The sequence below is a fragment of the Myxine glutinosa genome, chromosome 13 (assembly GCF_964187855.1).
Source record: "Myxine glutinosa chromosome 13, kmMyxGlut1.1, whole genome shotgun sequence".
NCBI lineage: Eukaryota > Metazoa > Chordata > Myxini > Myxiniformes > Myxinidae > Myxine > Myxine glutinosa.
In genome coordinates this window covers 18,260,672-18,312,362 of record NC_136273.1, presented here as the reverse complement: position 1 = coordinate 18,312,362, position 51,691 = coordinate 18,260,672, and the positions used below count along the sequence as shown (strand labels likewise).

The following is a 51,691-nucleotide window of genomic DNA, read 5'->3' as shown; positions in this document are numbered from 1 at the left end:
ACTCAAAGTTTTGTGCACACCATCAATACACTTCACTGTGAGCTCAGTTTGTCACGTGCAGGACATCAAGGTGGTACACGAGTTCTTGCCATGTTCAGCTCAGCATGTTTGTGTCCCATCAGTCGCATGCAGCTGTGATCTGAGAATGAAGTTCCTCAGGTTTGCCACCTTGGTGTTGTAGACAACATTTTTGAGAAACCCCCACAAAAAAAAATCAAGGGGGGTTATGTCTGCCGTTGGTCTGTCTCGGCCAATCCAGCGACCAGGAAAATTTTCATTCAGGACAGCTCGAACAACTAAGGCCCATTGAGGGGGAGCGCCATCCTGTTGAAAAATGATATCCGGTTGCAGAACTTCAATCTGTAGGAAGGCAAATCCTTCCAACATGTTCATGTAAATTGTTGAGGTCACTGTGTCCTCCTCAAAGAAAAATGGACCCACCAAGCAGCCATGGAGGCTACACCACACATTGACCATTGGACTGTCAAGTATGTGTTCAATGACCACGTGAGGGTTTCCAGAGCCCCAGATCCTCACATTGTGCCGGTTAACCATCTGCGATACATGAAAGCAAGCTTCGTCTATGAACATGACCTTTTTCATGTAATCTTCTTGGAAATGTGATTGAGCATTTCCAAGGCAAACACGTTGCATTTGGGTCTGTCATTTCGTTTGAGTTCCTCCAGAATCTGCACCGTATCGGCAAAAAGCTTCAGTCTTTTATGCACAATTATGGGTACAGTGGTGGTTGGTAGGCCCAATTCTCGGTATGCTCATCGGATTGATTTTCTGGCACTTTGTTGAAATGATTCATGTTCTCTTTCAACGTGTGCTGCACTTGTGCTTGGTCGACCGGTACTTTTCTGTTTCTGGCAACTTCCAGTCTCTTTATACCTCTTGTACTGCTCTCTGATACTAGTCTGCGATGGCGGATTCCTTCCATACCTTGCACAAAAGTTACGCTGAACTTGTGTGTCAGATCTCATCTTGATGAAGCATTTGATGCACTGAGCTTTCTCCTGTGCAGTCGACATTTTCTTTCACATTAAACCAGCAGACCTGAAAATAAGGAAAACTTTGAGATTCTGTATCATATAAAACGAAGGGTATCATTGTATCATTTGTGGTACTAAATATATGAACAACAGAATTTGGACAGGTCTTTTTGGAACACCTGTATTGGTCGTTGACAGATGACCGTATATACAGACTTGGGATTTAATCTGGAATATTTTTTTGTGGGGGTGAACTTACTTTGCAAGATGACTTAGAACCAAAAGTTCATTGGAATTATGTTGAAATTATTCTAGATTTTGTTAATGTGACCTCTAAAAGAAACAAAAACCACATTTGACATTTCGAAGCAAATAAATTGATCCTTGAAAGTGATGTAAACTGATATCGAACTCAATTCATGGACAGTACTGTGTTAAACTTCTGTACGTTTTCCAGAAGTATGTCTTTATTTTGCACATTAGCCAAAAAAAATTTCAAAAAAAACAAAAGCGAAATTATGACTGGGATTACGGACAGTAAAATTACAGTTCAGTACTTCGTGTAACCCCCACGAGCATTCAGGAGAGCACGCACACGTCGAGGCATGCTGTTCACGAGATTTGCCAGGGTTTGGACAGGAATCGCTTGCCATGCAGTGACAATAGTCTGCTGCAATTCACGCACAGAGGCGGGCTGCTGGTCCAAGTTGTCGATTTGACGTGTTAATTCTGCCCACAAGTTCTCTATCGGATTCAGATCCGGGGACATGGCTGGCCACTCCATATGCTCTACACCACGGTCAGCAAGAAAGTGTTGGATCATGCGAGCACGATGAGGCCGTGCATTGCCATCTTGGAAGACAAAGTTTCCTCGAAAGGCTGAACGAGCAAATGGAAGCAATGTTTCTTCCAGAATGGCCCTGTACTTGAACTGGTTCAGGTTTCCATTCAGAACAACCAGTTCAGTTTTGCCCCCTGCATGAAAAGCAGCCCAAACGGTCACCCCACCACCTCCAGCTTGGACTCTTGGCACTATACAATCTTCGTTGTGGGCTTCATGCACTTGTCTGCGCACTCGGACCCGGCCATCTTGACGATAGACCAGAAATCTAGACTCGTCACTGAAGGTCACGTGATTCCAGTGTCCTGGCTGCCATTGACGGTGCTCTCTGGTCCACTGCAATCGGCGCTGGCTGTGTTGTCTGGTCAGGCGTGGCTTTCTCAGGGGACGCCTGGCACGATAGCCTGCTTGAACCAGTCGTTGGTTGACTCGCCTTCTGGATACAGGCACATTTGTCAGTTGCTGCCACTCAGCCCTAAGCCGATTAGCTGACTTGGTACGGCCATTGCAGACTAACTGGTGCAGCTGGCGATCATCTCTCCTTGTGGTTCTGCGTGGACGTTCTGGCCTCGGGATTGGAGTAGGGACACCCCTCTGAGCATTTCGTTTCAGGATATTTGACACCTGACCTTGAGTGATGCCATACTGCCGAGCAATAGCACGCTGTTTCATGCCAGAATTTCGTAAAGCCACGACTCCATGACAAACAGCATTGTCAAGTTGACGGACCATCTCCAGAGGAAGCGGCAATAACTTTTGTAGATGTGCAGCAGTTGTTTTCCACTAATACAGAACGCAACAACCCTTATATACCCGATTGTGAAGCCAATCGTCAAATGTACCTGTCCTTACATTTTGTCACGCCACCTGTGATATAATCCTGTTGTTGACTTCTTGCTGCGAAAAACAATCAGTGACATGGTTCTTTCAACAAAGACATCACCGAAGGGTAAAATAAACTCACCAGATTGATATACTGAGTTCAGAAAGTATACCCAAGTCAAGAAAAAAAAAAAATTCCATATTAAATGCCAAGTCTGTATATATTTTGTTGAAAACGTTTTTTCTGCAGTAATATGCCTGAGTGAGGTAGGGTATACTGTGCTGTGTGAGTTCTAAATAAGAGAAATGTGTTTACTCCAGTTTATACATACAGTGCTTTCACAAAGTATTGTCGTGTCCATGGGTTTAAGACCTCCGAGGGGTATTTCGAACTTGGCGGGATTATCTTTTCGCATGCGCAGGAATGTTCTAAGTCTTACCTGATCGGACAGCCAACACGGGGTTTAATGACTCGACCCACAAACACAAACACGAGTCAGCAAAATTCACAATACAAGAATGAAATGCCAAAAATAAAGGATTTAATGAAAATTATTGCAAGGACAACTACATGGTATTCATATAATACTTACCCTGCGCAGTCAACTTGGTGTGAGCCAACTCTTTTGTTTTTCAACGTTTCTTTTTTTTTTTGATCCAATATGGCTGCCAGATCACGTGAGCGATGACATCATGTTTATATTCTCCAATGTAATTGTTGCATAGATTATGCTCAATAAATTTCAAACTGATCAGACTAAGCGTTGTCCTTGTCAAATTATGACGTCATAATTAAGGCACCAATGACGTCATCGTTGGCAACACCGATTCCCCATATGGAGTTATTTACAATGAGTCACGTTTCGATTTTTTTCCATAGACTGGTTTTGGAGATATTGAGGTGCAACGTTTTTCAGTTTTTCCAAGATGGCACCTGTACCACATGACCTATGACTTCATGATTATCATTAAAATATTCTAAAGGAGGAAGCGCTCCTATGGTGAATATTTAGTGTCCATCAGATTAACAGTTGCTGAAATTTTTTTATTAATGATTGGATGGATAAGTATTGTATTTGTCGAATTATGACGTCATAACAAAGGCACCGATGACATCATCATTAACAGATCTTATTCCCCATGGGGATGTCGGTGACAGAGGCAGGTCTCAATTTTTTCCATGGAGCGGTTTCAGAGATATAGAGGTGCGTAGTTTTTCCAAGATGGCGCCTGTACCACGTGACCTATGACGTCATAATAATGATTAAAATATTCCACAGGAGGATGCCCTCATATGGTGAAAATTTCGTGTCAATCGGACCAAGAATTGCGGAGAAAAAAATTCATACTGATCGAATCAAGCATTGTACTTGTCGAACCCCAACTTCCTGCTGCCTTCAACATATCTCCCACAACTCCCGTCAGCCCTCCCGCTTTTCTACTCTTCATTGCTTTTATCGCTTCCTCAACTTCTTTCTCAGTTATCTTCTCTGTCTGTCCTAAAACTGGGTTACTCTCTATGTTGCCATCCCATTCATTCTCTGCATTCAACAGCATTTCCAAATATCTCTTCCATCTTCCTTTAATTCCATCTGGGTCCACAACGATTTGTCCCACTTCATCCTTCAAGCAACTCACCCCCATCACATCACACCTCTCTTTCGCTATCTGCTTTGCAATCCTGAATACCGCTCTCTGACCCTCTTCCGAATCCAAGCGTTCTCCAAACATTTTCCTACATGCCTCCTGCGCCTTTGCTACCTCTTTCTTTGCAGCCTTCTTGGCTGCCTTATAACTTTCCTGCTCTGCTGTTTCTGCTCCCGTACCCTTCACCTTCTGACACTCCTTGAACTTCTTCCTCTTCTCGTCAATCCTCTTTCCAACTTCATCATCCCACCACCATGTTTCCGAGTGCCTCGGTGGTCCTTTTGTCCATCCACATACCTCACCAATGGCTCCCAACAGACCATCTTTCATTGACAACCAACCACTTTCAAGCTCGACCACATCAGCCTCTGCCATACTCAGCCTCTCTTTTAATGCCTCCCTCACTGTCACCTCTTTCAACCTCCACACCTTCATTCTCGGTTGGTACTTCACCCGCCGAGCTCTCCTCGCACCTTTCACCCTTATGTCGCAGACAACCAAGTGGTGGTGTGAAACAGCCTCCTCCCCCGGGATCACCTTTGTGTCCCAGAGGTGCCCCCTATCTCGCCTACACACCATCAGGTAGTCAACGATTGTCGTCGACCCACGTGACGTGTATGTAACAAGCTTATTATCCTCTTTCTGGAGCTGAGTATTACAAATCAACAAATCAGCTCCATCAGCAAACTCCAAAATCCTTTCACCTTCTCCATTTCTCACACCATATCCGTAACCCCCATGAACTCCGTCAAAACCATCCATACTCCTTCCCACATGTCCATTTAGGTCTCCTCCTACCACAACAACTTCCTCATCTTTCACGTTTTCCATGAGCTTCTCTATCGCACACCAGAACTTGTCCTTCTCTTCATCGCTCTGACCAACCTGCGGAGCATATCCCGAGATGACGGTCACCAAGAGCTTTCCAATCATCATTTTCACCATCATCAACCTTTCACTCACTCTAGTCACACTCACCACACTGTCTACAGACTCCTCAGAAAACAGGACACCAACACCATTCATGCCCTCCGGGCACCCTTGCCACACAAACTTGTATGTCTGTCCCTGCCTACCCTTCACCATTCTCACACCACTTCCCTTCCATCTCGTCTCCTGCACACAACATATGTCCACTCTTCTTCTGACCAATACTTCCACCACTTCTCCTGATCTCCCTGTCATTGTCCCTACATTCCATGTCCCAAACCTCAGAAACCGATCTCACGTCGGACATCAGACGTTTTGTGGTCATAAATGGACTGATTTCCACCCTTGCTTCGATCGGGTTCCCCACCTTGAGTTTTGACGAGAGGGAGTGGGGTCTCCCACGTGGTACTTCAGGCTGTACCCTGCCCATATGTAGTTGTAATTGTCATGGTTCCCTTTTCGAGGCAATGTTTTATGGCCGGATGCCCTTCCTGACGCCAACCCTTTTAGTCGCCTCTTACGACACGCAGGGATATGGTGTACCTATTCCAAACGGGGTACACACCGGGGATATATATATATATATATATATAAATTTTTTGTTGTTTTTTGGATACAGAGTCGAGGCTCGTGAAAGAGCTAACATTTATCAAACGAACAAATCAAACAAACAAGCAAACAAAGTATATAAAAAGGGGAGCGGTCGACAAGATGGGGAGAGAAGGGGAGGAAGCACACAAACACAACATTTGAGAGCAGGGACATCGGGAGATGAGTGGGAGGGAGAGGGCCTGGGGGTGGGGGGGGCAGGATAGGTATAAAACGCAAGGACACCAAGGACTTCCAGGAAAGAAGTCGGCACCTCAAAAAGTGGATTTGGGGTGAAATTAGCGGGGGTAGAAAAGATCAAGGTTTTGGATGGGTGAAGATAAGAGATGGTGGTGAACAGCCGTTTTAAAGCATATATATTGTCGGGGGATCAGGTCTACTATGAGGGGGTTAGTTAGCCTCCGTTCCCTCCCAAACTTACCAGACCTGCGGTTCATTCCCCCTTACGAATAAGTTCGTACTTCGGCAGGTTGCGAACCAGCAACTATGAACACCAATTGGTCTGTCACATGATAGCAGGGGTCCATCGTCTAACTCTGCCTACCTCTACCATGTGCCACTTTCAATCGGGGAACATACCGTACCCTCTGGCAGTGTACCATAAACACAACAAGGCGCCCAGCACACATTGACGGTGAAGAGAAGGGGGAATGAACGTTGGTAACCTGTTAGCAAATTGGTCACGATGTTACCAGATGCCTCTCCTCGCAACGCGTTTTGTCTCGACCTCACCAATGAGCACCTGGCCGGCAAATGGCAGTCCCAAGCACGAGCAGGTAAAGGCGATTCCCAACACGAACACAAGCAAGTATAGTCGATCCCCAGCACGAACAAGGGCAGGCAAGCAGGCATGTGCTGCAAGAGTCCAAGTCATGCACACAGAGAACAGGGAGAGACAGACCAAAAGAGTGAATCACGTGCAGAGGCAAGGTGAACAATGTCCCAGGCCGAAGAGAGAGTCCAAAAACATGTGTACAGCCAATGGAATCCAAGGCGAAGAATAATACAGGCAGGTCCTGAGGCCTGTTAGAGTTAGAGGGTCCGGCCAAGAAAGGAGCACACGTGTACTGCCAACAAAATCCAAAGAGAGTAAATCACGTGCAAAGGCCTGTGAGAGGATCTGGCCTTGAGCCCACATGCACAACCAACAAAGTCTGAGGCCAAGAGGGAATAATCATGTGCAGAGGCCTGTGAGAGGGTCTGGCCTAGAGCAGATGCGCATGTGCTGAGTGAAACCGACCAAGAGAGAGAGAAATCACATGTGCAAGCCCTTTTTGTCTAGCCCTCACCGAGGGTGGGGGTGGGGGGGATGTTTTCCGGGCTCTCGATTGATCGAGTTTGTCACTTCGCCCCCACAAGCTCCCCCAAAGTTGCTCAGGCCCTGATCGGTGGAGTGTCGCTTCCCCTTCACATGCCCTCTCAAAGGGACTTTTACCTGGTGCATATCCCAATGGTCTTTGGTCGGTCCTCTGTCCTAAAAGACTTTGAATCAATAACTGTGGATGCAATCTTGGTGCATCTGCCTGGCTAATTATCCTTTATGACTGGAGGGCCTGTCTTTCCCTCCCCAATGCATAAAGACATCCTAACCCAAAATAAGGGGAAGGGGCGAAGATAATGTTCTGATATGGAATAACTATTCGAAGGGACCTGTATGGTGGCTGCGATTATTTCTCAGCGGTTTCCCAAAACCACAACAATATATATGTATCGGTGTAAGATTTACACTTTGGGAACATAGCCGATCAACGAGGCTGGTTCAAGGTACGTAAGTAAAAATGAACTTTTATTTTGACTCTAAAATAAAATGAAATTCTAACACAAGGACTGTGATGCCAAGATGTATAAGATTATGCAATTTAAACTGAATGTCTATCTTCGTAAGATAATGCGGAGTGTCGTGTCTTCCTACAGGCTTGGACTGCGAGTGGTTGAAACGGTGACTCTTTCCGGGATCGAGACGCACTTTGTAGACCAGGCAAGGCCGAAGCAAAACAAACGGTTTATTTTAAATAAAGTAACATGACACTCATGGCAAAAGAGTGAGCTCACCTTTTGGGATGGTTTACCGTATTTTTATTTGTAAGCATTTATAAATAAACTAATTATGTGCATTCATGTTCATCAACTTAAAAAAAATTCCCTTATGCCCCCTGATCCCCTGGGTGGACCCCTGTTATGAAAAAAATAATAAAAGTAAAACAGAGCGGTCATGTGGACCATCGAGTAGAAGTGCTGTATCGGGTTTCAGAGGAATCGGCTGGTAAATAAGGGACAAGTAGGGATCTGAAGTTTGGGGGTTAACACCCCTCCACTCCACTTCTGCCCCCCTCCACCCCCCCCCCCAACTCTGGGAACTCCTATGATTCAAAATCGAAAAATCTCAGCACGAGCGAATGTGCAGGCTACTGTCTTGTATCATCAATCATCACTCAAGTTTCAGAACAATCAGCCGGGTGATAACGGAGGAGTAGAAAAAATAGCAAAAAGTTAACGGACGGACGCACGACCAGACGGACAGACATCCGGACATCACGACACATTTAACAAGTACATTGTTTTCGAGCATCAAGATGAGTTGACCTAATAACTGGTGGTGATATATAAAAGTTTTTGTCAGGAACTAAATTTGCAACAAGTGGGTTACCGGGGGAAGAACACCGAACGAGGACCCAAAACAAACTTGGATAAAATCTATATAAATAAAACACAGTTTGTGTGTGTGTGTGTGTGTGTGTGTGTGTGTGTGTGTGTGTGTGTGTTACCTATAGACTCCTAAACGGAGAGGCTCACATACTTGATTTTTGGCATAGACATGGCCATTGGGCCTGGGAAGGACATGGCCTACCTAAAAATGACCTCAGATGACGAGATCCATATTTGTTATTCATATTTAACTTAGCGCATTTCAGCGAGGAACATTATACACTGAATCTCAGCATGTGCCAGAGCAGCTCGCTGATTCGCTCAGAGCGATCACGTGATGTTCCATCCTCGCCACCAGACTCCACGCTGCCTGCTATACTATAAATCAGTGGCTATACTCCCACGCAGGCTGCATTGGGATTATGTGGTCTGGAGACGATTATGATCCTGGTCTGGAGAGGACGCTGGCGTTACTTGTTCGCCGCTTCTCCGACTGGGTCATTGTATATAGTCTGCTTTTCTGGTGGTCGTGGCGGCTTTTTGGCCGTTGGGTCTGCCCTCTGCTCGGTCCCAGCTCTGCTCCTGGCTTCGCCTGCCCGGCTCTTCCACTGTTTCCTCAGGCCCGCTCCCGTTGTTTGTGGCGGTTATTGGCGGCTGTGGCTGTTTGCCACTGCGGTCTTGGTTTGCTTGATTAGCGGCTGCAATCATTTGCTGCTGCGGCAAGGCCTACTCGTCCTCCTCAACCTTGCCTCTTACTCGTACCTCCGCTCCTGCCTGGCATGGCTCGAAGGTACTCTGCCGCAAGGCTTCTTCTGCTCAATACTCACTCCACTCCATCATGCATCTCTGCAATCAAATCCCACGGACTCCTGCGACGACCCAGATACATTCATAGAGGCTCCCGTCGTAAGTTTGTTTATTTACAAACAGGTCACTTCATTCCCGTACTCTGGTCGGCTCAGTGCACTCCCACTCATCGTCCCAGCGCACCTGGTCACAGCAATGCACACGATCGAAACCTCCTGTCTGCAAACCTTGGCTAAATCACCTGAGTTCATCCCCACCGTACAAAGCAACATCAAGCTCACCCTGTTCAATACCCGGTCCCTCAACAACAAAAGCCTCATCCTGAACGACTACATTCTGGAAAATAAACTGGACTTTCTCTGTCTCACTGAAACCTGGCAACAACCTCTGGACTACTTCTCACTCAACCTCACTACACCCAATGGATATTCTTACATCAATAAACCATGCTCGGAGGGCCGAGGTGGTGGAATTGCCGTAATTCACCGACAGGACATCAAGACCAGCCTCATCTCCATCTCATCTGTTCCATCATTTGAACACCTGGCTTTTAAACTCTCTGGTCACACACAGTCAGTCATGGCTGTCGTCTACCGCCCTCCCAAACCACACCCATCATTCCTGTCTGACTTCTCCTAATTTCTGACCCAGCTCTGTTCCCTCTCCCCCTCAATCCTCCTCCTCGGTGATTTCAATATCCACATGGACTTCACTGACTCCACAATAACCACTGACTTCACTGATTTACTCACCTGCTTTAACCTCACTCAACATGTCAACTTTCCTACCCATAACCGTGGGCACATTCTGGACCTTGTCTGCTCTACTGGATTAATTTTGCACCATCTCTTTGGCTCCGACCTCACCCTCTCTGACCACTTAGCCATCACTATGACCATCAACATCCCCACCCCAGCACCAAGGCATTATCGCACTATCAACTTCCGTAAGCTAAACGCTCTTTCACCTACCTCATCCTCATCCACCCTCTCTGAAAAACTGTCCACTTCTCCCTTCGTTGACCTCCACACCCCTTCTGACCTCACTGACTACTACAACCACACTCTCTCCTCCTGCCTTGACCAGCTTGCACCTATAAAAACCAAAACAGTTTCTTTCACCCATTCTGCCCCCTGGTTTACCCCTGAACTCCGCCTGATGAAAACTCGTGCTCACCAACTTGAAAGACTCCGCAATAAAACAGGCCTCACAATTCACTCCCAAGCCTACAAGGACCACCTGCAGCACTACAAAGATGCCCTCTCCCGCGCCCGCTCCGCCTACTACTCTCAAATTATCCACTCTGGCTCTGGAAACCCAAAAGCACTCTTCTCTACAATAAACAAACTCCTCAGCCCCCTGGACACCACCACCCAGTCATTCACAGTAGAAAACTGCATCTCCTTCCTTTCATTCTTCCAAAGCAAAATTGACAACAGCTTAACCACCACCGCATCCGCTCCCCCTCAAACTGCCTGCCCCCCCTTATCCTGCCAACCCTTGTCTCAGTTCTCCCCAGTCTCCCCTACTGACCTCTCTGAACTCCTCATAAGAATGAAAACTGCCACCTGCACTCTTGACCCCATCCCCTCCAGCTTTGTCAAGGCCTCCCTTCCTGCTCTCTCTCCACTTATCACTGCAACAATAAACTCCTCCCTGTCTACAGACATCGTCCCACCATCCCTCAAAATTGCTGCTGTTACCCCCACTCTGAAAAAACCTGGACTCAACCCTGACACCCGAAACAACTTCAGACCCATCTCCAACCTACCCTTTCTGTCAAAAGTTTTGGAACGCGTGTAGCCACTCAACTCAAACATCACCTCTCTGCCAATAACCTGTATGAAACATTCCAATCCGGATTCCGCTCCAACCACAGTACTGAAACTGCTCTCCTCAAAATCACCAACGACCTTCTCCTCTCCTCTGATGCCGGCAACCTCAACATTCTCATCCTCCTCGACCTCAGCGCCGCCTTTGACACCATGAATCACACCATCCTCCTCACCCGACTTGAAACCACCTTTAACATTACCGGCACTGCCCTCTCTTGGATCAAATCATACCTCTCCGACAGACGCCAGTTCATCTCCATCAATAACTGCAAATCCCCCACTGCTCCCCTCCCCCAAGGTGTCCCCCAAGGTTCAGTTCTTGGCCCCCTCCTCTTCATCCTGTACCTGTCCCCTCTTGGTCACTTAATCCGCCGTCATGGTCTCCAATTCCACTGCTTCGCCGATGACATCCAGCTTTTCATCTCCACCAAGTCCATCTCCACCGCCACCCACTCTATTCTGACAAACTGCATCACTGAAATAAAATCGTGGCTTCAAATCAACTTCCTCAAACTTAACTATGATAAATCTGAAATAATCATCATTGGCCCAAAAACGCTCACCAAATCCACCCATAACTTTGCCCTCAACATCGACGGTTTCCCAGTATCCACCTCCCCTCACATCTGGAATCCTGGCATCATCTTTGACCAAACGCTCTCCTTCGACAAATACACTAAACAGATCACAAAGACAGCCTTCTTTCACCTGAAAAACATCGCCCGTCTCTGTCCATCCCTCTCCTCCACGGCTGCAGAAACCCTCATCCACGCCTTCATCACCTCCCGTCTGGACTACTGCAACAGCCTCCTCTTTGGTTCACCCTCAATAATCATCAATAAACTCCAATACATTCAGAACTCCGCTGCCCGTCTACTCACCCATTCCCGGACCCGTGACCACATCACCCCCGTCCTTTACAAGCTTCACTGGCTCCCCATCCCCCAGAGAATCCAGTACAAAATCCTCCTCTTGACCTACAAAGCCCTCCATAACCTGGCCCCATCCTACCTGGCTGACCTCCTCTCCAGACACACTCCCACCCGCAACCTCCGCTCTGCTGGTACGAACCTCCTGACCCCCCCCCTCTCCTCCCCCCATCCGGACCAAATTCAGATCCTGGGGGGACAGGGCCTTCTCCATCGCTGCTCCCACCCTCTGGAACTCACTACCTCACACCATCAGAGACTCCTCCTCACTCACCACATTCAAAACATCACTCAAGACCCACCTGTTCAACACTGCATTCAACATTTAACCCACAGCATTTAACCCCTGACTATCTCTTCTCCTTCTCCTTCCTTTTGCTTTGATTATTTACCTGTTGATTTTTGTCTTTTTGCACTTGTTTTTTGTACTCTGTCAAAGCGTCTTTGGGCTTCTTGAAAAGCGCTATATAAAATAAATGTATTATTATTATTATTATTATTATTATGTGGGGATTATCAGCGGCAGCCTGGTCACCAGCGTCTGAAGAATGAAGTTTGGACGTTCGAGCCAGGCCAGGCTGCCAAGTTCAAGTTGCCTGATACCCTGCCCGTTTACACTCTCTGCGAATGTACGGGGGTCGAGGCTCCTGTGTGTATGGGGGGGGGGGGGGGGGGGGGGAGGAGGAAGGGGGTCTGTCCAAGGTTTGTCGGAGGCCAAGTTTTTTCTTCTTTCATCTTTAGATCCATATTGTTAGCCATAACTTAGCGCATTTCCGATTGGGTTCTGAACATTACAGCCTCTGCCTCTGCCACAGCTCAGAGCGATCACGTGACAATTTTCGAGTTTGCAAGGAAGAAGGCACTGGACCCCCGCCCCATATATACATCACTGCCTGCGCCATCAATTTGCATGTTATCGGTTACCTTTTATGGCTCGCTCAGGATCTTCGTCAGGCTCGCGAGCGAGTTAGCCAATCACCTGGTAGCATGAGGCCACGTTGGCCACGCCCACGACGTGGCATTAGCAAGATGTCGTTTGTTTGATTGCAGAGTCGTTCAGGATCTTCATCTGGCTAGCGAGCGAGTTAGGTTACCACGTGTAAACGTAAACGTGAAAACAATTGAATTTGTCTACGAGTTCACACATGGAAGACTGACTGTGATAAAGGCAATGGCACCTAAGAAAAGAAATTTGTCGCGTTCAACCTCCAGAGCAACGGAGCCTGACGTTGGCTTAGCGGTTAGGGTGCCAACTTGGGATCCGAGGATCCTGGGTTCGAATCCCGGTCGATCGCTGAATTAACGCCAGGGGGGTTGACTCAGGCTGTCATCCTTCCGAGGTCGGCAAATTGAGTACCAGCTCACTGGTAATTCCGTGTTTATTGCAAGAGGCGACTAAGGGTTGGTGGCAGGAAGGGCATCCGGCCATAAAACATTGCTTCAAAAAGGGGACCACGGTGCCCGGAAAAAGGCCAACCCCTGCTCTGCCGGGAAAAATGGCCTCCAAAGGTGGTTCAACCTCCAGAGCAAGGAAAATCGCTGATCGGAGACTCCATGAAACCGATGAAGATACTTTTCACTGTCGACAAGCCAATCAAGAATGTGTCTCTGGATTCAGACAGCGAGAGCCAGAAAATGAGAGAGCGGCACGTCTGAACGCCAATCAACAACGTGTGGCGAGGGCCAGACAGCAAGAGACAAGATGAGACAGATGCACGTCTAATCCCTCCCTCCCCCATACCTCACCCCCCTTCCCTCCCCCATACCTCACCCCCATTCCCTCCCCTCCCTCCCTCCCCTCCACTTCCCCCCCTTCCCCCCTCCCCTCCCCTTTCCCCCCTCCCCACCCCTTTCCCCCCCTTCCCTCCCCTTTCCCCCCCTTCCCTCCCCTTTCCCCTGCTCCCCTCCCCTCCCCTTTCCCCCCCCCACCCTCCTCCCCCTCCCCCCCCTCCCCCTCCCCCTCCCCCCTCCCCCTCCCCCCCCTCCCCCCTCCCCTCCCCCTCCCCTCCCCCTACCCCCTCCTCCCCCACCTGGCAACGCCGGGTACTTCTGCTGGTATGATATAAATATGGAAATCCTCAACCTTGGAGCAAAAACCTAAACACAGGGTTGATGAAGTTTGCATGAAACACGATATTGATTATGATAATAGGATGATGTTGGATGCAAAACACAAAGTGGATCGAGAAATGTTGTTTAATTTGTCGTTGATATGAAATTCAATTTCGAGAAAACAAATTTATCGGTTTATTGTGAAAAAGATGAAAAGTGCTAAGTTGAAATTTGGGCTTGTAATGAAAAATACGATTAAGCTCTGATGATGTCATCAAGACTGAAGAGCAAACAGAAAATCAATTAGCTGATTAATTACATAAATCAATAATCAAAAAGTTTAAAATAAGGAAGGCCGACGATGGTTGGGATAATTAGGTCTAACAATGTCCTCTCACCTGTGCTGTGTTACCTGTTGGTGACCTAAAGACCTCAACGAAGGCCCAGCCCTCGGCGTTCACCCATCTTCTGAATACAACTGCGGCCGAGCGAACCGTGAATGAATGCTGGCTAACCACTACCGAAACAAAACAGTGGGGCAAACCTCCCGTCTATCTATTACGTACACACTATGTCAGATCAATGAAAGAAAGAACAAGAATGAGGCAGATTGGAAAAATGTAACAATTATTTATTTACACATACACAACCAGGCAATTATCAAGCACATTGTTCACAAAGCAAAATCAAAGGGCAAAGGGGATGTATTCATGGCAAAAGCAAACAAAGTAAACAGGAACGAAAGAGCAGACCTATCAGGAGCACGTATTCTTCGGCAGTCTGAGCGACACACACAGGACATGGCACCATCATTCATTCCGTGAAGAAGAAGTGAGAACAGAACGAAAGGGGCAGTTTGGAATGTGGGGACGACTCCTCATTTGCCTCACACAACCAGGCGGTGTTGTGTTAGACCAGAGAATGTAAGTGGTGGGGGGAGGGGGAGTGTAAGGTTCAGGATGGGGAGGAAGGGTGGTGGAGTGTCGATGCTGTGCCGGAAGCGTGTGGTGTAAGCGTGGTGGAGCTGTGGAAAATGTGGGAAGGCAGTTTGAATGTCCCAGAGTATTAATTGTTTATAATATGGGACTCGTTCACCTGTATTTACGAAGGTTGGGGTGATTTGAAATCCGAATAAGTCCGGGATGGACAGACGAACAGATTTATAATTGGGAATAATAAAATAATGAGGGGTCCAAATGGTGAAAGACAGATAAACAGATGGATTTAATGTGAGGAAATAAAATAGTTTGTGGATTGAATGTACAGATGGATCGAAGGATGAGAACAAACCAATCGCTTCCAGCAATTGGGTTGAAGGAAAGACCAATGGGGCGAAGAAGAGGTTGACGAATTAAGGTCTCGTGAATTGAGGTTTGGTCAAGCGGACCGATGGGGGATTGAGAGAAAGAGATTGCTGGAACAGACCGGTGGGGGATTGAGAGAAAGAGATTGCTGGAATAAACCGATGGGGAATTGAGACAAAGAGATTGCTGGAACAGACCGGTGGGGGATTGAGAGAAAGAGATTGCTGGAACGGACCGATGGGGGATTGAGAGAAAGAGATTGCTGGAATGGACCGATGGGGGATTGAGAGAAAGAGATTGCTGGAACGGACCGATGGGGGATTGAGAGAAAGAGATTGCTGGAATGGACCGATGGGGGATTGAGAGAAAGAGATTGCTGGAACGGACCGATGGGGGATTGAAAGAAAGAGATTGCTGGAATGGACCGATGGGGGATTGAGAGAAAGAGATTGCTGGAACGGACCGATGGGGGATTGAGAGAAAGAGATTGCTGGAATGGACCGATGGGGGATTGAGAGAAAGAGATTGCTGGAACGGACCGATGGGGGATTGAGAGAAAGAGATTGCTGGAACGGACCGATGGGGGATTGAGAGAAAGAGATTGCTGGAACGGACCGATGGGGGATTGAGAGAAAGAGATTGCTGGAACGGACCGATGGGGGATTGAGAGAAAGAGATTGCTGGAATGGACCGATGGGGGATTGAGAGAAAGAGATTGCTGGAACGGACCGATGGGGGATTGAGAGAAAGAGATTGCTGGAATGGACCAATGGGGGATTGAAAGAAAGAGATTGCTGGAATGGACCGATGGGGGATTGAGAGAAAGAGATTGCTGGAATGGACCAATGGGGGATAGAGAGAAAGAGATTGCTGGAATGGACCAATGGGGGATAGAGAGAAAGAGATTGCTGGAATGGACCGATGGGGGATTGAGAGAAAGAGATTGCTGGAACGGACCGATGGGGGATTGAGAGAAAGAGATTGCTGGAACGGACCGATGGGGGATTGAGAGAAAGAGATTGCTGGAATGGACCAATGGGGGATAGAGAGAAAGAGATTGCTAGAACGGACCGATGGGGGATTGAGAGAAAGAGATTGCTGGAACGGACCGACGGGGGATAGAGAGAAAGAGATTGCTGGAACGGACCGATGGGGGATTGAAAGAAAGAGATTGCTGGAATGGACCAATGGGGGATAGAGAGAAAGAGATTGCTGGAACGGACCGATGGGTGATAGAGAGAAAGAGATTGCTGGAATGGACCAATGGGGGATTGAGAGAAAGAGATTGCTGTAATGGACCGATGGGGGATTGAGAGAAAGAGATTGCTGGAATGGACCAATGGGGGATAGAGAGAAAGAGATTGCTAGAACGGACCGATGGGGGATTGAGAGAAAGAGATTGCTGGAACGGACCGATGGGGGATAGAGAGAAAGAGATTGCTGGAATGGACCGATGGGGGATAGAGAGAAAGAGATTGCTGGAATGGACCAATGGGGGATAGAGAGAAAGAGATTGCTGGAATGGACCAATGGGTGATAGAGAGAAAGAGATTGCTGGAATGGACCGATGGGGGATTGAGAGAAAGAGATTGCTGGAATGGACCAATGGGGGATAGAGAGAAAGAGATTGCTGGAACGGACCGATGGGTGATAGAGAGAAAGAGATTGCTGGAATGGACCGATGGGGGATAGAGAGAAAGAGATTGCTGGAACGGACCGATGGGGGATTGAGAGAAAGAGATTGCTGGAATGGACCAATGGGGGATAGAGAGAAAGAGATTGCTGGAACGGACCGATGGGGGATTGAGAGAAAGAGATTGCTGGAATGGACCGATGGGGGATTGAGAGAAAGAGATTGCTGGAATGGACCAATGGGGGATAGAGAGAAAGAGATTGCTGGAACGGACCGATGGGGGATTGAGAGAAAGAGATTGCTGGAATGGACCAATGGGGGTTTGAAAGAAAGAGATTGCTGGAATGGACCGATGGGGGATTGAGAGAAAGAGATTGCTGGAACGGACCGAAGGGGGATTGAGAGAAAGAGATTGCTGGAATGGACCGATGGGGGATTGAAAGAAAGAGATTGCTGGAATGGACCGATGGGGGATTGAGAGAAAGAGATTGCTGGAACGGACCGAAGGGGGATTGAGAGAAAGAGATTGCTGGAATGGACCGATGGGGGTTTGAAAGAAAGAGATTGCTGGAATGGACCGATGGGGGTTTGAAAGAAAGAGATTGCTGGAATGGACCGATGGGGGATTGAGAGAAAGAGATTGCTGGAACGGACCGATGGGGGATTGAGAGAAAGAGATTGCTGGAATGGACCGATGGGGGATTGAAAGAAAGAGATTGCTGGAACGGACCGATGGGGGATTGAAAGAAAGAGATTGCTGGAATGGACCAATGGGGGTTTGAAAGAAAGAGATTGCTGGAATGGACCGATGGGGGATTGAAAGAAAGAGATTGCTGGAACGGACCGAAGGGGGATTGAGAGAAAGAGATTGCTGGAATGGACCAATGGGGGTTTGAAAGAAAGAGATTGCTGGAATGGACCAATGGGGGTTTGAAAGAAAGAGATTGCTGGAATGGACCAATGGGGGTTTGAAAGAAAGAGATTGCTGGAATGGACCGATGGGGGATTGAAAGAAAGAGATTGCTGGAACGGACCGAAGGGGGATTGAGAGAAAGAGATTGCTGGAATGGACCAATGGGGGTTTGAAAGAAAGAGATTGCTGGAATGGACCGATGGGGGTTTGAAAGAAAGAGATTGCTGGAATGGACCGATGGGGGATTGAGAGAAAGAGATTGCTGGAACGGACCGATGGGGGATTGAGAGAAAGAGATTGCTGGAATGGACCGAAGGGGGATTGAGAGAAAGAGATTGCTGGAATGGACCGATGGGGGATTGAAAGAAAGAGATTGCTGGAATGGACCAATGGGGGTTTGAAAGAAAGAGATTGCTGGAATGGACCGATGGGGGATTGAAAGAAAGAGATTGCTGGAACGGACCGAAGGGGGATTGAGAGAAAGAGATTGCTGGAATGGACCAATGGGGGTTTGAAAGAAAGAGATTGCTGGAATGGACCGATGGGGGATTGAAAGAAAGAGATTGCTGGAACGGACCGAAGGGGGATTGAAAGAAAGAGACATCGGGGCAAATAGGGAAACATTACACAGAGAATACATCGATCATTCTAACAACACATTTCCCCGTACCTGTAGCCCGAGATGATGGGCAAAGGTTTATCTTCACACAACCTCTTGAAATAACTGTCTGGGTTTCCCTAAGTGTGCATGATTGTGCTGCCCTGAGGTACACTGCATTCCTCAACAAAATCAAAACCATCAGAAACATTTAAACAATTAGAATATGAAAAAGACAACAACTTGAGAAAACCTCAATTTAAATTTGGTTATATTGTGAGAACATACAAGTGGAAATCACATTTTGAGAACGGTTATACCACACGATGGACGAATGAGCTTTTTAAAATGGTTAATATTTCAAACAGTTCCTTGGACCTATAAACTATATGATTTCAAAGGGGAAGAGATTTTAGGTTCATTTTATTCGCAGGAACATCAAAAAAAAATCCATTTGGGTTAGTGAGTGTCAGGGCTGGGGCCCAAGGCAAGGGCCATGGACACAAACCCGAATGTGAGGGTGAGGGCCATTATGAACCCGAATGTGAGGGTTAGAGCCATTATGAACCCGAATGTGAGGGTTAGAGCCATTATGAACCCGAATGTGAGGGTTAGAGCCCCCAATGTGAGAGTAAGGGGTCCCAATGTGGGCACCAGAGCTGGGTCCGAAAGCGAGGGCCAAGGCTTTTGATGGGTGTGTCTGGGGCCCCGATGTGAAGATCAGGGACATAAGTTCCATTGTGAGGGCCAGGGATGGAGCCATGACAACCAAGACCTCAACAGATGTATCCTTGAAAGGCAATAGGTTGGCGCTTCACACTTCTCTGTTGTATAATTGCTGTGAGCACTCGAGGGCCAAGCTCGGAATTATATAACAGGAGGAATCTATTGAGGTATTGACCATCACAACTACATCCCCAACCCATACATGAAAACCCACACCCCTAACCCCATATCAAAACCATAAACTCTCACACCAAAATACCCAATCCCCACGTACAAACCCAACTACAACACTCGCATCAAAACCCTCAAACCCCCCCCCCCCCATCAAAAACCCCAACCCCGACAACAAATCCCACATCCCAACCCCCACATGAAAAACTCCAACCATAAGCCCACCCACTCCCAATCCGATCCCAAATCCCAACATGCAACCGACAAAAATACCCTTCCATAAATTTTATCATTTTTCTCTCTTTTTTTAAGTTCAATATTTTTTTCTTTTCCTCCAGTTCTGTCTTGAAAAATAAGTTTCAGTTCTTTTAAAAGTTTGAAGAAGAAGTAGAAAGTGAGAGGGTAAGAATTCCCATTTCTTCCCATCACTATCTTGATATTGCTGAAAAACAAGAAATACACAAATTACTTTTTTTGATATTAAATAAAATAATATTTTATTGCACATGCTCCTTTCCTATTCCATCTCCAAGCGCTGCATGACGTCATCGCCATACACCGAAGGGTCAGGGGCCCAGCGATGACGCGCACTGAAAGGGAGTCTTCAGTTTTCACTCCGTTTGTTTGTTTGTCCGGGTGATATCTCAGGCACCCCATGAGCTGGGAAGCTGAAATTTCGGCACAATAGTGAGCACATGCTTTTGCAAAAAATGTATTTTTGATTAATCAATTAATGTATTAATTACTTCATTATTATCGATTTATTAAGTACCTATTTTTTTTTTTTATCATCTGGGCGACATCTCTGGCACCTTTTCAGCTAAGAACCTGGTATTTGGACACGACAGTGATGTGGCTACAAAGGATATTTTTGAATTATTGATTGATCAATTAATCGATTAATTATTTGCTGATTAATCAATTGATCGATTAATTATTTTTTGATTAAGGAATTAATTATTTTATTTTATCAATTAATAAATTCTTTCATTAATTTTCAAAAAGTTACAGATTCAGATGAAACACTGGTAGTTTAGGTATGCTTTTAGCAAGTTGATTAAGGAATTAATTATTTTTCGATTATTATTTATTTATTTTAATTACACAATTAATCAATCAATTATTGTACACCTCTCCCTCCCAATACCGTCTCTAAGTGCAGCACGGTGGCAATGCGGTGCACTGGAGGGGATGTTATTTATTTATTTGGTGCGCTGGAGGGGATGCCATTTATTTATTTGGTGCGCTGGAGGGGATGTTATTTATTTATTTGGTGCACTGGAGCGGATGTTATTTATTTATTTGGTGCGCTGGAGGGGATGTTATTTATTTATTTAGTGCGCTGGAGGGGATGTTATTTATGTATTTAGTGTGCTGGAGGGGATGTTATTTATTTATTTGGTGTGCTGGAGGGGATGTTATTTATTTATTTGGTGCGCTGGAGGGGATGTTATTTATTTATTTGGTGCGCTGGAGGGGATGTTATTTATTTATTTAGTGCGCTGGATGGGATGTTATTTATTTCTTTGGTGCGCTGGAGGGGATGTTATTTATTTATTTGGTGCGCTGTAGGGGATGTTATTTATTTATTTAGTGCGCTGGATGGGATGTTATTTATTTCTTTGGTGCGCTGGAGGGGATGTTATTTATTTATTTGGTGCGCTGGAGGGGATGTTATTTATTTATTTGGTGTGCTGGAGGGGATGTTATTTATTTATTTAGTGCGCTGGATGGGATGTTATTTATTTCTTTGGTGCGCTGGAGGGGATGTTATTTATTTATTTGGTGCACTGGAGGGGATGTTATTTATTTATTTGGTGCGCTGGAGGGGATGTTATTTATTTATTTGGTGCGCTGGAGGGGATGTTATTTATTTATTTGGTGCGCTGGAGGGGATGTTATTTATTTATTTGGTGCACTGGAGGGGATGTTATTTATTTATTTGGTGCGCTGGAGCGGATGTTATTTATTTATTTGGCATGGGAGGCGGTGTATTTTGAATGGATCTGGACTTGTTTATTCCATTTTCAATCAACTGGACTTACCTCGCATCAATCACCATCCAACAAAAAAATCCAAGGGTCTCCAAGGTATAACTTGCATGCAGGGGCATCCAGGTAGAACTTGTGTGCTGGGTCGTCAGCATCGAAACCTTTTCCCCGAATCTCCCAGGTAGGTCGCACATTGTCAGTCATGAGGGTATTTCTGAGTCTCCCAGGTGGGTCGCACATTGTGAGTCATGAGGGTATTTATGAGTCTCCCAGGTGGGTCGCACATTGTGAGTCATGAGGGTATTTCGAATTTTGTGGATCTTTGTTGTTCAAAAGGTCTTCAAACAGGTCGATTATTTCACCTTTCATTTTGGTAAAAAGAGCGTTTTCAGCTCGTTTTTCTGATGCAATTTCCTGTGAAAGAAAAGATCAAAGTATTCATTAATTACATTATTCATTTAATACAATAATTTTTTAATACAACAATAGTATTACAGGTACAAATCAGGCTCTGCAAATGCAAAAAATAAAAAAAATTCCCACTGCGCTTTGTACTGACCTCAGACATCCCAAACCCCAGGAGTACCTCTGGCTGTGACTTCCTCTCTGCTGCCACCTCTGGTTCATTCGTGTGTTGCACCTTCCTCCCAACAGCGACGACTCCATCTACATCACTCTCAGACAACAAGGACAAACTTTTAACCACTCATCCCAACTCTCTCTCTTCTCCATTGGTGGAGATTTCAATTGTCACCATGCAACTTGGCTGGGTGTTGGTACCTCTCACACCTGCCATGGCACTTCAACAAAGGACTTCTGTGACTCCATGGGACTGACTCAATGTGTGAACTTTCCAACCCAGATTTCTCCCAATGGCAAATCCTCCCTCCTGTACTTGGTAATGATAAACTTTCCTGCAAATGTCTCCCGCTCTTCCTCTGCTCCAATTGGTTCATCTGATCATATGCTTGTGAAACTCAACATCGCTCTGGCTATTCTCAGAGATCTGCCTCAATGCTGGTGAGACTGGCATTTTTCTCAAGCAGATTGGCAGGGACAGCAAGCAGCCATTTTTCTTGAGGAATAATCTCCCATATCTGCTGGGTCACTTTGCCTTTGACATGCTGATGCTACTCTCCCAACTATGCATGGAAGCCTTCAATGTCAGACATGAGATCAGAACCGTCTCTCTGGACATTTCTCATGCTTTTGATGCAGTCTGCTATCCCACCTTGTCCTCCAAACGGTCTGCCTATGGCATCCAAGGCCAACTCCACACATGGCTGACTGACTTTCTCTACTCTCATGGCCGACGTGTGGCAATCAATGGAACCCTTTCATGTCCACTCCTTGTCAAGGCTGGAGTGCCCTAAGGCAGTGTTCTGGCCCAGTCTTATTCCTAATCTTCATCAATGATCTATCTGACTGTCTGGAAAATCCTCCATATCTATTTGATGATGACTCCACCCTCTGTCGTGACATCCCTCATTCTTCACACAGGTGGGCTGCAGCCTCTTCCCGATCTTCAAACCTTGAAAAAAATCACCACCTGGTCAAACATTTGGAATATTTATTTCAATCCTGACAAATCCCACACTCTTATTGTCCCTCTCCGAAAGAACCATCTGGCAAACCCTCCTAACTACCATCACAATCCTCTTGAGAAAGTTTTGACAAGTCAGTCAAACTCCTGAGTCTCACTCTCAGCCTTGATCTTTCTTGGGAAAACCACATTTCAAAGTTGGTCTCCATAGCCAGGTGCCGACTGGGCATCCTACTTGGTACAAAGTCCTCACTTGATTCATCTGAACCCCTGTCCACCGATAAGGACTTCATCCACAGCTTCATGGTGCACTGCTCTCCCCTTTGGGCTGGCTCCCTGCCTCACATCTTGCTCAGCTTGATTCCGTGGAACCCAACGCCTTCAAGATCATTGGAATCTCCTGCGCTGAAGCTGAGTCTTTGCCCCCAATGTGAGGGTTAGCAGCACTGATGTGGGCACCAGGGCTGGGTCTGAAAGCGAGGGCCAAGGCTTTTGGTGGGTGGGTCTGGGGCCCCGATGTGAGGGTCAGGGGCATAAGTTCCATGTGACGGCCAGGGATGGAGGCATGACAACCAAGACCTCAACAGATGTATCCTTGAAAGGCAATAGGTTGGCGCTTCACACTTCTCTGTTGTATAATTGCTGTGAGCACTCGAGGGCCAAGCTCGGAATTATATAACAGGAGGAATCTATTGAGGTATTGACCATCACAACTACATCCCCAACCCATACATCAAAACCCACACCCCCAACCCCATATCAAAACCATAAACTCTCACACCAAAACCCCCAATCCCCACGTACAAACCCAACTTCAAAACTCGCATCAAAACCCTCAACCCTCACATCAAAAACCCAACCATAAACCAGCCCCCCAATTCAAACCTGAACCCCAACATCCAAACCCACGTGAACCCTTCATTAAATTTTTTCTTTTTTTGTCTCTCTCTTTTTTAATCTTCAATGTGTTTTTCTTTTCCCCCAGTTCTGTCTTAAAAATGAAGTTTCAGTTCTTTTTAGTTTGTAGAAGTAGAAAGGGAGAGGGTAAGAATTCCCATTTATTCCCATCACTTTCTTGATATTGCTGAAAATGAATAAATAAATATATTACTGATTTAATATTAAATGATAAAATATTTCATTTAATTAATTTTCAATCAACGAAACTTGCCTCGTATCGATCACCATCCAACAAAAAATCCAAGGGTATCCAAGGTAGAATTCGTGTGCTGGGTCATCAAGGTAGATCTCGTGTGCTGGGTCATCAAGGTAGATCTCGTGTGCTGGGTCATCAAGGTAGATCTCGTGTGCTGCGTCACCAGGGTAGAACTCGTGTGCTGGGTCATCAAGGTAGATCTCGTGTGCTGCGTCACCAGGGTAGAACTCGTGTGCTGGGTCATCAAGGTAGAACTCGTGTGCTGGGTCATCAAGGTAGAACTCGTGTGCTGGGTCATCAAGGTAGAACTCGTGTGCTGGGTCATCAGGGTAGAACTCGTGTGCTGGGTCATCAGGGTAGAACTCGTGTGCTGCGTCATCAAGGTAGAACTCTTGTGCTGGGTCAGCAGGGTAGAACTCGTGTGCTGGGTCATCAGGGTAGAACTCGTGTGCTGGGTCATCAGGGTAGAACTCGTGTGTTGGGTCATCAGGGTAGAACTCGTGTGCTGGGTCATCAGGGTAGAACTCCTGTGCTGGGTCATCAAGGTAGAACTCGTGTGCTGGGTCAGCAGGGTAGAACTCGTGTGCTGGGTCATCGAGGTAGAACTCGTGTGCTGGGTCATCAGGGTAGAACTCGTGTGCTGGGTCATCAGGGTAGAACTCGTGTGCTGGGTCATCAGGGTAGAACTCGTGTGCTGGGTCATCAAGGTAGAACTCGTGTGCTGGGTCAGCAGGGTAGAACTCGTGTGCTGGGTCATCCAGGTAGATCTCGTGTGCTGGGTCATCAGGGTAGAACTCTTGTGCTGGGTCAGCAGGGTAGAACTCGTGTGCTGGGTCATCAGGGTAGAACTCCTGTGCTGGGTCATCAAGGTAGAACTCGTGTGCTGGGTCAGCAGGGTAGAACTCGTGTGCTGGGTCATCAAGGTAGAACTCGTGTGCTGGGTCATCAGGGTAGAACTCGTGTGCTGGGTCATCAGGGTAGAACTCGTGTGCTGGGTCATCAGGGTAGAACTCGTGTGCTGGGTCATCAAGGTAGAACTCGTGTGCTGGGTCAGCAGGGTAGAACTCGTGTGCTGGGTCATCCAGGTAGATCTCGTGTGCTGGGTCATCAGGGTAGAACTCTTGTGCTGGGTCAGCAGGGTAGAACTCGTGTGCTGGGTCATCAGGGTAGAACTCGTGTGCTGGGTCATCAGGGTAGAACTCGTGTGCTGGGTCAGCAGGGTAGAACTCGTGTGCTGGGTCACCAAGGTCTGTGTGTGTGCGTGTGTGTGTGTGTACGTGTGTGTGTGTGTGTGTGTGTGTGTGTGTGTGTGTGTGTGTGTGTGTGTGTGTGTGTGTGTGTGTGTGTGTGTGTACGTGCGTGTGTGTACGTGCGTGTGTGTACGTGTGTGTGTGTACGTGTGTGTGTGTGTGTGTGTGTGTGTGTGTGTACGTGTGTGCAATCCTGCAAAGTACAGGGAAAGACTCGGATCAAATCACTTTCAGCACAGATGACTTTGTCACTCAATAACCTTTTCTGATTTAAATAGTTAATATTATGAGAGGCAATGACAAAATCATTACAAGAAAACTTTTTCCCAGGATGGAATGACAGAACCAGGGGGGAAAAGGTTGCGAGTAAATATGAGCGTTGGCATGGTAACAAGTCTGGTATTTCACAAAGAGAGTCATTAATATATGGAATTATCATCCTGGGAAGATGGTCGCAGCAGGGACGAGAGAGACGTTAACATGGAATTGGACAGGTACCGATAGAGGGGTACATTGACGGGATTGTAGCGGTTACCTTATTGGGACATAATCCACGGGCACGGGCCAGTGGGGCATTTGATGGTGTGGGCGTGGCGTGCGCGCGGTTGTTGGAGCCACGCCCTCCGAAGAGGGTTTTGGCGTTATAAATATAAAAGCTGCACGAGTTCCGTTCGCGATTTCAGTGCTGTTGGAATAAAGGAGCTTTGAACAGCTAAGAAATGTCTCGTCCTCTCGTCATCTGCAACACCTACACTGGTGACCCCGTCTAGCTCTCGGCGTTTCGGAGCTTCAAACGAACATGGCGAAAAGCGCAGTTTCGATTAAACTGCCGGAGTTTTGGGAACGACAAGGACCGCAAGTACGAGACGCTAATGGCACTGCCGCTCGTAACCTTCGCGCGCACTGCGGCCGAGCACCTCCTCTGCGACCAGAGTGGTGAGCCTTCTCCAGGATCCTCCGAAGGGACGCAAGTACGAGACGCTGGTGGCACTGCTGCTCGTCACCTTCGCGCGCACTGATGCTGGCGGCACTGCTGCTCGTCACCTTCGCGCGCACTGCGGCCAAGCACTGCGCTCGTAACCTTCGCGCGCACTGCGGCCGAGCACTGCTGCTCGTAACCTTCGTGCGCACTGTGGCCAAGCACCTCCTCTGCGACCAGAGTGGTGAGCCTTCTCCAGGATCCTCTGAAGGGACGCAAGTACGAGACGCTGGCGGCACTGCTGCTCGTCACCTTCGCGCGCACTGATGCTGGCGGCACTGCTGCTCGTCACCTTCGCGTGCACTGACGCTGGCGGCACTGCTGCTCGTCACCTTCGCGTGCACTGATGCTGGCGGCACTGCTGCTCGTAACCTTCGCGCGCACTGACGCTGGCGGCACTGCTGCTCGTCACCTTCGCGCGCACTGATGCTTGCGGCACTGCTGCTCGTCACCTTCGCGTGCACTGACGCTGGCGGCACTGCTGCTCATCACCTTCGCGTGCACTGACGCTGGCGGCACTGCTGCTCGTCACCTTCGCGTGCACTGACGCTGGTGGCACTGCTGCTCGTCACCTTCGCGTGCACTGACGCTGGCGGCACTGCTGCTCGTCACCTACGCGCGCACTGGTGCTGGCGGCACTGCTGCTCGTCACCTTTGCGTGCACTGGCGCTGGCGACACTGCTGCTCGTCACCTTCGCGTGCACTGACGCTGGCGGCACTGCTGCTCGTCACCTTCGCGTGCACTGACGCTGGCGGCACTGCTGCTCGTCACCTACGCGCGCACTGGTGTTGGCGGCACTGCTGCTCGTCACCTTCGTGCGCACTGGCGGCACTGCTGCTTGTAACCTTAGCGCACACTGAGGCCGAGCACTGCTCGAGCCTGCTCGACACTGCCGAGCGCACCCGCAAACTACTTTCTCTACCCGGTCTGGACGATTCCAAGCCGTCGGAGCCATGTTGTCTCTCCTGGGCAGCCACCGACCATGTTTCCTCTTCAAAGAACTGCTCCTGCAACAGCTGCCAGGACTGGCACGGTCAGCCCTAGCTAACTCGGCTGTCTCGGATTTCCGGCCCTGGCCAGGGAAGCAGACGAGTATTTCTCTGCCAGACAGCAATGTGGTGCGGCCGCAGGGGACAACGGCCCCGTCGAGCCTCCGCCGCTGGCGGACACCGTCGCGCTTTACTGAAGAGGGCCATGAGGAACCTCAGCAGCCTTCACCCCCCCCACCCCCCCGAGGCCCGTGGGGAACCTCAGCAGCCCCGGGAGGCCCGTGAGGAACCTCAGCAGCCACCCCCGAGGCTCGTGAGAGACCTCAGCAGCCTCCCCCGAGGCCCGTGAGGAACCTCAGCAGCCTCGGGAGGCCCGCGAGGAACCTCAGCAGCCTCCCCCGAGGCCTTGACCAGCCCCTCGGTTGGCTCAACCCCACAGCGGGGCCGTCCCCCGTCGGGTAAGTCCCCGGTTGGCCCGCCCACCGCCAGGCCGCTCACAGTCCCTCCTCGGGTCATCAGTCGTTTCGACCGGGTGGTTAAGGCCCCCCGAAAACTGACATTGCCCATGCGAGTGCATTCTGGGGGGGGGGGGGGGGGGGGCGCATGTAGCGGTTACCTTATTGGGACATAATCCACAGGCACGGGCCAGTGGGGATTTTGATGGTGTAGGCGTGGCGTGCGCGCGGTTGTTGGAGCCACGCCCTCTGAAGAGGGTTTTGGCGTTATAAAAGCTGCACGAGTTCCGTTCGCGATTTCAGTGCTGTTGGAATAAAGGAGCTTTGAACAGCTAAGAAATGTCTCGTCCTCTCGTCATCCGCAACACCTACAGGATGAAGGTTTAACATGGAATTTGTTTGTTCAATGTTTAGTGTTCAACTTGGCAACAGTTTTGGAGTTTTATTTGAAATTGTTTATTTTTAATTTAATGAACAATAACAATGAGCGATTAAAGCATAAACGATCCATGTCCGACATTTGTACGTGATGCAGCTTCCCCTGGTACGTGATGCAGCTTCCCCTGGTACGTGATGCAGATTCCCCTGGTACGTGATGCAGGTTCCCCTAGTACGTGATTCAGGTTCCGCTGGTACATGATGCAGGTTCCCCTGGTACGTGATGCAGGTTCCCCTGGTACGTGATGCAGGTTCCCCTGGTACGTGATGCAGGTTCCCCTGGTACGTGATGCAGGTTCCCCATGTACGTGATGCAGGTTCCCCTGGTACGTGATGCAGGTTCCCCTGGTACGTGATGCAGGTTCCCCTGGTACGTGATGCAGGTTCCCCTGGTACGTGATGCAGGTTCCCCTGGTACGTGATGCAGGTTCCCCTGGTACGTGATGCAGGTTCCCCTGGTACGTGATGCAGGTTCCCCTAAACGTGATACAGGTTCCCCTATACGTGATGCACGTTCTCCTACACGTGATACAGGTTCCCCGATACGTGATACAGGTTCCCCTATACGGGATGCAGGTTCCCCTATACGTGATGCAGGTTCCCCTACACGTGATGCAGGTTCCCCTATACGTGATGCAGGTTCCCCTATACGTGATGCAGGTTCCCCTATACGTGATGCAGGTTCCCCTATACGTGATGCAGGTTCCCCTATACGTGATACAGGTTCCCCTATACCTATACGTGATACAGGTTCCCCAGTACCTGATGCAGGTTCCCCTATACGTGATACAGGTTCCCCTGTACGTGATGCAGGTTCCCCTATACGTGATACAGGTTCCCCTATACGTGATGCAGGTTCCCCTATACATGATGCAGGTTCCCCTATACGTGATGCAGGTTCCCCTATACGTGATGCAGGTTCCCCTATACGTGATGCAGGTTCCCCTATATGTGATGCAGGTTCCCCTATAAGTGATGCAGGTTCCCCTATAAGTGATGCAGGCTCCCCTGGTACATGATGCAGGTTCCCCTAAACGTGATGCAGGTTCCCCTATACGTGATGCAGGTTCCCCTATACGTGATGCAGGTTCCCCTATACGTGATACAGGTTCCCCTATACGTGATGCAGGTTCCCCTATACGTGATGCAGGTTCCCATGTACGTGATGCAGGTTCCCCTATACGTGATACAGGTTCTCCTATACGTGATACAGGTTCCCCTATACGTGATACAGGTTCCCCTATACGTGATACAGGTTCCCCTATACGTGATGCAGGTTCCCCTATACGTGATGCAGTTTCCCATATACGTGGTGCAGGTTCCCATATACGTGGTGCAGGTTCCCATATACGTGATGCAGGTTCCCCTATACGTGGTGCAGGTTCCCCTATACGTGATACAGGTTCCCCTGTGCGTGATGCAGATTCCCCTGTATGTGGTGCAGGTTCCCCTATACGTGATACAGGTTCCCCTGTGCGTGATGCAGATTCCCCTGTACGTGATGCAGGTTCCCCTATACGTGATACAGGTTCCGCTGTGCGTGATGCAGATTCCCCTGTATGTGGTGCAGGTTCCCCTATACGTGATACAGGTTCCCCTATACCTATACGTGATACAGGTTCCCCAGTACCTGATGCAGGTTCCCCTATACGTGATACCGGTTTCTCTTGTACCTGATGTTTTGTACCTGGTGTTGATGATTTTGTGGTGCAGGTTCCCCTCTACGTGATACCGGTTCCCCTTGTACCTGATGTTTTGTACCTGGTGTTGATGATTCCCCAGTACCTGATAATAACCAACGAGTGATTACTGTACAAACAACCAAAGAGGTTCCCCTATACGTGATACAGGTTCTCCTATACGTGATACAGGTTCCCCTATACGTGATACAGGTTCCCCTATACGTGATACAGGTTCCCCTATACGTGATGCAGGTTCCCCTATACGTGATGCAGGTTCCCCTATACGTGATGCAGGTTCCCCTATACGTGATGCAGTTTCCCATATACGTGGTGCAGGTTCCCATATACGTGGTGCAGGTTCCCATATACGTGATGCAGGTTCCCCTATACGTGGTGCAGGTTCCCCTATACGTGATACAGGTTCCCCTGTGCGTGATGCAGATTCCCCTGTATGTGGTGCAGGTTCCCCTATACGTGATACAGGTTCCCCTGTGCGTGATGCAGATTCCCCTGTACGTGATGCAGGTTCCCCTATACGTGATACAGGTTCCGCTGTGCGTGATGCAGATTCCCCTGTATGTGGTGCAGGTTCCCCTATACGTGATACAGGTTCCCCTATACCTATACGTGATACAGGTTCCCCAGTACCTGATGCAGGTTCCCCTATACGTGATACCGGTTTCTCTTGTACCTGATGTTTTGTACCTGGTGTTGATGATTTTGTGGTGCAGGTTCCCCTCTACGTGATACCGGTTCCCCTTGTACCTGATGTTTTGTACCTGGTGTTGATGATTCCCCAGTACCTGATAATAACCAACGAGTGATTACTGTACAAACAACCAAAGAGGTTTCTTACGTTGGGTGCTTCATCAGTTGACTCCATCCTGGTCGCCATCTTGCGTCTCCTCATGAGGCGTCTCTTGATGATGTAAACACTCGGGTGTGCTTGGTAATTTCCCATCGTGTATCGATTAAAGAATATCGATTAATCAGGACCAGAAGATGCACTTTCTTCATTCCACCAAGTTCCACCAACTGTCATTGCGCTTGTTCTTCGTGACGTAAGACTCGTGGAGGTAGCCATGGCAACGTGTACGCATAATGCATTAAAGTACCAAACAATGTGAATCGAAAGAAAATTCAAAGTATGTTAAATATTTATGAAGTAAGTTAGTAAACTTATTAAGTTACGGTTTAAATTATGATGAACATGCAGTAAAGTTTACATTTTACCTGCAGTAAAATAAACGGTAACTTTGAAGTTTCATCCTTCGTTATCTTGAGGTTTTAAAATTTATTCAACTTGTTGAAACTTTTTTCTCTTTCAACCTGCAAGGAAATCGATAGTTTGTCTCGTGCGAATGTTGATCAATAATTCTGTGTCTTCACAAGCAGAAAATAAAAATATGAAGAACAGTCCTGAGAGTGCAGAGGGTGTTCCGTTATCAAGCGGCTTGCTATCGCTTGCCAAGCGGTTCGTTTGATACAACACGTTCAAGTAAGCACTCCAACGGAACGTAGAGCTCGGCACCGCTTAACAATAGGGCGGTCTCCATGGAAACCATGCAATCTCGGTACTCAAGCAAACACTGTTCGGGTTTCAGTTTTTACTCGAGCCTCTGGTGCTGTGTTATGGCAGGCGTGACAGGTCACGTGGCCACCTCAGCGTGGGAACCGCTGATCCAGATTCATTGCAAGTGATGTGTGGAGTGTAAAGTGAAGTGCACAGACTGATAGTTTAGGGTTAGGTGGAGTGAAGTGTGGAGTGAGACGTTGTGTGGGGTCTATGGAGTGTGTGTCGTGTTACGGATTCGTCACTTCCATCTTTGTGGTTTTCATCCACTTGAAGCATTTTTAGTTTCAGGTACTATTATTGTTACGGTTTTGGTGTCAAATGGAGATAACTGTCTTCAAAGGTAAAAATAATGTTTCAGAAGAAAAATGAAATGGGTGAAGAAGAAACCGGAAGAAGAAGAAGAAGAGGGGCCGGGCGATAGGATCGAAAGAGATCGGTGAAGAAAGGCTTATCTGCTTCGTGGTGGCGAGCGGACCTTGTGGACATTGGTCACGAGCGAATGTTGGGATTCGGGAAAGGGATTCCCGTGACAGTGTCGTTATTGCTGTTGCAAATAAACCTGCGTGATGGGTTTTGGTTCCAAGAGTGAATCACCGTTGGAGAGCAAGCTGACGCCTCCATTAGCGGCCGGTCCGCCATCTCACCTCGCACCAGCCCTTCGCCCGGTTCCATGTGTGTCTCGTGGGTTTTCCCGGAGCGACCTCAGCGTGGGAACCGCTGATTGTTCATGTCAGCTTCATTGTCAGGTGAACGGAAGGTGTGAGTTTCCACTCACCTTTTGGGTGAATCATTACCAGACCGACTTCGGCCCGACCTCTCGCCAAGCGGCTCTTCTGCAGCTTTGACTGTCGACCGACCTGGGTTCAGGTCCCAGTGCGACCTTTTCGTGTGATCACCGGAGCGGGGATCGACTTTGGGGAATGTTACAGTTCACTCACGTTGGAGTACTGAGTTATTGATGGTTCCATCATAGGAATAGTATGGTTTATGATGTGCAAGTGAGAGTTTCCTTTTACTTGCGTTAGGCCTAAGTGTTATTATTGTGTGGGGTTGAATGCAATAACTGGTTTTGTATCAATTGCTTGGTGTGGTTCCACCATTGGTCATTGGGACACACACATAACAGCACATCTTTCTGCCGTGACTCCTTTCGAGGCTCGGAGGTACACCGTGGCCGGTGTTTGAGGAGGAGCACGTAACAGTAGTGTGTGGAATCTCTTACACTTACACCCTGAGTGTAGTCCAGCGGAATTGTGAAAAAGCATGTTGTAGCGTCATTATGAAGTTTTTTTGTCGATTCATCATCTCTGAGCTATCCTGAATCAGAATCAGGCGGGTGCCAGACTGGCACCCTTGAGGATTTTTTTTTAGAGGCAAAAAACAAAATGGCCGCCACTGATTTCCGATTAATTTTGTTTTGTGCAATATCTTCAATATCTACCAACTTCTAACAACTCTAATAACTTCAACAAGACACTAACCAAGAAAGTGACCCTGATTACTTCAACCAAAAAGAGCATCAAGGTGGATGGACCTGTGTATGATACCGAATTGATCTACACCCGAGTTATATGTCTCCAACAGTACAGAGATATAAATATCAAAGATGTCCTCTCTTACGAACTGTCCCCTGTGCCAACGTCCTTGTTCGATGAGAGCGGCGTGATGCGGGCTCAGTCAAAAGCAGTCCTGAAGACGAAACTCCAAGTTCAGCAATCGAGTCGAACCCAAGTTGTTCCAGATGCTGTCATCATCGATGGATGCGCTTTGCTATGGACAGTACACTGGCCCACAAATGGTACAGTTAAGGATTATGTGATCAACTTCATGGGGACCATTAAGTACCATTTCAAATGTTGTGACGTATACCTGATTTTCGACAGGCACATCAAATGCAGCACAAAGCAAATGACAAGATCCAGTCGTGCAGGTCGTGATGCAAGTCGAAAACATCAGCTCAACTTACACACAACACTTCCTGCGCAAAAGGTAGTCCTCAATGTAGCCTCCAACAAAATACAAGTGATCGATGTGTTATGTCAGTATCTAATGACCCACATTCAGAACAACCAGAACAAACTGGTTATCACCGGAAAAGATCCAACACCAGTACAAGTATGGAACAATTCCATTCTCGGGAGACGGGATCTGAAAACACAACATGAAGAAGCAGATGTCATCATCATCCATCATTTAGTCCAAATAGTGTCAGGTATCAGTGAGGACTCGCACATCAAAGTTGTCTGCGACGATACAGATGTCTTTGTCCTGCTGCTTCATTTCTACCTCAAGGAAAAGATGACTGTGAATGTCCGCATGGAGAGTCCATGTGCTGGGAGGGCCAACATAGACATACGGCAGACAGCACTGAAACACAAAAGTATCGCAGAATATCTACCTGCTGCACATGCTCTGACCGTTAGCGATACTGTGTCGTATTTATTTGGTATTGGAAAGGCCACAGCATTGAAGGTACTAATGAGAGGACATCACCTCACCTCACTTGATCAGATGGAAGCAGACAAGGAAAAGATGAGATCTGAAGCAACTACTTTTATTGCTGCCTGTTATGGTTCCAAAGTGGAAGGTGATAAGGCCACACACCGGTATCATTTGTGGAAGTCAAAGATGGCCAACTCCAAGATTACATCTGCTCCAAAATTAAAGTCGTCGCCCCCATCACATGATGCCTTTGTTCAGCATGTACAACGTGCTCATTATCAAGTATTGATATGGAAATCAGCCACTCAGCCAGACCCTCCAAACTTGGACCCCATTCGGTACGGATGGCAAGAAGGTGAGGACGGTGCAACTTAGTGTCCAACCACACTCCCACCTGACGTGTCTGCTGCACCGGTCACCATTCTGCAGCTGATTAAGCGTGGATGCTCCGCCAGTCGGCCCTGTTCTACAGGGAAGTGTGGTTGTGTGGTAGCACAGACGTCATGTTCGATATTTTGCAGTTGCAGTGGTGAATCATACTGCTGCAACGAACAGACAAGGGCAGTAGCTGCTTATCAGGACGAAGATGATGAAGATTGAACATCGTGTAAAACATTAATAAGGATGCATGTTGCTCCAAAAGAAAGTTATTATTTGTCAGTCTGAAAATAAAAGTAAATTTCAAAATCATAGACTTGTTTTGTCCACTTTTTGTTTGAAAAAAAATTTTGTTTTTGTTTTTTTGTATACTGAATCGAGGCTCGTGAAAGAGCTAACATTTATTTCACAAACAAATCAACCAGACAAACAAAATATATAAAAAGAGGGAGCGGAGGACAAGATGGGGAGAGAAGGGGAAGCACACAAACACAACATTTGAGAGCAGGGAGAAGTGTGGGAGGGAGAGGGCTTGGGGGGAGGAGGCGTGGGAAGGGGGGGGGGGGGGGGGGGGGAAGAGGTATAAAACACAAGGGGACCGAAATTATCAGGGGTAGAAAAGATCAAGGTTTTGGATGGGGGAAGATAAGAGATGGTGGTGAACAGCTTTTTTAAAGACCTGGAGGGTGGGTGGAGTGGGATTGAAGAGAGTGAGGGAGTTTGTTCCAGAGGCGGGAGAAAAGAGGAGTGAAGGTGAGCAGGAAGTCTTGATTTTGGCAGTTTAACCATAAGAGGGTTGCAGGCAGATCTTGTGCGACCTGAAGGAATATTGGGGGGACAGAGCCCAGAGAGAGCTGGGGGGCAATTGTTATGTTTATTTACAACGCAAGTTTTACAAAACAAAATCCATGGTCATTGTCAACTGTCCACATGTATCCAAATATATTTGTGTAAAAAGCGCAATCCAATATAATAACCAATGCATTAATAATTGCAAATAAGTTACTTCGGCTGTCATAAATACATATTTGGTTGTGACTGTTATTGTATTAATATTTGAAGGTTCATCGAATTCAATTTCTAACTAGAAGTTATCAATGGAACTGCAAAATAGCCTTTTTATATCGGGAAATGGTGGCCATCTTGAAAATATGACACAGGATTAATATATACACCTTTAATCTTATCATTATCGGATTCCTTGACAATGAAAACATAGAAGTAGACACCAAAATTGTGTTTACAAGTGCATTAGAAGTGAAGATATTGGCAAAAACAGAATTTATCGGAAAGTCGTGGCGGCCATTTTGTTTTTCGCCTCTTAAAAAAAATTCCTCAAGGGTGCCAGTGTGGCACCCGGCTGATTATGCTTCAGGATAGGTCAGAGATGATGAATCAACCAAAAAACTTCATGATGACGCTCAAGCACGCTTTGCCTTGAAACACCTGTTTGGCACCTGGACTAGTGAGAATGTGAGGGGATGTATGGAGGTAAATTCTGCATACATCCCTTCACAGGTTGTTCCTTCATGTTCATGAACAAATAGTTTTCACAATGGATCGAAATTTAATAATGTAATTAATTCCTTCTCAGGTTGATGATGCTCTGCTTATCAACTTCACAGCTTGTGACCTCCAAGGTCACCTTCATACCTGGCTCTCTGACTTCCTCCACTCGCGCAATGAATGTGTTGCCATCAATTGAACCCTCTTCCAATGGAGACTGTTGTGCTCAAATTCTGCAGTATTTGCTCGAGTCTTCCTCTGCATCTATTCCAATACAATGGAAACCATCTCTTCTCTTTTTTGCAGAAGACTCCATAACATACCACACACTATCCCCATCTGATGAAGAGGTAGAGAGCTGCTACGTTACTCTCTGCTGATTTGGAATTCATCAGAAGCTCATCCAAAAGATGAAACGTCTCCTTCACACCTGGGAAATCTCACTGTCTCACCCTCACCGTCTCTCTGGGACAATCTTCAACTGAACTACCCAATGTATTTTCTTTTGTATACAGAGTCAATGGTAGTGGAAGAGCGAGAACACTGGATGGATCAGGATGCAACAGAACATAATGAATAGTAGAGAGAGGGAGGACACCTACAGTGGAGTTGAAGGACAAAATAGAGGGAGACTTGGGTGTGGGGAGGAATGGGGGGACAGAAATGATGGATACGGCAGACAAGATGGATACAGAAGGGAACTCCCAGGAAAGAAAAACTGGAAATTTGTAAGGGATTCGGTTTGGGGGCGGAGGGGTTTTGGAATGGGGGTGATCGGCGGTACAAGACTGAAGATCTGGATGGAAGTGGCCAGACGGAAGCCAAACAGTTCAATCTTGGTTTCATCAGACCACAGAATCTTGTTTCTCACAGTCTGAGAGTCCTTTAGGTGCTTTTTTGCAAACTCCAAGTGGGCTTTCATGTGTCTTTCACTGAGGAGAGGCTTCCGTCTGGCCACTCTGCCATAAAGCCCAGTTCGGTGGAGTGTTGCAGTGATGTTTGTCCTTCTGGAAGTTTCTCCCATCTCCACACAGGATCTTTGGAGCTCAGCCAGAGTGACCATCGGGTTCTTGGTCACCTTTATTACCAAGGCCCTTCTCCCCCGATTGCTCAGTTTGGCCGGGCGGCCAGCTCACCAAACTTCTTCCATTTAAGAATTATGGAGGCCACTGTGCTCTTGGGAACCTTCAATGCAGCAGAGATTTTTTCGTAGGCTTCCCCAAATCTGTGCCTCGACACAATCCTGTCTCTGAGTTCTGCAGGCAGTTCCTTCGACCTCATGGCTTGGTTTTTGCTCTGATATGCATTGTCAGCCATCAAGGTGTAGAAACATCTCAAAGATGATCAAGAGAAAAAAGTGAAGGAGTCTGAATACTTTCTGAATGCACTGTATACCCCATGGGGAGTTGATGACGTGCCAAGTTGAAAAAAAAATTTGTTGAGCGGTTTTGGAGACATCTATATTTTTTCTTTAATTCAATATAGTTGTCATACCAGGTGATCTATGATGTCAGAGTTAATGATAAAATATTCTCCATGGGGGAGTCCGTCCTATGTTTAAAGTTAAACTTTCGCATCGATCAGACAAGGGGTTGCAGAGAAAAAAAACCGGAGGAGGAGGAGGAGAAGGATGCTGAAGAGCACTTACCTGAACGGCCTCCACCTGACGTCTTCAACCTGTAGAAATTAACTCAAACAACACGGTTTTTTAAACATGTACAAAAAGAAACAGGTTTATTTTTGGAATGCCAGTGACAAAGAAAAAAATGCACGATAATAAATAATGTCCCTAAATGGGACGTCCCCACACACAGACACAAAGACAGACGAGGGATAAAATAAATGCTGGATAAATAATTGCGTGTGGTTGGCACTGAGCTCTCTAGCAGTCCTGGCACCTCGTCAAGACCCGTCTCAGGCCCCCGTCCCTGCGCGGGAACCCGGCCGCGGTCCCTGCCTTGGCTGGAAGTAGGCCTCAGTCCACCCTCGCTCACTAGGCCGCGTTCACTGCCACAAAGTCGGTCCTTCGAGCGACGAGAACGGCAGGTGTGCAGCTCGCGCCTCCAGTCGCGCCTGTCCTCACGAACTCCACACAAAACAAACCCCGCCGTTCCTGGCCCGTGGCTCTTCCTCCTCACGATCGGTGTAAGCTCAACATCCCTTGCAAAGAGCGCTATAAAAATGTTCATGCGCTCGTGAAGAAATCCAACGAATCCCATTCGCGCAATCTACTCCGACCGTTTGGTGTGTCCAGAACAAAGAGCAAGGCGAGCGAGAGAAGCAGGGGGAAATGTCGGGTCTCGACCATTCGCAATCAAATCCCAGAACAAGAAGCAAGAGGGACGTCCACTCACAATCACATCGGAACTGAGAAGCAGACCCAAAATGTCCCCCACTCCAACTCTTTTGTCCACGCCGCTCTGACATCATCTGTCCTGCTTCACCAATCAGCGTGTCTTCTTACCATCTCCTGTCAATCAACTCCTGCCCAATCACTGCCTTTCTTGGCGTGGCCTCACATATCTATCGTCCTATGCTTCCAAAGTCGGGGTAATTAGCGGCAGCGCTCAATGTCCTGGCTTCCGGTAAGTTTTTAATTAGGGTGTTTAAATGCGTGCGATTCTGGCTACGTGTGGTGTATTGTCAAAAGGAACAAAGGAATAAATTACAGAGGTATCGATATACAAGGGATAATTTACCCAAAACCCTGTGCTCGTTAACATGCCCCCCTCCTCATAATGGGGATGAAGATACACCTTAATCCGACATCCGGGCTAAACAAATTCCCGACTTATTTACATGGTGGTTCTTCTTCTTTACGACAATCGGAGCATACTAATCTACACAAATCTACCTGGAGTAAAGTAATCACTGCCTACCCCCTACAAACGTAACAATGTGTGTGTGTGTGTGTATATATATATATATACACAAAGAATTAAGTTAAGCACCCCTACACAACGAATTAAGGTAAGCACCCCCTAATATATATTCTTTGTGTATATGTATACATTGGCATATATTCTAAGGTATGTGAGATCAAATAATGATTGGTATGACATTAGCAATTATCCATTGATGAAATTGAGTGATCAAAGTGAAAAAAAGTGATTGGTTGAGTCAGTGATCCGATCACGTGGGTCCTACACACGTTATTGACGCAAAGATCGCTAGAGGTCTTCTCAGAACAATGACTGTACGTTAGAAAACATAAACGTCATCCACACTGTCCGTGATGGACCTATAGCTCCATACTTAAATTGAGGTGAAAATATGCCTAAAATTCCCAAAAAATTTCACCTTAAATTATTCAGAATAAAATATTGAAAACGGCATGATTGTTATGTTTTTATGTGACCATAATATCACTTCTCCAGAAAATATAGCAATATCATGGGTATATTACACTGTTTTGACGACAACAAACTTGTAATGTGCGAGGTTGTAAAAAAACGGGGGGGGGGTGCTTAACTTAATTCTTTGTGTATATATATATATATATATATATATATATATATATATATATATATATATGTATATATATATATATATATATATATATATATATATATATATATATATATATATATATATATATATATATACACACACACACACACACACACACACACACACACACACACACACACACACACACACACACACACTTGCGGTTTGCTGCACATGTTCAGGCTGAATGAATGCTGATTCATTCATTCATTGGAGGACACCAATAACCTTTTATCTAACCGTTCACTCACTTGTTCAACATACACGAAAATCATAAATAGGTGTCTACGAAAATCATAAATAGGGTCTATGATCTGAAGAATGACCGCAATACAAGGCTTACGTCGCACCGCGAGATCCCCATTCATTCTCATGATGCAGCCCAACGTGCCGGTGACGTCATGGTGCTGCCATCGTTTGGAAGCTGGTGACGTCACGGTGCTGCCATCGTTTGGAAGCTGGTGACGTCACGGTGTTGCGATCACACATGTACGTCCATGCATATATCTTGTGTATCAGTGAGTGACATTTCAGAGGATATACGAACCCCGCTTTATCCTCCTTATCAATTTTAAAATGTCATTTGTTATTTAGTGAAGGAGGAATGCAAAAAGGAAAATTATTTGGTGATTATATAATGACGTCATTAATCTGAGTAATATTTCACTTCCATATCGATATCAAGAAGAGATGTCAAATGGTATTGCAGGCAATATTATTAAGCGGTGTATTAGCAGAGCATTGTTTAAAGCTGTATTTTTTTTTATTATTTGCTAGAAAAAACATCTCACGTTTAGACTGGGATTATTAAATAAACATCGAGTTGATTCCGTAAACGCCATAACGTGAAAATACTCGGAAAATGGTTCCGAATCGTGATTCCAATGGGGGCAGTGGCCCAATGGGCAGAGGAGGAAAGGTGGCGGTGATCGCGTGACAAGTGGGATACGTATAGTGTGTGAGGAGGGGATCGTGAGAAGAGGAGTGTGTGAGGAGGAGATCGTAACTAAAGGAAGAGTGTGTTTGGAGAAAATACGTTAGGGGGGGTTGGGGTGGGGTGGGGGGTTGTGTGAAGAGGTGTGCGAAGGACGAGGGAAGGTGGAGGAAGAGAGGCGCTGCAATGATCAAGCTTTTCTCGTTGAAGCAGCAGAAGAAGGAAGATGAAGCCGCGGGAGGGACGAGGAGCGGCGTCAAGAAAGCATCGGCGGCGCAGCTTCGAATCACCAAAGGTTCGACGAAAGCGAAAAGGGCGGTTTTTCTTGCCTCCATTTGTATGCCGAGGACGCGTCTTTCCTTCCCGATTGTCGATGCAACTTCCCAAGTGGAGGAAGGCCTAGCATTTCTTTTCGAGGCCCGAAAATCTCGGTTTGTTGATTCGTCGGAAAACGTTTCACCCCCTCCCACCCCCGGTGACAATTGCCATTAGAACGTGATTTCTGTTCTATTTACACTTTATTTAGTTTGACATTTAAAGACGTAATTTAACAATGCAACGTCGCGCAGTGTAGTATATAGAGTGTAGTAGATCTGAGCAGTAACCATCTACGTATGGGGATTCTATGAGAATCTATATGAAAGTAGATCTGTAAGCTGACACATCGATTACAACAATAGTACCGACATCCCTCACAAGGAACTTCAACGCAAGAGGAGCCACTCGGTCCATCACTTCAAAGCCTGCGCTAGTATTACCAACCTATGGTTGTTTGTCCGTGCTCTCTTTATAAATAATAGGGATGAACTTTGGTCACGGTGCACCTCTAAAGTGATGTTTTGATTGGAGGAAATCAAGCTGTTGCTTTGGACACACGAAAAACACATGAGGTTTGTCATTTTCTTTGGATGAAGCCACATGTCATGTACAGGAAGGACATTGCATCTACATGTGCTGATTGGTGCCTTTTTAATTGCTTGTATCCAAGATGTCGGCTCGTGGAAGGGTGAGCAACTGTGAGCATCATGGAGATGGAAATTGTCCTATCTTGTCTGGGTTCAATTGTCATTGAAAAATGATTGGACAACAATGTGTCATCCCACTGGGTAGCGGACAATTTGCCATTCTTCAGTGGTAACCGTGAGCCGGACGTCCTGTGTTTTTGCACTCGGGTCGGCAGGATAGGCTATCGGTACGCACACTCGCTGATTAGTCCTCCAGCCTGGGGTTGGAATCCTGACCCATCTATGAACCAATTTAAGAATTTTTAAAAGCAATTTCTTTAAAAATGCCATTTTTATTTTGCCTTTTCTCACCATGCTGGTTGTTATCCTCACATGGCATCATCCTCACAAAGTCCTATAATCTTTACAGAAGTCTCTTGTTCTGTCGAGGTCTCTCGACAAGGGTTCAGATCCTGGACGGGAAGCGACTTCAACACAGGAAACATGAAGGCGGTAGCAGTTTACAATTGAATTAACTTAGGGTGCCGGCACACACATTGCCTGTAAAACACCAGAGTGACAGTTTATAGACGGGTCGGGATTCAAACCCAGGCTTGATGGCTCGGAGGAGAGTGCGCGTACCTCTCGGCCGTCCTGCCAGCTCGTGGTGGATAATAATAATAATAATAATAATTCATTTATTTTGTATAGCGCTTTTCCAGAAGCCCAAAGGCGCTTTGACAGAGTGGAAAACATAATGCATAACAATACATGAAAACAACAATTGCAAAAAGACAAGAATCAATAGGGAAATATTTAAAGCAAAAGGAGGGAGAAGGAGAAGAGATAGTCAGGGGTTAGATGCTGTGGGTTGAATGTTGAATGCAGTGTTGAACAGGTGGGTCTTTAGTGATGTTTTGAATGTGGTGAGTGAGGAGGAGTCTCTGATGGTGTGAGGTAGTGAGTTCCAGAGGGTGGGAGCAGCGATGGAGAAGGCCCTGTCCCCCCAGGATCTGAATTTGGTCCGGATGGAGGGGGTCAGGAGGTTGGTACCAGCAGAGCGGAGGTTGCGGGTGGGAGTGTGTCTGGAGAGGAGGTCAGCCAGGTAGGATGGGGCCAGGTTATGGAGGGCTTTGTATGTCTAGAGGAGGATTTTGTACTGGATTCTCTGGGGGATGGGGAGCCAGTGAAGCTTGTAAAGGACGGGGGTGATGTGGTCACGGGTCCGGGAATGGGTGAGTAGACGGGCAGCGGAGTTCTGAATGTATTGGAGTTTATTGGTGATTTTTGAGGGTGAACCATAGAGGAGGCTATTGCAGTAGTCCAGACGGGAGGTGATGAAGGCGTGGATGAGGGTTTCTGCAGCCGTGGAGGAGAGGGATGAGCGGAGACGGGCAATGTTTTTCAGGTGAAAGAAGGCTGACTTTGTGATCTGTTTAGTGTATTTGTCGAAGGAAAGGGTTTGGTCAAAGATGACGCCAAGATTCCGGATGTGAGGGGAGGTGGATACTGGGATACCGTCGATGTTGAGGGCAAAGTTATGGGTGGATTTTGTGAGCGTTTTTGGGCCAATGATGATTATTTCAGATTTATCACAGTTAAGCTTGAGGAAGTTGATTTGAAGCCAGGATTTTATTTCAGTGATGCAGTTTGTCAGGATAGAGTGGGTGTCGGTGGAGACCGACTTGGTGGAGATGAAAAGCTGGATGTCATCGGCGAAGCAGTGGAATTGGAGACCATGACGGCGGATTAAGTGACCGAGGGGGGACAGGTAAAGGATGAAGAGGAGGGGGCCAAGAACTGAACCTTGGGGGACACCTTGGGGGAGGGGAGCAGTGGGGGATTTGCAGTTATTGATGGAGATGAACTGGCGTCTGTCAGAGAGGTATGATTTAATCCAAGAGAGGGCAGTGCCGGTAACGTTAAAGGAGGATTCAAGTCGGGTGAGGAGGATGGTGTGATCGATGGTGTCAAAGGCAGCGCTGAGGTCGAGGAGGACGACAATGTTGAGGTTGCCAGCGTCAGAGGAGAGGAGAAGGTCGTTGGTGATTTTGAGGAGAGCAGTTTCAGTACTGTGGTTGGAGCGGAATCCAGATTGGAATGTTTCATACAGGTTATTGGCAGAGAGATGATGTTTGAGTTGAGTGGCTACAGCGCGTTCCAAAACTTTTGACAGAAAGGGTAGGTTGGAGATGGGTCTGAAGTTGTTTAGGGTGTCAGGGTTTAGACCAGGTTTTTTTAGAATGGGGGTAACAGCAGCAATTTTGAGGGAAGGTGGGACGATGCCTGTAGACAGGGAGGAGTTTATTGTTGCAATGATAAGTGGAGAGAGAGCAGGGAGGGAGGCCTGAATGTTGAATGCGTTTTGTTTGTTTGGATATAGTAGTTTGGATATAATAGTAGAAGACAGAGATATCCGCGAGGAGATATCTAATTATTGCAATTTTACAATATGTAGAGCAGAAGCTGAACACTCTAGGAGTTTAGATACCAGTATCTGTATGTTGAGATCTCATGACAATTGCACAAAAGCTGTTTTGTCATTGACATAACAAAGAAATGTCCCAATTTTTTAAAAAGAAATCCGTTTGCTCATGTCCGCACGTTTATTACTCCTCGCCTTGATATTTATTTTGCTGACAATTGAAATGGGACTGCCACGGCATTCTGATTGTTGTGTGCAATGTTCTCGTGTGATGCGTCCCGGTTCTTCTCTCGCCTTCGTTTACCGTCATAACAAAGCCGATATGTTAATTTTTATTGCAAAATGCTCGTACTATTGTGGAATGCTAAAGGGGGTTGGTGATGTAACCGTGGAATGTGGTAATATATGCAGATATTAATGAGTTGAACCTTCCAAAGACGTGTGAGCTTGTGTTTCCTGATCCCGACGACCTCCTCAACTTCAAACTCAACATTTGTCCAGATGAGGTGAGGGATTATATATACATATATATATATATATATATATATACATATAGCTCATTAAATAAAAACTGAGGAGATGAACATTATTCTTGGTAAAGAGTGAAGGTGATTAATACTAATCTGGATTCAAATGCTTTGCTTTATCCGGTGTTTATTATTTCTTGCAGGGATTCTACAAAGGAGGAAAATTCATTTTCAGTTTCAAGGTAACGCAAGCTCCTCTTGCTAATAATGCTCTTGTTGTTATTTTTTGTGTACACAAAGTCGAGGCTCATGGAGGAGCTACACAGAATGGACCAGGACGAAACGGAACAAAGAGAGGGGGAGGGACACCAGCAGCAGGCATGAGGGACAAATAGAGGGAGACTTGGAGAAATGACGGATATGGGCAAGGAGGGGTGAACAAGATGGATGCAGCCAAGAACTCTCAAGAAGGAAAAACTGGAAAGAGAAGGGATTGGGGAGGGTTAATGGGGTTAATAAAGATTATGGTTGTGGATGGGGGATGATCTGATATGGTGGTGAACAGCTGCCTTGAGGTCGTGAAGGGACGAATGATATTGAAGAGAATGTGGAAGTTGATTCCACAGGTGGGGAAAAGAAAGAAAGAGGACCAAATAAGTGGAAGGTGAGCAGCGATCCTGGATTTTGTGAGTTTCTTCAGAAGAGGGTTGGTGGTTGATGGACCGCATCTGTCCTGTGGAAACCTGGGGGATAAGGGAGGGACAAAGCACAGAAAGAGCAGAGGGAGCAAGACCATAAAGGTAGAAGACAGAGGGCCACGGACCTGTCTGCGATGAGAAAGTGATCGGCCCATAGACTCGGCTTCAATGGACTTGAAGGCCTTGCTTTTCATGGGGTCATCTGAGAAGGTGTGAGGCAGGGGCGCCATCCTGGAGGGGAGAGCAGTACTCCATGCTGTGGATGAAGGCCTTGTTGGTGGATGGGAGTTAAGATATGCCAAGTACTGCGGAGGATATCCGAGGTGGTGACTGGCTTTGGAGGCCAATTTTTTAATGTGGGTTGCCAATGAAAGATCATGGCTGATGGTGAGACCCAGTAGTTTGGATGACTGAACTTCCTCAAGAGGATTGCTAAGAAAGTAGATGAGGGGGCTTTGCCAGACGGTGCTTTCAGAGAGAGATTGTGAGAGTGTGAGATTCGTCAGGATTGAAAGACATATTCCAAGTGTTTGACAATCTTTGGAGAATTTTTTTCAAGGCCTGAAGAGACTGAAGAAGCTGCAGCTTGCCTGTCTGAAGGATGAGGGATGTCAGGGCAGAGGGTGGAGTCATCAGAAAATAGATAAAGAGGATTTTCCAGAAAGTCAGGGATATAGTTGATGGAGATTAGGAATAGGATTGGGCTAAGAACGCTGCCTTGGGTAAAACAAAATGTTATGCAAAATGTACGAATAGTTTGACCCAACAATGTGCTGTCCCCGAGATTGTCGTTGATAAATTTGAAATGTGCCTCCAGTCGATTTGCAAGCAACATGCGTACTGTATTTACTGAGCACTTGCAGTTCTTCGAGTTGCTGAGCCCCATAGATTGATTCGCGCATGCGCCGGCTTTTCCGGGAACATATTCCAAATTCAATGCCTGACATGGTCACAGCATAAATTGTAAGAGTCGAGGTGCAGTCATTGGAATGATTGAAGCTTGGGGAACGTTCATTTAATTTAGTTTTGCTTTGTAAAAAGCTACATAAAAATAATAATTTTTTTTTGACGTTTTTGTGCAATTTCCGATAATTGAATCGTTGAATTGCAATGCTAAAAATTTCACCTCTGATTGTAAAGGAAAGTAATGTTTTTGACATGTGCAAATTTCTTCGCCTTTTAATGCCAAGTGTTTGAAACGACTCGTTCATCGTGCTCGTTGAACTTGTATCCTCGGGGTGGTTCAAATTTAACCAGACTCTTGTTTTTGGCAAACTTAAAACGACTCGGCCTCCACGCTCTGGCCGGTTTCAAAACGTGACCAGAAACTCATACAGGCAGTCAAAACGAGATCCTCGACTCGATCCTCGCCTCTTTCTACCCCCACTAATTCACCCCAGATCCACCTTGTTTGAAATTCCAACTTCTTTCCTGGAAGTCCCGGCAGTGTCCATATGTTTTATACCTCTCCCACCCCCCCTTCCCATGCCCCCCCCCAAAGCCCTCTCCCTCCCACAGATCTCTCGATGTCCCTGCTCTCAGATGTTGTGTTTGTGTTCCTCCCCCTCTCGCCCCATATTGTCTACCGCTCCCCATGTTATATGTTTTATGTGTCGGTTTGTCTTTCTGTGTGATTAATGTTTGCTCTTTCACGAGCCTCGATCTTGTATACAAAAAAATCAATAAAAAAAATCAGTGTTTATGCGTCATCAATTTGGTGGTTCATACTGTCCTCCTTCTTCATGTTCTTCTTGGAACAGCTTACACATTTGAATTGCTGACATCCTTCACAGACAATCATCACCTTATGGTCAATAATCTGTACATTTCAACAAGCATTGCTTCTGTTGACGAAAGATTGAGTAATTCTTGGAAGGTGTGATTAAGGCTATCAGTGTAACGAACGCTAAAGTCAAATCTCCTCGAAACGCATTGTTCTGCCTTTTCTAAACGTGTTCGGGCCAAATTTGAATCACCTTTGGAAATATAAAGCTTGGGGTTGGTTTATTTTCATTGTGTGTGTGCACTCTTGCATAGGTTGGCTTGGGATATCCTCACGACCCCCCGAAAGTGAAGTGTGAAACACAAGTGTACCATCCGAACATTGACCTGGAAGGAAATGTGTGCCTCAACATACTTCGGTATGTGGCTATGAGTGTGTGGCTCGGTCACTGAGGCCTTCACACACCATTCATTGATCCACATTGCACCCACGGCACCAAAATGAAGATGTTATTTTAAATAGTTTTTTTTTTCTTATGATGGATGTACTTAAGATTAAGCACAAGCTCTTATTTCTATTTTCCTCTTGTCATTAGTTCTATGCCTGGTGTTTGGTTAACAGTTAAGTTGGCTTGCTTAGGATCTAAGGGTACTGAGTTTGAGCCCTTGCCGTGCCGTTAAAATAATACCAGGTGGGTTTACTCAGCCTGTCATCCTTCCGAGGTCAGTAAGATGAGTACCAGCTTACTGGGAAGAATGAGCTATTCAAGCAAGTATTCTGCGTCGGTGAATACCTGTCCAGGATTGTGCCCCATAGCCAAGGAAAAACTGCCTTTTTCACCTTTACGTGAAGGTGAAATCCCACCTTTACGTCCCACCTTTACGTCTGAAGATGCAAAAGGAGTGCTGCTTCTTCTTCATATTACTCATTAGTTGTATTGTCTAGCTCCCAATTTATCTTGTTGTCGATTTATTTTCATGATCTGCATGCACAGAAGTTTTAGCAATGCTTTGTGTTTTAACACTAGGAAGGCCGGAAAAAGCCGCCTTGATAAAAGGCTACGACTTTACATGTTATGGTGATGTTTTGTCTCAGTAAAGGCAAGCTGAGTTGTAATAAACCATGCCTGTGGCTTGGCATGCCTGGTGCATTCAAAGACTTCTTCCAAAGTTATTAAAAAGCTAGGCTCATAGAAAAAGGGTCTTAAGGGTAAAAAGTGTCTTCGGGTCTTGATGGTCTAATGGGGTTTAATGGTCTTGGGTTGACCTGTCTTAAGTGTCTTAAGGGATTAAAGTGTCGCAGAAGAACTGCGATTTTGTGGAACACGGTCGCAAATAGAAAAAAAATCCACGAATTCGCGGGACACTTTAACGCGAATAAGAAACAGGTCGCATTTTATAAACTGCGAATAGCAGGGTCCGACTGTACTTCGCAGAAGTGCCTTTGGCAGTGATTACAGCTTGGTGTCTTCTTGGGTATGTCTGCATCAGCTTTGCGCATCTAGATTTGGGGAGTCTCTTCCATTCTTCCTTGCAGATTTGCTAAAGATCTGTCAAGTTGGATGGGGAGCATCGATGAACAGCAATCTTCAAGTCTTTCCACAGATTCTCAATGGGATTTTGCCTTAATTGTTTCTATTTTTTGCCTTAATTGTTTCTGTGCCATTGTACGAGTGTTTATAATATGAACTGATCAATGACTATATGTTTCACAGGGAAGATTGGAAGCCAGTTCTTACCATCAACTCGATTGTGTATGGACTTCAATATCTCTTCCTTGTAAGTGTACTTTTATTGAAAAAGCTTAGAGAATGAGTAGTGGCTGAAGGAAGGTGATCATTACGTATCTCTAAAGCCCAGCACACTGGACTGTGTGGGGACCATAGGTTTGCTCTCGGTCTGTCTGTCCGTTCCACGTGGCTTTCTAGACTTCTTTACCCCCATACCATTTAACATTTTGAGCTGAAACTTGGTACATGACTTTTTTGTGACAAGTTACAGAACAAGTTTGAGTTTCGGGGCGTTTTCCCAAATTTTCAGGAGTTTTGCCCTTTTTGAACTTGCTATATAATCACATATTATACATTGCTCAGTTGTCAGCTGGCCTAACTCCACCCCAATTAAAATCATGTGCCACCATTCCATGAACGGCACAGATCAGAAGGCCTCAGGCCCTGGTTTTAGTCACGGCTCAGTGCAATTGCAATGATCCCAGGTATATAACCATGCTGCATTATATATGCACATAAACTGTACACATATTTCAGTCTGCTTCCTGTAGCGGTCTGCTATCGGCAGCAGCGGTCTGTTGCGTATACACTGCCCAGATAAAGGCACGTGTCAGAAGAATGTGTTGCATGCTTGGAACAAGATCGCCCATAGGGCGGTTACTCTGCTATTAATAACCAGAAAGATAACAATATGACCCTTCCCCCTCCCTCCCCGGCTGCTGCCATAAGGAGCAGGTGCTTTTAGTTAATGCAATAGTGAATAGACCGTTGAAAGCCGTAACAAACGTAGTATCCCAAAGTTAAGAATGTATTGTGGTTGCACTGCGCCTTTAAGGTGTCGGATAATGGTTGTTGAGTGGCAAAGTTGGAAGGTGATCCTGATTGAACGAATGCTTAGTTTTGACTAAACTTTCTCCCATTCCCACGTTCCTTTGTAGGAACCAAACCCTGAGGATCCCCTGAACAAGGAGGCAGCAGAAGTTCTTCAAAACAACCGGAAGCTTTTTGAGCAGAACGTGTTGCGCTCCATGCGTGGTGGTTATGTTGGCTCGCTGTGCTTTGAGAGGTGTCTCAAGTAGAAGGCAACGTTGTCTTCCGCTTGCTTGGTCTGCCCTCGCCCAGCTTCGCCAGGCCTCGACCTCCAGGCCCGGCTTCGCCGAGTCTCGCCAAGCCTCACGGCCAAACGAGCTCCCGACCTATTTCGCTTCCCATTCTTGCCTCATTCTATCTCTCTCCATTTCACTCCAGCCTTTCATTCTCCAACTGCTGCACACCACACCCCCTGATGGAAGGGGGAAGGCGAGCAGTGGAACATTGGGAAGAGCAAGGATGGGGCGAGGAGAAAAAACATGAAGGGATGAGGGATCGTTTAAACACTGTGGGTTTTATCCCCTCAAGGACATCAACGGGCTTGGTAGAGTTTGGTAAATTCTGCTTTGATTGCTGGGTTGTAGTGACGTTTAAGTCGCAACGTGTTGGTGTTACCCATATAAATAATACAGTAACAAAACTAATGATATAAAGTGATCCTTGTTTGATCGCATTTACAACTTGTGCAAGTCTCGCCACAGATCTCCTCATTTGGGCTGCTTCTTGTTTGTCTTCTTCCCTGGATGCATTCAGCTGTGCCATCTTGGGTATTGTTTGACCATAAAATCTTTCACTGTGACTCCAGAAGATTGTTTAGGAAGCAGATTTTCACAAGCTTGGGGTGTGCCAATTTGTGTTCATGGCTACACGTTGGGTGGAGTCTGTGTGTCGGTCGGTTCAGCACGGCCTGATAAAGGTGTGAGTAAGGTGGATTCCCTGGGGAAAGTGCTGTATGCTTGGGGAGATGCAAAAATATTTGTGCCGTTTTTTTTTGTTTTCTTTCGGTCCTGTTAAATTTAATTTTTCGAAAAAACTGCGGCCTCTTCTCGGATGTCTGCTATTCATTCTACACGTTTGGCCTTTTCTTTTTTTTTGGTCCAGTGTAGAGAAGTGTGGAAGAAATAAAATAATAGGGGTTCCTGGTTTCCAGCCAAGCGCACAACATGGTTTTGTCTTGCATTAGATGCAAACCATGCCACATTGGGTCCAGATAAATATAAAATTAAAGGGTACATAAAAACTACTGCAGACCATCCTGTCTTATTTATGATGTTTGGGAAAGGGGGTTTGGTGTTGTATGGTTGGCATTCAAAAGTGTGACATCCTGGTCGTGTGGAGCGCTGCAAGGTTGTACTCTTGTGGGTTGACCAGCGCTCTTAACTCAAAAGCTGGGCGGAAGGCCTCAGCTCTCTGACTTCCTATATTGTGGATTTAGTTCTGAGGCTGCTCAATGTCATTTATCCTCAAAGATGGCTGAGGTGAGCTGGTAGGAGCTCACTGTATAAATTAGTTTCCCAACACTTTCCTTGATCCTGATTTCATCCAGTAAAATGAAAACTTTGGCATATGACTTGTTTGAAAATACATCTATATATATGTATGCATACATACACACGTATATAGTACTGTATATTAGCAAAACTACCCGTCCGCAGCGATGGGAAAAGCTAGCCATGGTGGTCGCGGGATAACCACAGATGACAGTCAGAAATTAAATCCTGTAGCGCTCAACTTCACCAAAGGTGGCGCTATTCAAACCAACTGCAAAAGCGGCAACTATCCGGGATGCCTCTTCGTGATAGTTGTACCAACCCCCCACTCCCAACGCAACAACACACACAACAACATGCATTTTAAGCCCATTTTCCCTGCTAGAGCGGGGGTGAATTAACGGGGGTAGAAAAGATCAAAGTTTTGGATGGGGGAAGATAAGAGATGGTGGCGAACAGCTGTTTTAAAGACCTGGAGGGAGGAGTGGGATTGAAGAGAGTGAGGGAGTTTGTTCCAGAGGCGGGAGTAAAGAGGAATGAAGGAGTGAAGGTGAGCAGAGAGTCTTGATTTTGGCAATTTCACCAGAAGAGGGTTGCAGGCAGATATTGTGTGATCTGTAGGAATATTTGGGGGACAGAGTACAGACAGAGCTTGGGGAGCAAGGCCGGAGAGGAGTCGGTGGAAGACAAAGACCACCAACCTGCCTGTGGTGAGTGAGTGAAAGGCCCTCGGAGTTAGCTTCACCGTGGAAGAAAGATTGATTGGAGAAGTTAGCAGATTGACTGGAGCTTTGATTAAGATCGTAAAATTTAATCTTATATGGACAACTTGTATCCATGGCAACTTTTTTTTTGGTGAGGGGTGAATTTTGCAATTATTGTGCTTTGCATGACATCTTGTTCTTTCTCTTTCTCTAACTCTGTCATGGCCCTGATTTTGTGAAGGCGGGAGTACACCATCCTGGACGTGGGGATCTCTGGGTCTGTCTTATCTATCGGCTGTCTCTGTGCTGCAAACGAGCTGCGATTTTCACCTGTAAAAATGAGGATCAATCGT

General features: G+C 46.6%; 1 protein-coding gene and 1 long non-coding RNA gene across 2 annotated transcripts; one reads left to right on the top strand and one right to left on the bottom strand.

Moving 5' to 3' along the window:
- Nucleotides 1-19,706: 19,706 nt before the first annotated feature.
- LOC137438430 (uncharacterized) lies at nucleotides 19,707-24,488 on the bottom strand. The gene is made up of 3 exons (XR_010986693.2): nucleotides 22,036-24,488; nucleotides 21,504-21,863; nucleotides 19,707-19,900 (listed from the first exon to the last, which is right to left on the bottom strand). It is a non-coding gene; the product is annotated as an uncharacterized LOC137438430 (long non-coding RNA).
- Nucleotides 24,489-40,149: 15,661 nt separating this feature from the next.
- Nucleotides 40,150-50,709, top strand: UBE2M (ubiquitin conjugating enzyme E2 M). Its single transcript, XM_068133873.2, has 6 exons — nucleotides 40,150-40,583; nucleotides 44,069-44,163; nucleotides 44,328-44,366; nucleotides 46,860-46,963; nucleotides 48,260-48,323; nucleotides 49,213-50,709. Exons 1-6 carry the CDS (start codon nucleotides 40,475-40,477, stop codon nucleotides 49,351-49,353), a joined length of 552 nt encoding a protein of 183 aa, XP_067989974.1. The 5' UTR covers nucleotides 40,150-40,474; the 3' UTR covers nucleotides 49,354-50,709.
- The last annotated feature ends 982 nt before the right edge of the window (nucleotides 50,710-51,691 follow it).

What these genes read in the sequence shown, in the direction of transcription:
- UBE2M (XM_068133873.2), top strand. Translation starts at nt 40,475, where the DNA reads ATGATCAAGCTTTTCTCGTTGAAGCAGCAGAAGAAGGAAGATGAAGCC. An exon ending in AATTCATTTTCAGTTTCAAG is followed by an intron (nt 44,367 to 46,859) that starts GTAACGCAAGCT and finishes ACTCTTGCATAG; the next exon opens with GTTGGCTTGGGATATCCTCA. An exon ending in GACTTCAATATCTCTTCCTT is followed by an intron (nt 48,324 to 49,212) that starts GTAAGTGTACTT and finishes GTTCCTTTGTAG; the next exon opens with GAACCAAACCCTGAGGATCC.